Below are 71,570 nucleotides of genomic sequence, written 5' to 3' on the forward strand. Positions count from 1 at the left end.
AGATGGGTTTGGGCACTGTACACTTAGGGTATATAAGGTTTTTACAAAAACTGGCTGGGGTCCTTGGCTAAGAGGAGACTCTGCCTTGGGCCTGCCGGTGTAATAAACTGCACTCCACTATCTGCGTTGTCCTTCTGAGTGAGTTTGTTTCCCGGAACGCGTGGCTCCAGCAGTAATGCCAGAAAACCGGTGAGCCTGATCCTAAAATCCCCAAGAGTGAAGGGCAGTGGCTGGCAGGTCGGAGGTGCCTGCAAATGAGAGTGAGGAGCGGGTGGGATCTCAAGGGTCCTCGGGGACCCACAGAATTTCAGCACTGAAAGTTCAGGTCCCCACCACCCTTAGGAATCTCCTCAAGCTCTGCTTCCATCTGTTCCCTTGGCAGCCTTCCAGGGTTGATTAAGCTGTGAAGTCGGAGACTAAGAAGCTTGGCTAAGAGATTTGTCTTGAAGTCTGTAGAGCCTGGCATCCCTTAAAACACAAAGACAATTCAAGAGCCCTGAGGGAGATGGTAGAGCTAAATGGGATGCTTTCTGCAGGGCTGGCGTGAATTCTACCCTAGGGAAGATTCTGGAATTCCTTTGCAGTGCTGGCCAGGTGAACAGAGAGGCTATATGCTGTCATGCAGGAATGCAACCGGGTGAGCTTAAACCCTCAAAGGGACAGCCCTCCCTGGCTGCAGAATCAAAGCCATAGCTATTTCTAAAGGAGTTCCTAAGTGTTGAAAAGCTATCCTCCTACTTCAAGTATCCTGTTGCATCCAGACTTCCTGAGACTCCCCAACATCTGAAGTTCGATCCTGGAAGATGGTGTGTCCCAGCCAGGTGAACTGCATCTGGGCCGCCTTCAGAAGACCAGCGCTCTCATGAGCCCTGGCTCACTGGGTGACCTGAGTGTGGCTTAGGCCATGCAGTTGAGGCTGACTGTGCCTGAGACCTGTCAACAGGAGGGGCTCAGGTCTTGACGAGGGAGAAACTGGCAAGGTGAGACGGCTAACCTTTGGGGGAGCAGGAATATTCAATGGATTTAGGATGGGGTCCATTTGTGAGGTGACAGGACATGTGGAATGTCATATCTAAGTGTTGAGAATGAAAGTTTATGGTCTAGGGCCAGTTAAGATGTTAGAAATAAGAGTCAAGGTTATTTTCAGTCACGTATAGTAATTTGGGCTTCCCTGGTGGCTCAGACGGTAATGAGTCTGCTTGCAATGCAGGAGACCTGGTTTGATTCCTGGGTTGGGAAGATCCCCTGTAGGAGGTCGTGGCAACCCACTCCAGTATTCTTGCCTGGAGAATTCTATGGACAGAGGAGCCTGGTGGGCTACAGTTGATAAGGTCACAAAGAGTCAGATAGGACTCAGCCACTAAGTACAAACACATAGTAATTTGGAAGCTGGTGTAGAGGTAGAAGAAAAGTACACACTGGACTCAGAGCCCACTGACTTGTGCTCACTTGGACTGGACAGAACGGGTGAGAAAACCCATCTCTCTTTCCCAGCTGGGTCTCAGGAGGTCCTGTGTGGAGGAGGGCCAGGTCCTGTCGGCGTGTACTCTTAGGCTGTGATTTGCCAGTGGGACTGGGTTCTGAGGTTGACAGGTGGGGCTGGCACTGGGGTAGGAGATGGGGTGGAAGTGGGGCAGGTAGGTTTCAGACACCTCCACCCTCACTCATTCCAGCGGCTCCCTTTGCTCAGGAAGAAGTGGTGGTTGGGGGTTCCCAACCTTGAACCCCCATCCAAAAGAGACACCTCAGATCTTCTAGAAACACACACACACACAGCCACTCCCACTTAGGCATATCCTGACTTCCCTGGTAGTTCAGTGGGTAAAGAACCTGCCTGCAGTGCAGGAGACCCAGGTTCGACCTCTTGGTCCAAAAGATCTCCTGGAGAAGGAAATGGCAACCAACTTCAGTATTCTTGCCTGGAAAATCCCGTGGATGGAAGAGCATGGTGGGCTGCAGTCCATGGGATCGCAAAGAGTCTGGCATGACTGAGTGACTAACACACACAAATCCACAAACCCCAAATCTCAACTTTTCTCCCTCAGCTGCACACAGTGGCTGTGGACCTTCTACTCGCTCAGTGACCTGGGGTGAGAGAGCAGTGCCTCATCACACAGAGAACATCAACCCCAAACTCCAGAGTCTGGTAAGATACACAGGTCTGTGGAGATGCTCTTAGGCAAACAAATTCCACATCTCCCACAGTGTTTAGAGTTATGTTTCTGTCTACAGCACCTGGCTCCAGGCTCAGCACTCAGGAAGCTCAGGGAACAAGTCTGAGGACCTCGGATGGGAATCCTTGCTGAGCTTGGGAGTCCTGGTCCTGCTTGACTCCCGCCTTGCTGCCCAGAGTCCTCAGGCCAAGAGTCTGACCTTGTCTCCCAGCCCAACTTTCTTGTCCAAAACCTGGGAAACACTGTCACGTCCTGTGATGCTGATCATCTACCTTCCTGGCTCCCTAACCCCAAACACACACACTCACACTTATACCCACACACACTGTCTGTCTCCAACTTACTATAATTCAGATTGATATAATTGAGATGTCAGCTTCTGCTCCCCAAACACTCACCTCTCTTCTTCCTGGTTGGCAGACCCCCTTTTACAGATATATGTTTTGAACTCACGTCCCCACACAAGCATGCCTTTGGAATAGCAGACAGTTAGCTATACCATCTTTTTTTTTTTTTGGCTGTGATGAGTCTCCATTGCTCACTCCCATTGCATGGGCTTTTCTCTAATTGCTGCCAGTGGAGGCTACTCTCCAGTTATGGTGCGCAGGCTTCTCACTGTGGTTGCTTCTTTGTTGCAGAGCACAGGCCCTATGAGGGCTTCAGAGGGCTTCAGTAGTTGTGGTGCATGGGCTTAGTTTCTCCGAGGTATGTGGGGTCTTCCCAGATTCCTTCCAGGGCCCAAGAGTAGGCTTTTGTCTAACACTTGGAAATGAATTGTCCGAGGAGACCCACGTGCCGACAAAGGAAAAGATTTTATTTGGAAAAAGGCACCCAGGAGGAGAGCAGGAGGGTAAGGGAACCCAGGAGAACTGCTCTGCCATGTGGCTTGAGTCTCGGGTTTTATGGTCATGGGATTAGTTTCCGGGTGGTCTTTGGCCAATCATTCTCACTTAGGGTCCTTCCCGGTGGTGCACACATTGCTCAGCCAGGATGGATGCCAGCGAGAAGGATTCTGGGAGGTGGTAGGACATGTGGCGTCGCCTTTTGACCCTCCCCACTCTTCCCGTTGGTGGAGGCTGATTAGTTCCGTGTTCCTGGCCAGGACCTCCTGTCATAAAATAACTCACGCTAATGCTTGCTGCGGTGCCTGGCCAGGGTGGGCCACTTCAGCTGGTGTGCTTCTCCTAACAAGACTAAGGAGCGGACCAGTGTCCCCTGCATTGCAAGGTGTATTCTTCACCACTGGACCCCCAGGGAAGCCCTGTGCCATCATGTTTAAACCTTTGTGTGTTTCCTAAGTTGCTTCAGTCATGTCTCTTTGGGACTCTCTGGGCTGCAGCCTGCCAGGCTCCTCTGTCCATGGGATTCTCCAGGCAAGAATACTGGAGTGGGTTGCTATGCCCTCCTCCAGGGGATCTTCCCGACCCAGGGATCGAACCCACATCTCTTACGTCTCCTGCACTGGCAGGCGGGCTCTTTACCACTAGCGCCACTGTAAGTTCTATTCTGTTAACCAGGACACAAAAAAAGTCAGCCTTTAACTCAGTGATGTCACAGTATTTTACTCCCACATAAGCTACTGCGTATGTGTTTTTAAGGAACTTTGGCTTGCTTGCCTTTCTATTACGTAGGTGATCACAAGCAAATGTGAATTCTCTCTTCCCTTTTGGTTTGATGCTCACTCGTGTGACCTCAAGGACATTGATATGATCAGTTTTGTAGGGCACTAAAGGGTGGGCCCTGGGCTCCTCCTGGGATCACAGCAGAGTGGGCACAGATTCCGAAGCCCAGGCCAGGGACTGTGGAGCAGAGTATTCAAAATGCGGACAGCCCAAGACACACAACTAATTAACACTGGTTTCCTGGGTCAGGCCCCTCTAGGCCTCAATTCCCTTAGGTGGAGACATAGAATATCGCCCATCAGAATTACCTTAAGGACTAAGCAGCGTGATGTGTGTGTGGTGTGTGTGATAACCGCTCAGTAGATGTTACTTTCCTTTCTCTTTCTCATCCTTAGTGGAATGTGCTTTCTGTGGCACTGTCGCTATCTGTTCTAGCTGATGAAACCCTTTAAAGAAGCTCAGATGCTTTTGTGCATGAAGCATCCCTTACAATTAGAGACGCAAGCTCTGCCATCTTGGCTCTTCCTCCGGCAGCTGCACCCCGATCTGTTAAGGTTGGGGAGACCTTTCCTGGCCTTCTTCAAAACCATCATTTCTGCAGCGTCCCCGGGGCTACAAACAGCAAGGAAATGAAGGAAAGCAAGCAACATCTGGTGTTAAACAAACACCATCATCTTACAAATGTCTCGTCTCTGGGATAATGATTCTTGCGTATGCAGAGCAAAGAGGGATGTCAACACCAGGACCCAATACTAGAGAAGAAACAGCCGAAAGGCAGTCATAGCCCTTCCCTACTGTGTGTCCAGCAAAATTCTATTTTGGAAAACAAGAAAAGGTGCCGACGTTCATAGGTTTTTCTCACACCAGACCGAAAACCCACCTCCTGCTCTCTGTTCTGATGAGCTGAATCCTGCAAAGATACGTCGTGACAGTGGGTCAGTGTCTGGGGTGGTACTCAGCGAAGGGTGAGCTAGCGTGGACTCCATGAGCATCTTCTGTCTTGCTCCCTTGCCCCCCAGCCAAGACCATTCCTTCTGTGCTGCTGCCGGTGCGTTTGGGAGTTCCTGAGACATTCTCAAGCATCATCCAGAGAATTCTGCCTGTAAATGGCTAAGACAGATGTTTTATGTCTTGCTCCGTTATTATGGGTGTTATACCCCAAAGAAGAAAAACGTGAATGAATCATTTTGTAACACTTAAAAGACTCCTGTTGAGCTGTGATGGGAATGGCCTGGAGCCAAATGGCGATGGAGATCTTTGTCCTTGGCACCCACTTGCTCAGTCTTCTCTCCTCTTAGCATGATTTTTTTCCCTCTCAACTGAAATCCATCACCTAGCTTCACGTGAGGCAACCAGTCACCTCGCGCTGACCCAGGCCATCAAGGATCCTCTCTGTCAGATCCCAGACAAGGCTGCTACCACCAGATGTTGTATCCTGTGACATAAATGGCAGCTGTGGATGTGCTTGTTTTGCCTTGCCTAGTGTTTTGAACAAAAATCAATGATCAATGGTTTATTTACAACAGGGGTCCCCTCCCTCCAGGATCTAATGCCTGATGATCTGAGGTGGAGCTGATGTAATAATAATAGAAACAAACTGCACAATAAGTGTTATGTGCTTGAGTCATCCTGAAAGCATCTCCCCCACCCTGAGGTCCGCAGAAAAGTGATCTTCCCCAAAACTTGTCCCTGGTGCCAAAAAGATTGGGGACAGCTGGTATACAACATTTAAAAGATTTCATATAAATATCTAAATTCTCAGTTTCTCTGGAAAATGAAAACCCCAGAGAGATTTGGCAAGGCTGGGTTAACATTTTCAAATTGGCAACAGTTGGTTGGAGCTGAGACGTGGCTGCTCCTTACTGACGGGCGGTTGCTGTTCAGTTTGCCATGGACTCCACTGCTCCCTATTGCCTCCCTTCTCACTTAGGTCAAAGTTAGTGCCAGGCAACTGGCTGTCTTTATTCCCTCATGTTACCTTCCTGGCCCTACAGGTACCTGTTTGCAGTCTCTGCTTTAGATCTTCCAGCCTCCAGTGATGCCAACTACGTGATCAGAAGGTTGGAACTTTCAGACCCACCTACTCCTCCAGTCCCCTAATTTCCAGGTAGGGGAGAGGGGCTGGAAATCACATTCAATCACCACTGGCCAATGATTTAATTGAGCATGCCTAGGTAACAAAGCCTCCATAAAAAACTAAAAGGAACCCTGCAGAGCCAAAGCTTTCCTGAGAATGAAGAACAAAGCCAGAGGCATGACCCTCCATGGTTTCGTCCTCCATATTAAAACCAATGGTAAGGGCTTTCTTCATTATCCAGTGGTTGAGAATTTGCCCCTATCTTACACCATACACAAAAATCAATTCAAAACAGATTAAAGACTTGACTGAAAGAAGTGAGACCATAAAAATCCTAGAAGAAAGCATTCAGGCTAGGCTCTGGGAATCAGTATTTCTGATGATTTTTTTTTTTTTTGGATTTTGACACCAAAAGCAGAGACAACAAAAGCAAAAATAAACAAGCGGGACTAAAAGTATCTGCACAGTGAAGAAAACTGTCAACAAAATGAAAATCTATGAATGGGAGAAAGTATTTGCCAATCACACATTTGATAAGGGGTAAAATCCTGCAAATATATAAAGAGCTCATACAACTTAATAGCTAAAAAAAAAAAAAAAAAAAAAAAAAGATTCAATTCAAAAATGGGCAGAGGATCTGAATAAATATTTTTCCAAAGAAGACATACAGATGAAGGAGAAGGCTTTCCTCTAAAGCACTTCAAATCAAGTCTGAGACCAATTTCTCTGTGCATCGTTTCTGTGTAATTTGCTCCTGCTGTGAGCAGCGTCTCTAAATGCTTCTAGTTTCTCAGAGGAGAAAAGCAAACCAACCAGAAAAGTACAGAAAAAGGAGGGCTTTCTGTTTATTTTCTTCATTAAGTGAACACACGAGCACGTCCTGGAAAGTACAGGGTGACTAAGAACTAGCCCAGAGGGAAAAACCTAATGGGGGAATTTTGTTAAAGACAGAATTTACATATCCACACTTTGGGTTTCCCTCTCAGCCTCTCTGCAGTTCTCAAAGCCCCAGGGAGAAGCCAGAGGGATGGAGGCTATATTCGTAGGTCCTATCAGCTTGAAGGCAAGGCTGCTGGACTGGGGCCCCGAGACCCCGTGGCCAGCTCATAAGAACCCTCCACACAGGGCTGCCTGTGGACCGGAAGGCGCCTGACCACAAGCCGTGACTCTTGACAGGGTACAACTATGGTAGATTTGTTGGCAGAGTTAGTTCAAGTTCATTCTGTTCATTCAAAAACACTTCTCTGGAAAGGAGTTTCAGAAGACACCCTTGTGGCAAAGGGGAACCCCACCTTTTCTTTTTATAGGATTTCCTCATCTGTCAGGTCAGTCAACCCAAGAGGTGAGAGTCTGGGTAGAGAGGCGGTGCCCAGGGTAGTCACCGTACGTTGTGCCCCTTGTCAGCCAGCGGCGGTCACCAGACGAGCTGTTCCTAGTCAGTCACAAACATCTTTTGCATGTTTGTGATGTGCTCAGCATTTGATAGGCTTGACGACTTCAAATACCAAAAGTGTTTTCCCGGCCCCTCCTGCAGGATTTTCCCTCAAAGCGCACGCTTTACTCTCATTTCCTTTTTCTCTCGATCCAATCTCTGTCCCCTACCCCCCCAAACCCCATCCTCACTGTCCCTTCCCTTTATGTAGAACTGCCCTCTGGCTCTTCACCCCACACCCCTCACCCCCAGCCTCAGACCTTCAGAGAAAAATCGTTCAGAGAATCCGGAGACAAAGCAAGTTCCACTTGAAGAAAGAGTGTCTGCCCACGTAAACTTCTTGAGAACAATCTTTGCACAACTCAACATGCTGCTTAGTAAATGTTGAACGGCAAACCCAAACTTCCTCGTCTCCAAGCCCATCCCGCAGAGCCCCTGCCCTGGGAGGGGGAGGGGAGGAGATCTAAGATAATCTTCCTGTGCTTTCTCCGTCCCCAGCTTTCCAATGTCCAACTTCCAAATGTGATGACATGCTGTACTGGCAGGACCTTTGAGAGAAAACAGGACAACACAGCCACAGTCCTGGTGAAGTAGTCAGGAGAAGGGAGGGCCCGAGGGTCCGCAGAAGTGGCACGGGCCCTGGCTATCTCTGTGCTTTGCCAAAGGTGAATGCATGCCTGCTACTGGCAGTAAGAATGGGTGAAGAGGGAGAAAGTGTTAGTGGCTCAGTCGTGTCCGACTCTTTGCGACCCCATGGACTGTAGCCCACCAGGCTCCTCTGTCCATGGGATTCTCCAGGCAAGAGCACTGGAGTGGGTTGCCATTCCCTTCCGATGGTTTAGGGTTCTCTTCTTAAATTAACGTACTGGGGCAGGCACATGTGAAGGTGACCGCGAGTGGTTTCAGAACGACCGTATGCATGTCTTCATGTTCATTTTCCTTTTCCCTCTCCAATGGAAGTGAAGACCAAGCCAGCTGTAAACTCTGTTCTCTTGTTCAAGGAAGACCCCCACAGTAGGGCTGGGATATATGTCCCTGCCTATAGTTATTTCCATGTCTGGTACACTCTGAGATCCTCTATTTTTTTATTGCAATGTGTCCTGCATAACCCAAGGATTCTTCATAAGGAGCCACCTTCTCAGAAATATGTTCACACCTCAGTATGAAGGACTATTTAGAACATGAGGAGGAATACCATACGGATGAAAATGAACGTGGGTAATTCAGTGGGTTTGGTGGGAGCTGCTGTGAAGCCACATTTTAGACTATTAAATAACAGATTGTTCTATTTTTAGGAACATGGTTTTCTGTGTAATGCAAAATAAATGCCACCTTTTGCAAATGTATAGAAATAATGAATAAATACTAACCAATATCTAGCTGCACCTGCAAGAGAGTAAGGGCCTTCTGGAGGGTGAAAAATGAAGAAAGAGCTGTGAAGCTGCAGGAACTGACACGGGCTTCTTGGTGGGGGCGGGGATAGGGTGAGAAAGCGGAGGAGGTACGGGTGGGAAAAGCAGTGGTTTGGGCTTCAGAACTGGCTGAGGAATTAAGGGACTTAGGGCTTAATAACAGCAGGTAGAGGAGAGGAAACCTGGACCCCAAGAGAGTAGAAAGTTGGAACTGAGTCCCTCTCTGCCACCCCCAGCAACAATGTAGGGATGAACTAAAAACAACTGCCTACTCACCCAGTGCAATGACGAAGTTTTTTTTTTTTTTTTTTAAAGAACAAACAAAAGCCTCTCCCTTAATTTATTAATTTATAATCATAGTGGTGCCAGTTACAAAGATACGGTATTTAAATTTAAATTACTGGCATGGTCCAGGACACATTTCACTAAAAGAACTTAGCATCAAGTTATATGAGGCAACAAATTGATAAAATTTCAGAGATAAATGGGCAATTTCATAGTCACAGGGGGATTTTGGGGCACATCTCTTTCAGCAACTGACAGTTTAAGATGACAAAAAGTAGGGCTATAGACTTGAGTAACTCAACGAGCAAGGTTGATCAGACACCCATGTGGCAAACCCACATTCTTTTTGAGAGCACATGACACGTACATCGAAAAACCACACATTAGGTCCAGAGTACTTCTTGATAAGCAGCAAAGAATCACACAGACCACACTCTTGAACATACTCAACTGTTAGACTTCAGTAGTAATGATTCAGCAGATTCATTTTGATATATGGCAAAACCAATACAATATTGTAAAGTTAAAAAAAAAAAAAAAAAACACCTCATCTTTGGAATTTTGGAGGGAAAAAAACCCTTTAAGTAATTCACGACTATAAAAGTGTCTTATTGGAGAGTCTAAGAACAAATATTTTATTAAAAAGATTTTTTATACGGACCATTTTTAGAATCTTTATTGAATGTGTTACAATATGGCTTCTGCTTCGGTTTTTTGACAGCACGTGGGATCTTAGCTTCCCTGGGCTGTGTGCTAAGTTGCTTCAGTCATGTCCAACTCTGCTGCCGTATGGACCACAGCCTTCTAGGCTTCTCTGTCCACGGGATTCTCCAGGCAAGAGTACTGGAGAGGGTTGCCAGGCCCTTCTTCAGGGGATCTTCCTGTCCCAGGGATGGAATCTGCATTTCTTATGTCTCCTGCATTAGCAGGGGGGTTCTTTACCACTAGCACCATCTAGGAAGCCCCTTAGCTCCCCTAGTAGGGATCAAACTCACACCTTCTGCATTGAAAGGCAAAGTCTTAACCATTGGACTGCCAAGAAAGTCCCCAATTGTCAATATTATATGAAAGTTTGGCAAGATCACTAGCTACACAAAAGTAAATTTTTATACACTGGCAACAAGCAACTAGAAAACTTAGTTTAGAAAATATCCATGTGTAAATAGCACCCTCAAATATAAAGGTACCTCAGAATACAGCAACCAAAACACAGAAAATTTTTATGTATGAAATTAAAAAAATTCCTGAAGACCTAAATAAATAAATAAAAAGATACTTAATACTGATGGATTTGTAGAATTGAGGCCTAAAGATGTTAATTTTCTGCAATTTATGAATTGAAATGTATTCCTCTTAAAATTCAAACTAGATTTTTTGAGGTTCACAAGTTGATTCTAACGTGTGTAAGGTAGAGCAAAGAACCAAGAATTGCCAGGACAACCAACATCTGAGGGCTCCCTCACTCCATCACCATAGGAACACTTAAGAAAGAAGTGTTAGTTGCTCAGTCGTGTCCAAGTCTTTGCAACCCCATGGATTGCGGCCTGTGAGGCTCCTCTGTCCATGGGGTTTTCCATCAAGAATACTAACTTTAGTGTTTAAGCAATAAAGAAAGTGATATTAGCACAGGGAGCCTCCCAGGGTAATAGTGGTAAAGAAACCACCTGCCAATGCAGGAGACATAGAGATGCAGCTTCCATCCCTAGATAGGGAAGATCCCCCGGAGTAGGAAATGGCAACCCACTCCAGTATTCTTACCCGGAAAATCCCAGGGACAGAGGAGCCCCGTGTGCTACAATCCATAGGGTTGCAGAGTTGGACATGACAGAAGCAGCTCAGCATGCACGCATGCACACATTAGCACAGGGAGAGACAGAATAGAGTCAGGCCCACACACATATGGAAATTTGTATATAACAGAGATGCTATTTCAACTTCAGTGGGGGAAATAAGGACTTTAAGCAAGCAGCATTGGAACAATTGGTTATCCATATGGAAAAAATAATTTAAATCCCTACATCAAACCATAGTTAAATGGATTAAAGACCTACATATGAGAAAGCATGACTTTAAAAAGTTTTGGAAGAAAATAAAAGAATGTTCTTATGATCTCAGGGTAGAAAAAGATTTCTTAACCATAACACCAGAAGCATAAACCATGAGTGAATAAAACCAATAAATTTGACTACATTAAAATATTTTTTAAAGTCCTTTTGTACATTAAAGGCATCATAAAGTGAGAAATACAAAACTTAGACTTGGAGAAGCTCTTTGGCACACGCTGTACCAAGAAAGGATTTTGCCCCCAATTTATAAACAGCTCCAGTGGAAAAGACCAAATGATATGAGGACACCCAATGGCTTTGAAAGATAAGAAATAATTTTTGTTTGTCTTAGTAATCAACGGCATGTAAGTTAAACAAAGGGGAACTAATATTTCATATTCATTAGACTGGCAAAAATGAAAAAGAATCTGATGATGCCAGGGGAGAGTATAAATGGGCACATACATTTTGGAGAACAAGATGACAATATCTGATAAAGTGGTGGAATTGCTGGACCAGATTGAAGCATCTCCAGCTCCATGCAACACTGTAAAAACTGAAGAATGGAAAGAAAGCTTAAATGCAGGTAAGGGATCTACCAAGGGACAGATGTTTAATTAAGAATCTAATAGAGCTTCCCAGGTGGTCCAGTGGTTAAGAATCCACTTTGCAGTGCAGGGGACACCAGTTCCATCCCTGCTCAGGGAAGACCCCACATGCTGAGAAGCAACTAAGCCCTTGCATCGTAACCCTTGAGCCTGTTCTCTGGAGCCTGTGAGCTGCGACTACTGAGCCCATGCGCTGCAGCTACTGGAGCCAGTGAGTGCACCTAAGCCTGCCCTCCACACCGAGAGGAAGCCTGCTCACAGCAACCAAACACAGCTCAGCCAAAAGTAAATGAATATTAAAATTAGTGTGTCACTAAATACAAATACAATTAGAAAAGAGTCTATTGCATATAGATATGTTTGACTATTTTCTTTTCTGTACCTAGTTTTACATCTTTTAAAATGTCTTAATTGAAAGTCATTTTAGTGAGGGTTAAGGGGGAAAGGCACTTACACAGAGCTTGTGTGACTGTCAGTTTGGTAGAGCCACATTCAGGGCAAATGAAAACGTCGTGTTATGCCATTCTTTTTAACTTCTTGAGTGGACAAAGGTGGAAGAGTTAGCTAGCAGTTTGCATTGGCCAGAGTGTTGGGAGAGAGGTATGTTCATGCACCACAGATGGGAATGAAGAGTGAGGACACCTCTGTGGAGGTAATTTCAGCAATACTTAACAAAGCTGTGAATTCCCTTTAACCTGGTACATTGTCCTCTAGGTATTTATTCTAAGAAAATACATCACATTATATATACGTCATGAAGCAAAGTTTTATCTACACAGAAGTTCATCATAATAATCACAGCGTTGTTTTAATAATAGTGAAAGAAATAACTAATACTAACACTAGACTAGTAACCCTAGACTAAGCATGTCTAACACTGCTGCTAAGTCACTTCAATCGTGTCCGACTCTGTGCGACCCCAGAGACGGCAGCCCACCAGGCTCCCCGTCCCTGGGATTCTCCAGGCAAGAACACTGGAGTGGGTTGTCATTTGCTTCTCCAATGCATGAAAGTGAAAAGTGATGTCTAACACTAGTAGGTTCTAATTTATCATACAACTGTCAGATGGACTATTAGCAGTGGTAACAATGATGCTGTTGGATCCTTTTAATGATGTGGAAGCTCTTGCAAATATGAAGTTAATATGAATTAGATTACAAATCAGCATGTGGAGTATCTATGCACTGAAGCCAAGACCCCAAAATGTAACCAGAGGTTATTTCTGGTTGGTCAGAGGCAATCTCTATTTTGTTTTGGATTTTAAAGAACTCTTTCTTATATATTTTCTCCCTCTCTGTGTGTGTACGTGTGCATAACCTTTGTTTTAATAGGAGAGGTTGTCCTTTGCTGAAATAATTTAAACAGGCCTGATGCTATGGATGACAATGCCAGCAGGCTGGAGGGTGGCGGTGGCGGCCGGGCGGGGTGTGGGGGGCGAAGTATGACGGATTTGCCGGGTTCCTCGGTTCACCGTGTCTCATGATCATGGAACCAGGACAAGTGCCAGGACCTGGGTTCACCGTGATGTCACCACCGGCTGGGGTTTCGCTTCCTCGCAAAGGACCTAACAGCCCCGGCTCGCCTGGCTCCCGCCTCTGTTTGCAGGGTGTCCGGCGTGTGCGCGCGCGGCTGCCAAGCCCCGGGAGCTGCGCGTTCCACCGGGACTGCGGTCGCCGCGGTAGGGTAGAGGCCAGAGCAGCATCAGCACCAGCGACGAGGGCTGGGGGCTCGGGGGAGGTGCCTGGCCAAGGTGGGCGGGGCCGGGCTCGGGGGCGGGGCCGAACTCGGGGGCGGGGCCGGGGCTCTCCGGGTGGCCGCCGCGGGGGCGGGGGAGGCGCACCGTCGCTTCCGCCGCCCGCGGGGATCCCCCCGGGACCGGCGCCCGGGGAAGTCCCGGGTGAGCGCTGGTACAAAAGCCGGCGCCAGGGCCCCAGGCCGGCAGTCCTCAGCGATGTCACGCGGGCTCCAGCTCCTGCTCCTGAGCTGCGGTAGGGCCTGCGGACGCCCGGCGCCCCCCGCCCGCCTCCCCGCAACACCCTCTTTTCTCGCTTGCTCACGCAGCTTTCTCTCCCTCTTGCAGCCTGCAGCCTGGCGCCCGCGACGCGGGAGGTGAATGTGGCCTGTTCGGAGGATGTGGACTTGCCCTGCACTGCCCCCTGGGACCCTCTGGTCACCTACACGGTCTCCTGGGCCAAGGTAAGTGCGGCCAGGCTGGCGGGTTAGGGTTTGGTGGTTTAATTGCAGGAGGGGGAACCACCTCGCTCGGGCCGGTGATCCTCAGTGGCTGGGGGTCCGGGATATCGCCGATAACTGCATTCTGTACCGGGTCTTCGCACACGCCTCTCCCATCGCGACTCTAAGCTCATTGGCATCCAGGTACAGGCTGACATAGATGTCGTTCCCCCGGGGACCTCAAATCTTCTTGCTTCTAAAGGTGGCCTGAGAGGAATGATCCAGATAAGACGTTTTGGAGAGCAGAGAACCTCTTATTTGGATTAATTCTAGAGGCCACCTGTGGTTGTGGTCAGCAGGCCAGGGAGAAGGCAGCTGGTGAAGGCTTGACATTGGCCGGAGGCATGTCTCTGGATTTATTATTTCTGCTGTTTTGTGACTGCGGTGCTCATACATTTGGGGAGAGGGGAAGGGGCAATTTGAGGGGAAGGATGACCAGATAGAAGCTGATGTAGGCTCTTTTTTGGATGGTAGCTATCTGCCAGTCATCCCCTTTCAGGGAAACCCTTGGCCTCCTCCCCATCCCTTTCTCCTCCCTCTGAGCATTCTGAAAGTTCCAGCAAGGAGGGCTTCTGTGTGATGGTGCATTGGAGGGTCCTCGTGTGTAAGAGCGGTGTCAACTACCCTACCACAAGAGGACTGAGTCAGACTGACGCTTTTTAAAGGTTTCCTCTCAACTCTAACCTTTTCAGCTTATAAGATCGTGGTGGTGGTGGCCTTGCAAAACCAAGCAACCCAACTGTTTGCTGTCACTGGTTTATTTATATTTTTTTGCTCACCACCTTTAATGAGGTTACTGCCACAATGGCACCTCGGGTTGAAGCCCAGTGACTATGCTATCCCAGCCTTGCTTTGGTTAGCTGATTGGTCATCTTCAGTTCAGTTCAGTCTCTCAGTCGTGTCCGACTCTTTGCGACCCCATGAATCGCAGCACGCCAGGCCTCCCTGTCCATCACCAACTCCTGGTCATCTTACCTTGCCGGCAATCTCTGTGCCTTTGTAGTTTTCCACAAAACGCTGGGTTTTCTTCTGCCCGCCATAAAAGATGCTGTAAGAACCTGCACAAGTATCTAGCCATTTAACAAGGCAGCCTAGGACCATTATCTCATTGTGTGTGTGTGTGTGTGTCTTCTCTCCTCACCGGATTGTCAGTTCCCTAGGGACAGTGCCACAGTTTTTGTGTCTCCTGCACGGCACCCAGCGTTTGCCCTGTTCATTTCAAAGGTGCTCAGTGAATTCAGGCCAACCTTTTGTGATTATGCACTGTGGAAATGGTGCTGAGGCTCGGGGGCCCTGTGTTGTGTATGCAAATAGGTTTGTTATTATTCCTGCTTCATTTCCACCTTAGTCACTGTGGGATCAGAGAAGACAGCAATTCCAAAATTGTTCCCTTGTAAAAACAATAGTATTTAAACAGAAATATTGGAAAACCAGTATTATTTGGGTAGTCACCATCTGGCAAGCTCTGAGGTACATGTCTTCATGCATCAGCAGTTCCAGTGGACTTAAGAGATAAAGCCTATCACTGATGAGGAAACTGAGCCTTAGGGCTAAAGTAACCTACTCACTATTACACAGCTGGCTAAACACTAGAGTTGGGATTTGAATCCAGCAATCTGGCTCCACAGCCTAAGTTCTTAGAGGTCTGTCTTGTTATTTCTGTTTTCTATCTTAATTCCTTACAGAAAATGAAAGTGTCTTTGGGCTAGCCAGGCAGGGACTTGGTTATCTAAAAGGAGGAGAAAACATGAAACCATGATCCTTTCCAGACTGATTAAAAAGGGAAAACAATATTAATATCCCCAGGGGAGTAATTGCAAAGTACTTATGAAACAAGTAGATGAAATTTCAGACTGTAAAGTTCAAACAGTTGTCAAGTTAAATCTTCTTGCACGAGGTCATTTGGAATGATGTAGTAAACCAGAGCGATTAACCTCTGGCTTTTCCTTGGATGTCAGCTGGTGATGTAACCTTATAATGTATGTGCTTGTTTGTTGAACACAGTTCTTACAAACTTTACCTTGAAGGGCTCTCAAAGCTCTGCTAAGAAAAAAGACAATAGTCTCTTGGCATTGTCTTTTTTCTGTTGGTCCATGGAATAGGGTCACTGAAAAATCATGCCCAATTTATTTTCTTAAGAAAGAAACTGATGGAGTCGTGGTGGATAGGAGAGCTGTGCTATTTCAGTAAACTAATCAGATACCTTGAAAGTGATACGCTTTGTTTTTCAAGCTCTTTTTAACAGATCTCAGCATATTCTGTACATATTTGTTATTTTCCAGCCCAGTAATTATACTTTTTGCATCAATTGTGCTTGTACAACAAAAACCGATAGAGTGTTCTGGAAATAAAGCCAGTGGTGAAATACTGAAATTCTTTGTTTTACAGAAGATTATCTTGTCATTTTCACCCACAACTTTCTTGTAAAATGTTTCTGTGAAGCTTTAGAGGTAGCTATAAAGTGGGGAATTTAAGTCTGGTGACCACAGCCAACCTCACTGCATCATCAGTAGGGTAGTTGGTAAAACCACTTTGCACAGTTGTGGGCTGTGTGCTGGACAAGTAAGCAGAGTCCTTTGCAGTGTGGGTTTTCTCCATCCACCAGATTGAATCACATTCTTGCAGGTTTTCTGCATCCCACAATTACGGTTATAATGACTCACGATTAAAAAATCCATTTACCACTCAGTTCCCTGGCACCCCAGAGCATTCTGCCACTGTCCAGTTGGCACTGATTACTTGGAATGAACAAAAGAGCCCATGTAAACCGTGTGTTTCTTATCATGTGCCTTTTACCAAAAGACTCAAAGCAGACGGTGTTTGCAACATTCGGGTGAGTTGGGAAGGAACAATGTCCATCTTATTCTCTGTGTTTCCAAGATACAAAGACAGGGGATTGGGGTTGAGGAATGCAATCTAGACTTGCATGGGGCGTGGGGTCAAAGGTGGAGCCAAGAGTGGGCACTGGTAGCCCCATTCCAGTTAGCACAAGTCTTTCTCTTCCCAACTGGGATCCAAGAATGGGACCTCCTCTCCTCCCTTCCTGTATTGTACCCTTTAAAGCAGAGTGAATGATTGAGAAGAAATAGAAAATGCAGTATATGCATCCAGTGTAGCTGTTAAGATCGTGAATAGATTGTGGTTGTTGGAGGAGATGTTTTGAGATATTATAAGGTACATAGGCCTTGGGCCAGCCCTCTTCTACCAACGGCTGTGACCTCCGATTAGATTTCTAGCATAAGAAGATCATAGCACAATTCCGTTCAGGCCCAGTCTGTGCTTCTCGTGGGGCGGCCTGGTCCATGCTCTCTTTCGTGAGGCTGCAGTAGGTCCGGAGGGGCAGGATGGCTCTGGTGCACGGAGCGTCTGGGCGTGGGCGGGGTTGGCCACTGCTAATGATGAGTGGTTACTCACGAGGGAAACACATCTCCATCTTGTATGGTTCTGGGAGCCCCCACAGCCTGTGTGGATGCATATCGAAAGAGGATCTCTGAGATGAAACTCAGGTTTCATCTCTGAGTGACACTGCGGAGGAGAGGACAGACCTGCGTCACAAGACAAGTGCCCTTTTTAGATGATTTCCAAGGGAAGGGATAAAGGGGAAGCGAGACCATGATTTCAGAGGCTAGAGCAGACTTGAACTTTATCATATTTAGAAGAGCTGCAGCTGTGGCAAGTCAGGGGCTCTCCTGGGGACTGAAGGAGAGCAGGTTGATGGCTTGTGTGTGGCCCCTTGGAAAGTTCCAGGATAGTCGCTCCACGGCTCTTGCTCGTCCTTGATGTGTTTGTTAAGAGCCGTCCGCCGTGGGCAACGCCAGTCTCCTATTTTCTGTCTCTATAGCATCTTGTGTGATAATGAACCATAAAGCAAGGAGGCGCTAAGGAGGAGCCCGCAGAGGGTCTAGGCTTGATGAATGGCCTGGGCAGATGGCAGCGGAACAGCTACCAACTCTGACAACCCCACGCGGAGACAACGCATGCCGCTCACCGCACTTACCTGATTCTAGAATGCCGTCTGCTTTAAGATAAGATTTGAGATGTTTTAGGAGAAGAAGGAAACATTTATATATTAAATACAGAAGCACCGAAACACTGCAATGTAAAAAACAAGGCCTGTGTGAGCGTCAAAGAAAAGTTGTATCATCCCCATTGGGACCGGTATTACTTGACCTGATTGAATAACCTTTAGGTCAGACTATGAAAGGCATAAAGTTAGTTTTCAGATGTCTGTCATATTTACATTTTCATCATTTAGTTAATATTTCTATGTCCCAAGTGTGTGCCAGGTTCTGGGCCTGGCAGTGGCTGTCCTAAGACCAATCCAGAACATTGGCCAGAGGACAGAGGCCTGGACACGGGAATGCACAGGTGTTGTTTGGGGAGCTGATGGGTAACTACTAATCTGGAAGGGAGGATTATACCACAGAGGACCAACAGGTGGTACCAGCAAACAGGCTGGGAACGGAGGGTGAAGACCCCTGAATGCTGAATCATATGGGCCAGAATTTGGTCCATTTGGCATCAAGGAGCCTTTGACAGTTTTTAAGCAAAGAGGACAACATAATGGAAAATATGTCAGAAGAAAATCGTATTTCTTATGGTGAGAGGTAGAATATAATTCATCCTAGCAAATGAGTGTCAGAGGCAGGCTTCAGTCTTGCGCTGCAGTGAAGCTGCCGGTGGGTTAACTGTGAGCCTGCAACGCGGGCCTGGGGTTTGCCTCCCTTTTCTCTCTTGGTCACCAGTCCTTTTGTCCATGTGGATCTAGGGACCAGTGAGCCAGGCTGTGGAAGAAATCCCAGCCAGATGAAAGTGATGGGGCACTGAGATTTTTGGACCATGATGAGAAGTGTTGCTAAAAATCTTTCAGCTTGGAAGAGGGGTGGGAGGGAAAAGGCAGCTGAGAGTGAAATACTAAAAACTGCAAACACTCGTTTTCCATAAATAAAAGGGGGAACCCGAATCACATGACGACTGATTATCTTAGTTCTGTATATGGGTTTGTCACTTTACAAAGAAGAGGAAGTTAGGAGAAGGTCTCAGTGACATAAGGGAAGGTTTTATGTAGGGCAGGACTAAAAAGAGATTCATTACCTTAAAAGGGGGCTTCCTCCTTCTATTAATACAACTGTTCTCCATAAGCCCTTTCTGGAAACTCTTGGGATAACCCCCAAATTTCTACCAACAGTCCTTAGCTCAAACCAGAGCTGAACTAAAGTACTTCCCTAAGGCTCTTTCCACCCTGAAGCACATTTTTGACTTTGTTTTTGCACTGAGGTATACCTGGGTAAAATTTCTCTGTGTGTTGTGTATTTTTGGTACAGATGTAAGAGCCCAAGGCTTGTGAATATCACTTGATATTTTTGTGGAGCACCAGTTAATCTACCACATGTTCTTGTCTCAATTGTCTAAGAGAAGACAGATCCCAGAGCGGGTAGTTGTCTAGGATTATTGGTCCAGATGGGGAAAACCAAAGGGAAAAGACAGATGCTCGTTGCTGTGGGCAATTCATATTCACTTATGACCAGACTCACTGGGTCAGTTCTAGAGAACAGAGGTTCTGAGTCCAGTCAGACCCTGGTGTCTCTTTCCCTGAGGAGTGGGAGGCATGTGAGCCCAAGTGACAAAGCAGGACTGGCCTTGAGGTTGGAGCCGTGTGAAGGTACTCCCTTATGTGCCCCGTTTATTTTTGGAGCAGGGCAAGGTGCACCTATCAATTAGCAATCTTTCTGTTGTGAAGGCTTGTAATCCTTCAAAACTGGCTTCAAGAAAAGGGAATATATCGGCTTCTATAGTTGAAACCATTTTTTTTAATGAAAATGTAGTTCATACTTCAGTTACGGTTGATGTTGTGGTCCCACAAAATGACATGTGTCAGTCCTAATCGCTGGTGTTTGTGAGTGGAACCTTATTTGGAAATAAGGTCTTTGGAGAGGTAACCAAGTTAAAATGAGGTCATGCTTGATCAGGGTGGGCCCTGAATCCAATGGCTGGTGTCATTAAAAGAAAACAGAAACAGAGACAGACACAAAGGGAGAACCCCACAGGAAGATGGAGGCAGAGATTGGAGTGATGTGTTTACAGATCAAAGAATGCCAGTTTCCAGCAACACCAGAAGCTGGGAGCGAGACATGAAATAGATTCTCCCCTTCAGAGAGCGCGTGGCCCCACCAGCACCTTGATCCTGCATTTAACGGCCTCCAGAACCATGAGAGAATACGCTTCTGCTGTTTTAAGCCACCCAGTCTGGAGTGAGGCTAGATGTGGAGGCTGGTGACTGTCCACAGGGCTTGGTGACTTTCCGTCTGTCAACTTGCCCTTCCTTTGTGTTGGTTTTATTGTCAGCCTCCACGAGGCAGTGAGATAGTCACCGATAACTGCTGACCTGTCTGTCCTCCCAAGGTCAAGTGCCAAGGAAAAGATTGCGCCTCTTCCATCTCAACAAATGTCTGATTATGCTCAAGTGGCTTTGATTGGGTCATGGACTCATCAGAACCAGTCTCTCTGGTCACAGAGGCCAGGCTTGTGTCAAGTCTGCCTTTTCTAGAATGAGAGGTCGTACCCTTGAAGAACATGAATTCATAGGATTCAGAATTCAGGAATGCCCCTCCAAGGTCCAGCAGGATCCCTAAGAACCTCTTGGGAGAAGGATGATTGGCATGAACAGTGAGTAACCTAACCTTCTCTTCAAATCCTAGTTCCAGAGGGGCTTTGCCAATTATAATGATGCCATAGTAAATTCAGAATATTCTGGCTATTTTGGAGACCTTGTGGATAGGAAAATAACTTCTTTCTAGAGCAGAGATTGAGACTCCTAGAACAGATTTGCCAGAGAGGAGACGGGAAGGATCAGCAGGAAGAAATGACTGAATGGGTGGGTGGAGATAGAAAGCTATCGGATACAACACCAATTGCTATGTCCAGCATTACCACTTAAAAGCACTATTATATGTTTTCTTATTTGATCCTTAAAATAACCAAGAGGGAAGTAGGTAGTTACAGGTGAGGAAATTGGAGTCAGAGGTGAAGGGATTTCCCAGCAATGACCCAGTTATCTGATGAAGCAGCCAGGGCTTGACCTCAGGCCCTCTGATTCTGGATCGACTTACTCATTGTTTTTAAACTTTACTCATTCATTCAGTAAATAATGTTTTTTTGAATATTTCCTAAGTGCAGGGACGTATTTAGAATGCTGAAGGAAATCTTAGCTGTGAAAAAAAAAGAGTGGTAACATTTTTAGGTGTGATTGACGTTATGCTCCATGATCCACCTACGTCATCATAGGTGTCTTCACACCAACTTTGGGAGATGTTAATTACCCTTCCCCCATCTCAGGGGAGCAAATGAAGCCTGAGAGCTCTTCAGTCCCTTTTGCCAAGAGCAGAGCTAGCCGTGGGGTTTGTTTCCACATCTGCCCAAGTCCAAAGCTCTTCATTACATTGCCTCTGCCATATTCATGGCTCTGTTAACAGCCATAAATCCAATCTGTCTGTTAGACCCAGTAAATTTCAAAGTGGAAAATCATTTTTCCAATAAAACTACACTTAGAAAAAAACGATGTTAATGCTCATACATTCTACCCTCATTATGACATCAACCTCTGAGCCAAACTATTTTGCACGTTATAAAGAGCTGTTTTTATGATGAATGGGGATTATATTGGCACTTTAATTGAGTTAGAAACCAAGGTACATGAATGTTAGTGCATGGGAAATGCAATAAAAAAAAAGCTGTTCAATGTGATTGGAATATATCAGATTAATTTAATACCACCTTTAAGTACTTAATGTCCATTCCTTTAAATATGTTTAATTAAATTGTTGGATTAAATATTTATATGCATATATGTGTGCACACATTTTCCTCTCAAAAAATGTCTTCCTTTTCTTTTACTTTCCTATCACATTCCAAACACATCACATATGTGATAAATTCAGATTTCAAGGTTGTCAAATCAAAATTCTTTGCTGTAGGAATGGAATATTGTATGGAATATGGTACATGGTAATCTAGGTAATCTAGATAATCTAGGTAATCTATGGTAATCTATGAAGTTAGCATATATTTGGATAAAATTATCTAAACTTCTAAAAAACTTCTCACAGTAAGGATTTTGACTGAAATATTGATTCTGTTTCAGCCATATTTAGATATTTACTTGATTTGTTTCTCTCTAGTTCAAATTTATACACCAGTTTAAAAAAAAACTTAATTCACATGCCTTTAAAATTATTACTTGTATTTGTTTGACTTCAGTTCAGTTCAGTTCAGTCCCTCAGTTGTGTCCGACTCTTTGCGACTCCATGAATCACAGCACGCCAGGCCTCCCTGTCCATCACCAACTCCAAGAGTCTACTCAAACTCATGTCCATTGAGTCGGTGATGCCACCCAATCATCGCATCTTCTGTCATCCCCTTCTCCTGCCCCCAATCCCTCCCAGCATCAGGGTCTTTTCCAATGAATCAACTCTTTGCATGAGGTGGCCAAAGTATTGGAGTTTCAGCTTTAGCATCAGTCCTTCCAATGAACACCCAAGACTGATCTCCTTTAGGATGGACTGGTTGGACCTCCTTGCAGTCCAAGGGACTCTCAAGAGTCTTCTCCAACACCACAGTTCAAAAGTATCAATTCTTCTGTGCTCAGCTTTCTTCACAGTCCAACTCTCACATCCATACATGACCACTGGAAAAACCGTAGCCTTGACTAGATGGACCTTTGTTGGCAAAGTATTCAGCAAATTAAAGAGAGTTTATTTTAATTTAAGGCTTAGGTCTCCTTCTTAGAGAATGAATATGGTATTTAAATTATTTAGTCAAATTGGAGGCCTTGAGACAAGTCAAAGGTCTATAGGCCTTCTGAAAATGAGATGTCTTATATTTCACCCTTTTCTGTTTCAGTTGGAAAGAATTTGTCAGCATAAGAGTTAATGCACGGAATGTGGATTTTAAAAACATAATTGGGGTGAATGTTTTGAGGAATTAATTTGCCCACTTCGTGCTGTGGTCCAGCCCTCGCAGAGAGTGCGCTGAATAGTCCCCATCAATTATGCCTGGCTGTGAATGAATCTGAGGGTTCCTTTTGTTATAAATTATTATTTCCTAAAATGCTTCTGCAGAGAGGCAATGAAACACTTTGGGATTTGGAATGCTGGGAGTTGTTCTTGCCAGTGGTTGGTTTTGAGCCAGCTCAAGTGTTTATAAGAACTCATAAAACCAGGCGAAGTTGAGGATGGCCCATTTGCTGTAATTCCATGTTCCTCCCCCTGAAATTCCTCTGATTCTTGAACGGTGCTGCTTCAGCCACGGCTAAGTCACCCTATACCGCAGTGTGACGGCTGCTTGGCCGCTGTGCTGAAGCCGAGGATTTGATCTTTTGCGTGAAGTCTCTTTCGCGTGCAGTCTCTTGGGACTGCTAGCGCCTCACTTCCATCATAAGCATGTGACATTAATGTGAAAAATACAACTAGATTTTTGCAGCAGTACGCAAAAGGCAGGGCGAGTAGCACAGGCAATGTACATACCTACAGCGTGAAGCTAAGGGAGGGCTCTGAACAATTTCCAGGCGCACTGCGTGAATTTACAGAAGCGTCCTTTTGTTACAGTGAGTTATCAGGCGCAGAGAACTGTTCATTACTTTGGCAGGAGGACTCAGGTTATCAGCCAGTACTTCTCTCAGTTCTCTGGGTCTTTCAAGAAGACCCAGGAAGGGGTCATTGAAAGATGACCCTGTGAAAGTTAAGATATTGTTGCCTGATCTCACTGAGGGCTGCTGCGGTTCAGTAAATCAGGATTCTGAAGGCTGCTTTGGGATTCTTTGACTTTCCTCTCCTTCTTTCATTCATGACCTCACCTGCCTTTGCTTTGCCATTTGAAAATAACCTCTCTGGAGGTTTTGCCAGACACCTGTGGAAATCTGACCATCACTTAAACTACTGTTTTGTTATTACTGCTGATTTTTTAAAAATGAATTTTCTTCTGCAAGTAGACAGCAAGCCACTGCCAGTCAGTTCTGATCCCCACCGCACACTCGATTCAGCAGTTCCCAGCAGCCTTCGTGATGAGGGGCCCATCTTCATGTAAATAAAGCACAATAGTTTATATTTCTACCAGCTTTCAGAGGGGCTCTCAGTTTTGATCTTGACTTTCAGACAGGCCTTTCTGAGTTGAGGGAGGGGTCACTGGATAGGAGAGAAGATCCCCTGATGGAGAAAACCAGAGGTAGATAATCTCAAAATGACTGTTGCAGCCAAGCTCACATCTGTTCGAATACAGGGATTTCTAGCAAAACTGAGTTCCAGTGATATTGGTTAGAAAGAGGGGCTTCCCTGGTGGCTCAGATTATAAAGACTCCACCAGCAATGCAGGAGACCAGGGTTTGATCCCTGGGTTGGGAAGGTCCCCTGGAGAAGAGAATAGCAACCTGCTCTAGTAGTCTTGCCTGGAGAATCCCACGGACAGAGGAGCCTGGGGGCTATGGTTCATGGGGCTGCAAAGAGTCAGACATGACTGAGCGACTAACACATTCACTTCTCGTGCTGTTAGAAAGAAATCTGAGTTGAACCCATTTGGAGGTTAATTCAGAAATGCAAAGCAGGATGAGACAGCATCACGGGGACTACAGAGATTAAGCTGAGTGAGTTAATTGGTTCAAACTGGCCTTTGAGGCGGGGATGGGGGTGGGGAGTCTTGGAAGCAATTGACCCTGGATGGTCCTGGGCAGCTGACCCACCAAAAGCTGTGGTCCAGGGGAGCTCTTCATCAAGCAGTGGATGAGGGGAAAGGTGCAGGTACGTGATGAGGCTGCACTTACTGGTTTCATCATGCCTGTAAAGAGAACTGGGCTAACTAAGACGTGTTCTAGAATCAGTCAGATACCTACAGTTCCTTGACCACAACTCTTTTTGTTTTCTTGCTTTCTCTTTGAACACCTAAATGCCCCAGTCTGTAGATCCTTGATTGTTTAGGAAGGAACTTTTCAACACGAGCAGAACTTTCAAGAATTGGGATTGATGTTCAGAGACTCGGCCTGAGAGAAGCTGTTAGTCTCAGCCCGGTGCTGGGAGTGAATGAAGCAGGGATTCTTGCAGGAGCAATAAATCTACCACCAGATGTCTCTGCAGGCCACTCCACAGGCGTGCTCGCTGGAGCTGGGGCCGCGGAGGTGGGAACCCGAGCTTCCCATGGACCTCACGGTGCATCCCCCGACCTAATACCTGAAGCAGAAACCAAGGAGGGGGTGTGTGTGCACACACGTGTGTGTGTCTCCTGTCTTGAGCTGCCTCTGCCTCTGTTCCCCGCATTCCTTGGTCATTTGTTTCCCTGTGCTGATTGCCTATTGAAACTAGGAGAGGAGTTGTATGGTGCTTCCTACAGGAGATGCTCCCTATAGGAGATCAAACAGTGGCAGGTGGAGCCAGAGAGAGCAGTGGTGTCTTTTCCTAAGGGGCCCTCTGGTGTGGGCACCACTCCAGGGACCAAGAAGGAATGCCACCGGACCCCAGGCTCCCTGCTGGTCCCCAGTCACTCAGCAAAGGCTCAGGGCTGCCCTGGAGCTCTGAAAACAGTGATTGGCTTTCCTGTTTATGTAAATCAGGTTTAGAAGCTTTAAAACATTTCAATGGAGGACCAATGAGCAAGTTAACTAGGCCAGTTAAAAATATACCTGGGGAGAGAGAATTGATGGTGAACGTGGTGTGTACTTAATCATGGAACTAGGAGATGATGGAAAGACTCCACCAGTTTAATAACAAAGATTGTTCGGGGAAAGAAAACCAGCCAGGTTAGTGTGGGTAAACTTGGCATCTACTCCTGTCGGGCTGATCCATCCTGACTTCAGTGATTTAAGTCATAACTGCCGTTCCATGGGGACTTCCCTGATGGCTCAGCAGTAAAGAATCCGCCTGCAGTGCAGGAGCCAAGGAGACACTGGTTCGGTCACTGGGTTGGGAAGGTCCCCTGGAGGAGGGCATGGCAACCCACTCTAGTATTCTTGCCTGGAGAAGCCCATGGACAGAGGAGCCTGGTGGGCTACAGTCCATAGGGTCGCAAAGAGTCGGACACGACTGAAGCGACTTGGCAGGCACACACGCCCTTCCACGTGTGTCTTGGTACGACTGCCAAGTGGCCTGACGTATAGTCTCCACGTGGTGCTGTTGCCAGCTGCCTTCCTGCCGCAGCAGAGGGCTGAGTGTGGTACATCCTGCAGGGTCATGGCTGAGCCCACATGTGCGCAATCTCTGAAGAACAGGATGACTCTTCACAGGAGGCTTTGCTCATCTGAATCTCTGTGTTTTTTTGTCAAGTTGTCTGGCAATGACCTTAACAGATTTAGGAACATTTTCTAAATAAAACCCTGAGCTACATAAATAAGTGTCGGTCACTGGATGAGTTGGTATCTGAAGAAAAGAAGAGAACATTGAATAGACAACAACCAGCAAGAGAATGTGATTCAGTGTGATTCATGCACTTCATCACGTAATCATTAATGACGCAAGGTTATTGTCAACAGGAACACTGTCTGCTTCACGTAGAGTGGAAGTTGGGATACAGAGAATCATAAAATGCAGTCCTGATCTTATTCCAAAAAGAGATGGAACCTTAAAGAATCCTCTTAGATTCTGTCCTCCCCCCTGCAAACATCACACATACTCACAGTATCTTCTTTTAAAACAGCCAGCTGAGGATAGATTTTATGAAAGCAAGAGGTAGAATCTTGACGTCTCAGAGACCCAAGGGCTTGTGGGTTCTGACAGAAGAGCATGAAGCAAATCTGATTCTTGCTTTTTAAATTTATTTTATTGAAGTAGAGTTGATTTGCAGTGTTGTGTTCGTTTCTGCTGTAGAACAGAGTCAGTTATGTGTGTATACATTCTTTTCCGTATTCTTTTCCAAGATGGTTTGTCTCAGGATATTGAATATAATTCCCTGTGCTATATGGTAGGACCTTGTTATTTATTCATTCTCTGGGTAAAGTTTGCATCTGCTAATCCCAAGCGCCCAGTCCACCGTTCCCTACCTCGTCCCCCTTGGCAACCACAAGTTTATATACTCTTGGTCCCTGAGTCTGTATGTGATTCTTTCTTAACAGCTCACAGATGGAGGTGCAGAAAGGGTGGAGGTGACCCAGGAAGACCTGCAATCCCCTCAGCAGAGGAACTCTTCAGAGGCCCCCAGGGAAAGGCTGTACTCCCTGAGGATCCAAAACACTACGAGCTGCAACTCCGGGACCTACAGGTGCACTCTGGTGGGTCAGGAAGGGCAGAGAAACCTGAGTGGCACCGTGATCCTCAAAGTGACAGGTGAGGTGGTCTGCAACACCTGCTTTCTTCCTACAGCGCACAGGGCACTTTCTGTAAGTCCTGACCTTGATCCGCTCAACCCGAGTTTAATTCAGAAGCTGTGGATCACATCTGCGGTGGAAAGCTAACTTCTGCTGCAAGGGTAGCATAACTTTCTCTGCCTTCTTTTTGCTTTTTCCTTTTTGTTTTTTAAGGGATCTACCCCAGTTTGATTGGGGTGGATGCCAAATGGAGTCAAGCAACTAAATCTGACTGTTGTTTATTCATATAAGAGTGCTTTGGAGCCAATAGAAAGTTTCCAAGTCTAGTTTTTGGAAGACAGAGAAACTGGGTAGTTTTGAATTTATCAGAATTTATCAGATAGCAATATTCTGCTCACTGGGGGCTCTCTAATCTGGCCTAAGAGAGCTGCTACATGTTTCCGCCTTTTTCAACACGAGAACAGCATTTCTTTTCCACTTTACAGCAATTGGATGTCCTAATCCCTCCACTCAGGCCAAAGAAAAAGCATCCAGCCAGGAAAGAGGCTTCCCAAGTAGAAGGCACATTTTTACTCTGTGCAGTAAGACCAGGACTCAAGTGTCAAGACAAGGATTATCTCCTTGGACTTTTTCCCATAATTTTTCTTGATGTAGGTTAAAATATGCCTTGCATCTGACTCTGGCCCAGCTCTTGTTAGTGGCTGAGGCTTGAAATGACAAACATGTCGTTACAGAGACCCTGGCTTTGTGTAGCGGTTATTGTCTTCTTCCACGGAGAAGCTTAAAGGAATCTGACTCAAGATCATATTCCCACACTCGTGAGAGGGCAAGCACTGGTTAGGGGCCAGTGTTTGGATTTTTTAACATTTTCTTGGCATGATCCATTTTCAGTCTTTATTGAATGTGCCACAGTATTGTTTCTGTTTTATGTTTTGGTTTTTTGGCCACAAGGCATGTGGGATCTCAGCTCCCCGATCAGGGATGGAACTGTCACCCCCTGCATTGGAAGGAAAGTCTTAAACATTGGACCACCAAGGAAGTTCCTCAGTATTTGGACTTGGTTCACGATCTCGCACAAACACACACGCCCTATATGCTTCTCAGTGTCCAGGCCTATACTCTACTGCGTTTGCGTTCATGGCACTTACCACGCCTGCCCTGATGCAGTCTCTGCTTTGTTCCCTGCTGCCTCCGGGTGCCGTCAGCCCGGAGTATCATTCACGTGAATGAGAAATGGAGCGATTCGGGAGGAAGAGCAGAGAGGGCGGGTGTGTGCCGTGGGGAGCAAAGGAGCAGAGAACAGCTGACTTGCTTTCCTGTCCTCTGCAAAGGCGTTGCGGTCGCCAAATTAAGTGGTCAGGCTAGAGCCACTTGGATCTGGTTCCAATATGAGCTCAGCTGCTCATTAACATGTGACCTTGGGCAAACCTCTGATTGAGTCTAAGCCTTGCTTTTCTCATCTTCAAAATGGGGATAACATCATCCATGACATAGGCTTGTGGTGACGATTGAATGAGGTATTGCACAGAAATGCTTGGTCCACTGCCCGGGGGTGACCAAGTGCTCAATAAATGTTAGAACTGTCAGGACAGTGGCTCTCAGGTATTGTCTTCTGGGGTCGCAGACCTCTGAACATCCATCCCCAGACCACTGCACAATGTTTGAATCCAGTTTCAGGGGTCACAGTTCTCTGGAGTGCCCCCTGTGACCCTGGGGGTGGAACCCTCCAGTCACCTGGAGTCCATCTGCTCCTGCTCCAGCCCTCAAGCTGACTCCAGGAGCAACCTTGCTGCTCGAAACAGCACGTTGGATGCTGTGCCCCAATCGGGAGAGGCTGTCCCGCCCAGTCTGCTCCTGGACTGAAGGCGTCCCTCCTCCTGCACTTGCCCCACCCATGCCCCTCCGCCCAGCACTGAGGCCACAGCCTTTAACAGCCCCCTTTTGCTGTCGGCTTTGATGGAGCAGCTTTGTTTAAATAGAAGATATAGTTGATTTACAATGTTGTGTTAGTTTCAGCTGTACAGCAGAGTGAATCATTGTACATACACATATATTCACCCTGTTTTTAAATTCTTTTCCCATTTAGGCCATTGAGTCGAGTTGCCTGTGCTGTAAACCAGGTCCTTGTTAGTGACCTATTTTCTGTATAATAGCGTATATTGTTGATTGTTGTGCTCAGTTGCCTTCGCTCTTGGCGACCATATGGACTGTGGTCCTCTAAGCTCCTCCACCCATGGGGTTTTCCCGGCAGGGATACTCGAGTGGGCTGCCATTTCCTCCTCCAGCCGCTCCTCCCAACCTCGGGATAGAGCCCGAGTCTCCTGCGTCTCCTGCATTGGCAGGCGGTTCTTACACTTCACTGTAGTTAGTGAGTATAGTCAATCCCAGGCTTTCAAGGTGGAGGGGCTTTAACGATCCTACAAAGACGGATCAGCACCAACTTGTTCCATAATAGCAGGGCAGCTCTGCCACCTGCCTTAGAACCTCAGCCTCTCTGAGCCCTGGTTCCTTCTTCTGCAAACGGGGGACACTCAGTCTTGCCCCTGAAGGTTCAGTGAGATGCTGGCTGTCGACCCCTTTGCACGCAGCCGGGCACAGAGTAAGCACAGGTGCCGGTGTCCCTGCCAGTAAAACCCGTGTCCTTGCCCGTGGGACAGGCTCGAGGGTAGGAGAGGGGGACAAGGAGGACTTCAGAAAGCCAGAACAAAGCATGCTTGGTTTTTCACCTTGGTAGAAGAGTGTTCGGTGGCTTCATATATTACTTATTTCTTTTTGCAGGATGCTCTAAGGGACACAGAGGAGAGACTTTTAAGAACTACAGAGCTGAGATCGTCCTGCTGTTGGCTCTGGTTATTTTCTATGTAACACTCATCATTTTCACTTGCGTAAGTATCTTTTGGAAACATCTCTTATTATTAAAAGATCACCTGGGGCACCAATTTTAATGTGTTTTGTAGATGGTGCGAATCATTTAATAATAGCAAGGGACCTGTTCTCAGAACCCTGGCCTTACTGAGGTCCCCAGACTGTGAGACTCTCTACAGGAGGCTCCCAGCTTGTTCTCCATCTGGTGGTTCTGCATAGAGCCGTGCGTGGAGAAAGTGAATCAGGAGGTGAAGAAAGTTTGTGAAAGGTGAAAGGATCCTCTTAGGGCACCAGCAGGCAGGGACATCCCTCGCGGTCCAGTGGTCAAGACTTCACCTTCTAGTGCTCGGGGTGCGAGTTCAATCCCTAGTCAGGGAACTGAGATTCCATGTGCCTTAGGGCCAAATAAACAAAAAATAAACAGCAGAAGTATTGTAACAAATTCAATAAAAACTTAAAAAAATATGGTCCACATCAAGAAAAAAGTCTTTAAAAATGCACCAACAGGGCTTATAGATATGCTGGAAGAAAGTGGGACCTTGCCCGTCCAATACCAGGAGAGGTGCTCTTCTTCCCATAGATGGATAAGCAAGCCTGTCCACTCCGGTAGTGGATTTGTCTCCTTCATCTGCCCTTGAACTCTTTTCTCTTAGAGCAGGGGTCCCCAGCCTCCAGGCCACGGATTGGTAGCTCTTGTTTAATCAGGGGTGGCAGCAGATTAAAGTGCATAATAAATGTAATGCTCTTGAATCATCCCCCTTACCCCACCACCTCCCGTCCATGGTCCCTGGTGCCAATAAGGTTGGGGACCGCTGTCTTAGAGATTCCCTCTAATAATTTTGGTACTTCTCTATGTTTTAAGCATTAACCTTGGGAAGTCAGAGGTACACAGGGTGTGGCCTGGGTGGAGGATGGCTGGCCTGTACCGTGGATGTCCTTGACACGCCTTTGAGCTGTTGGATGCAGACTCCAGCTGAGACTCCTCCCTGCCCCGCACGCCTCCTCATGCATGGCTGCTCACCTGGACTGACGGTGGTCGTTGGGGAGCAGGGCCAGCTCCAGTCCTGGCCCTTCCAGACCCACTTCTGGAAGTGGGCCTGATCATTTCCAGACCCACCAGGAAGTGATCGGTCTCATATGCCTTAGCAGGAACAGGAAGTACTGTCCATTGGGGACCAGGACATGGGTCACCCTGGAGCTATTCCAGGGCCGGTTCTTGTTGCTCACTGGGCCCTTCTGGTCACTTAGTGAACTCTCTGGCCCAACACTCATCTCTCTGGTTGCTATTTTAGACGTGGATCCAGCATGAGTGAGCATGTGCCATGTACAGGGCTTTATGTAAGCACTGAGGGGATGTAAAAAGGCTAAGACCTATGTCCTTCCTTCAAGAAACTTACAGCTTGGTCTTTAGAGTTATTTGCATGTGAGAAGATAATTGTTTGGTTGCTCAGTCGTGTCCAACTCTTTTGCAACCCCATGGACTGTAACCCACCAGGCTCCTCTGTCCATGGGATTTCCCAGGCTAGAATACTGGAGTGGGTTGCCATTTTCCTTCTCCAGGGGATCTTCCCGACACAGGGATCGAACTTGGGTCTCCTGTGTTGGCAGGCAGATTCTTTACCATGGAGCCACCAGGAAAGCCCATAATTAGAATGACCTGGTGGTAAATTTTAAAAACGAGTGACTTTAGTGTTCTGTTGGCAAATGCCCGTTTCTATAGGCACTGACGTTCCATGCAGGAAATCCTGATGGTAGGGTCTGGAAATGGCCGCAGTCTGTGACTCCTTGTTGAGGTTCAGAGATACCAGTGAACTAGTGCCAGCCCACAGCAGACTGAGTGAGGTAGCCTGCCTCAACAGGGCTCCCAGATGAGCTGCCCAGCCAGCCCCTAGTGAATGAAGTTTAAATCAAGGTGATGCATTTTTCCAGTTATTCACTTCTCAACATATCTCTTTTATTTGACTTTATTTTTCAGAAGTTTGCACGACAGCAGAGTATATTTCCAGACTTTTCTAAACCTGCCCTGGAACATGCTTTCCTCCCAGTCACCTCTCCAAATAAGCATCTGGAACCAGTGACTCTTCACAAGACAGAACTGGTGTGAGCAGGGTTTCTGCACCTTTTTTCTGAGGCCGAAGGCTCCGTGGTGTGCGTCCATGTCACCCTGGACAGGAGAAGCATGAGCCCCACGTGAAGGCAACATCCTTCCTGTGAAGCCCTTCGCTTGACCGAAGCATACCAGAGTGGATCCCACCCCACTGTCTGTGAGCAGGGCTTTGAGAATCTGATGTGACCACCACGCATGGAGCCACCTGCAGGGTGCTTTACAGTATTGCTGCTTCGTGACCTGCTTAGCGTTTTATTCAGCTATCTGGTCAACCTCTTGGACGGGGGTATTTTTTATTTTTTCCAGTCCTAGAAAAGCTGTGGTGAGATGCAGTTGGAAAAGGACCTTGGGAAATCCGAGTGCCCGGAGCTGGTCCTGTGTAGACTCTTGAGGACAGCTGTCCTCTTCCACATCTGGAGCACATCTCTGAATGTGCTGTGTTTTCTTGTCTGAGCCCAGATGTTTTGTGTCTGGGAGAAATCGACAGGCCAAGCTGTGAGACAGGGGGAAATATTTAGCAACTAATTTCCCGCCGTGAAGGCCCTTCTGTTACCAAGGGGTAGGATGTGTACATAGAAATAGCAGGTCAGTGGACTGCCCCCAACTGGGCCTTTTGAATCTGGGAAAGACATCCATAAAGAGGCAAGAGCAGAGAGTGCCACATTTATTTTGATTAATTCATCTGTGTATTCTTGTCAAAAAAAGGATTTGTGGTGTTTCTCCTTTTGAAATCCGTATCTTCAGTTCAATGTCGTCGTAACTGACAAGCAACGTGCTTATCGGGGGTGAGAAGAAGTCAGAAACTGTGGCAGTAGGGGAGAGAGCCGTGTAGGGACCCGAGAGAAAATGCTGGAGCAATTGTGCAACCTGGGTGCTGGGGCCAGTTGTCCCCCTACCTAGCTGTCTGATCCTGGACAAGATCCCCATGGTTTCTGCTTTTTCTGTTGTAAACCAAAAGGTTGTCATATGCGTTGACTGAAAAAAAAAATGTATGTGAAAATGCTTTGAAAGAGTATAAAGCACTATCCAGATTCCAGACTTCTTTTGGTCATTTTCCTTATTACTCCAGTGGTGTTCTGGGCATGAGAAAATACTTTTCATTTTTCATGTTTTCCATCGTCCCAAACAAAGAAGGCAACAAGGGACACTTTCCCATCATCTTATGTATGAATTCCTTTGGGGAAGTGAGGCCGGTTGAGTGGTCTGTTCTTGAAGCAGCAGCCAAAAGTTAACTCCAAGATGTGGACACTCAGGAGTCACCAGCCATGGGGAGAAGAGCGTTCTCAAATGTTCCATTGATGTTCTGGCAATTGTTGGGTTTCTCTTACCAAACTTGTCCCTCTCCTCACTTACTTTCCAAAGAGAATATTGCCCACGCTATTATTAGAGAGTTAAAAGAATGCCAAGTTTACGGTTTTTGTCTCTGTTATAGTTTTCATGTGATTAAATGTGTGCATGTGAAGAGGGAGTGCTTTTCTCTTTTATATTTGAAACTACTCATAAGATTTTGGGATGAGTGCTGGGAGGCCTGGAAACTAGTTTGAGAACCAGAACCCAAGGTGAAACTCTAGAGATGAAAGCTTGGCTGAGAACGTCCTCTGAGTGGGGGGGGGGGGGGGTGGGGTGGGATTTATGGCAGGTAGACCTCTTTGAGGAGAAGGCAATGGCACCCCACTCCAGTACTCTTGCCTGGAAAATCCCATGGACGGAGGAGCCTGGTAGGCTTCAGTCCATGGGGTCACTGAGGGTTGGACACGACTGAGTGACTTCACTTTCACTTTTCACTTTCATGCATTGGAGAAGGCAATGGCAACCCACTCCAGTGTTCTTGCCTGGAGAATCCCAGGGACGGGGGAGCCTTGGTGGGTTGCCGTCTACGGGGTCACACAGAGTCGGACACGACTGAAGTGACTTAGCAGCAGACCTCTTTGAAGCAGCAGCCTCTTCCTCCCAGAGATGCTCCTGAATCCACCCCTGAGTGGCCTTGCCACCAGGCAGTACACGTTCAGCTGGACCACATCCATGACCACAGGTGGGAAGGATGGGGAGCGTTTCTACTTCAGAAGGATGTGTAAAGCCAGGGGCTCAGTACCTGTGACTCGTGGAATTTGACTCAAAATTCTCAAATCGTTCCATTACCCCCCAAATGGCAAGAACAATCTAGTGCAAGTGGTGGTAAAAGTTACAGAAGCGTTGTAGGTGAATCCACTTTGGAAAATGGCTCTTTGTGAAATGAATGCCCATAAAATGCTTGTTAAAGCTATAGATTCCCTTTCAGTGGTATCAATTCCATCCTCAAATGCTTGACCAGAAATGCTAGGGAGACCACTGGTGTAATGAAGAGCTCAGCATTTTTAGCTGGTTTGATGTCCAGCTTCACCAGAGGTTTTACCACCTTGGGCAGGGGAGTCAGCTCTCTAAGCCAAAGCTGGCAGTTCTTTAGAATGTGAAATAAAAAGAGAATCTGTATATTATGTGTTGTGGATTAAATAAGATAACATACCTAAGAGCCTAGCCTAGTATCTGGCAAATAGTACCATTAGAACAAGATTAACGTTACAACAAGACAGGAGGAAAAAACAGCAGAGAAAGTGATGAGGACAGTGAATATTTGACAAAGTACTTTTGTTAAAAAGAACAGAATTGGGGCTTCCCTGGTGGCTCAGAGGTAAAGAATATATCTGCCAATGTGGGAGACACAGGTTTGATCCCTGATCCTGGAAGATCCCACGTGCCATGGAGCAGCTAAGCCTGTGCACCACAGCTCTGAAGCCCAGAAGCCACAACTACCGAGCCCACATGCAGCAGCTACTGACACAAGCGTGCCCTCGAGCCTCTGCTCCACAACAAGAGAAGCCACTGCAAAGACAGGGCACTGCGGCTAGAGAGTAGCTCTCACTCGCTGCAACTCGAGAAAAGCCCAAGCAGCAACGAAGATCCAGCACAGCCAAAAACAGATAAAATCTTGAAACAAGAACAGAATTGACTTGGTGGGAGAGTCATGATGCTTTCAAAGAATTAATACAAGATGAGATTAGGTGCCTAATGATCATGAGATGTGTGTAGGAGAGAGAGAATGAAGGATCAGGTTGGGTGGGGTGGAATTTATCAAAGAGAGTGAGCTGGTTTTCCACTGCCGTGATTGGAGCCCCTCAAGGTATTTCAGAGGAGGTAGATGATCCGGGACCATATTTATTCTCTGTCTGTACTGCCAGGAAGAGCTTTGTTTTCAGAGCCCTGCTTGCCTATGGAATTCGATCTACGGGTATAATCATTTCACCTCGGGATGTCCCAAGACACAAACACAGACGTGCATATTAGCTCCACATTCTCCCAAAAGAAGGCCTATGGGTTATGCTTTCATAATAACTCTTAGCAGATTTCATCATAGAAAATACTGTGCTGCACACACAGAGCCCAACAGAGCCTGAGAAATTGCTACGGTTGCCATAGAGGAGATCACACGGCAGCCTGTGGACACAGACCCTGAGGCCCACCCCACAGTACAGTTCGACCCCACAGTACAGTTAAGAGTGGGGGTCTCAGAATAATTCAGTCTGGTTCCCGGACTGGTTCCTCACTGGCAACTTTGCATTACTTGGATGATTGTTTAACACTCTATCTTCCCTATGTAAAATGGTCAAAGGCCTAAAAATCTTAGGGTAGATGCTGTTTGGGCTTCCCAGATGGCTCAGCAGTAAAGAATTTGCCTGCTGTGCAGGAGACTCAGGAGACATCGGTTGGGAAGATCCATTCCCATTGCCTGGGTTGGGAAGATCCCCTGGAGGAGGGCATGGCAACCCACTCCAGTATTCTTGCCTGAAAAATCCCATGGACAGAGGAAACTGGTGAGCTACAGTCCATGGGGTCACAAAGAGTCAGACACGACTGAGCGCACACATGCTTAATTCAACAGCACTTGTCTTCCATAGTTTTTCGACTGATGGTTTGCGAGCCAGATTTGTCCTAACTGGTTCCTAAGATAAAATCAATCAGTTCTTTGGTCAGACACTGTATTAATTCTATTTATTATCTTTCCAAGGCCAGATGTGTTTTTTTAATTTTCGCCTTTAAATTGCATAAGAAATTAAAATTCTACCCTGTGCCTTTTGTAGTGTCTCTCTGTGTTTGCTGAATGGGTGATATTAAGCAAAAGCATCTTTGTTGAGCATGTACTCTGGCACTCTATGTAATACTCAGAAAAAGCAAGGTAGAGGCCTTTCTTTCAAGAATTTTATAATCTAGTAGAAGGAGAAATGGACTCAGAGCTATATGCAGAGCTACTTGTTTTACTTAGCATTAGGGAATTATACAAAGAATAGTGGGGGCACAGAAAAGGACTGATGGTGTTCAATTCCTTCTGGGGCACCTTAAGAAGATTTATAGAGCTAATTGTGTTTGCTCTTGGCCTTGAAAGATAAGCAGGATTTTAAGTGGTAGTAACCATCAGGGGTTGTGGAAATGGCAGAGGCACAATCTCTAAGGTAAAAAGGTAGAGAACACACTTGAACAGAGGGTTGTATGAGGGTTTTTGTAGGCACAGGTCACCCACAATCTAGGATAAGTAGGAAGAAGGTGATCATGAAAGATGGGCAAGTTGTCACAGAGGATTTGCACAGTGGGGCAGTATGGAATGATTCTGACTTGGGGAGCCATAGATTCATTTCTAGGACAGTAGCCAGGAAAGCAAAGTGAAGGATGAAATGAAAGAGCTGGGGGAAATGGGAAGAGGAAGACCATCCAGGAGGTCGATGGAAGTCCAAAGAAGCAGAGCATCAGTGGAAGAGGAAAGAGGAGGATGGAAACAAGCTGTTTCCTACACATTATAATCTGAATTTTCAGTCTTGTTGTTTTCTTTTAATGATCCTAGCTCTCTCTAACCCATCTATCTATCTGATTTTTTTTTTTTGCTTAGTTCTCCTTTCCTCTTTTTATATTTTTAATTAATTTTGTTGAAGTGTAGATGCTTTACAATGTTGTATTAGTTTCTATCGCACAGCAGCGTGAATCAGATATACACACATCCCTCTTTTTTGGATTTCCTCCCCTTTAGGTCAGCACAGAACATCAGGTAGAGTACCTTGTGCCATACTGTAGTTTCTCATTAGTTACCTATTTCATGCACAGTATGAATAGTATGTGTATGTCAATCCCTCCTTTCTTTTAAAAGAATGGAATGGAAAGAAAGAAACAACCCCTTCCATCTTGTCCTCTACATAACCTGCAGAACTTTATCACCTTAGACCACAGGTAAGGCATCTATGTGTCCCAGCCACCTCAATAGCCAACGGGGCTCTGGTGCTCCTACAATCATAGCTGTTAGGATTAACCAGCTGGTTAAAGCTGGTTTTAGCCATCCTTATTCCCAGTCCTGCCTCAAATTCCTTGTCCCCTCAGAATAATCCTGCTTTCCCCCTTCTATAATTTGACATCACGTTTAATCATTGATTGGCGGACTTAGAAGACAAAGTATATCATGTGTGTTCTTTTGGTTTATTTTTTTCTGTGATATGGCAAACACTTGCTTCTTTCATTGGTCCCATGGCTTTAGACTTTTGTCCTACAGATTATGTGTTACATGATGGTCCCTTAGTGATTTTAAAAAATAAAATCTTCCGGCAGTTGATTAACTGACCCTGCCAACCCAGCACTAAGATAAACCAAAAGACACCTTGAAGGGACCTAGTGGACTGTGCGTGGATACTGAGGGATGAGTATGAATACGTTTTAGAGAAAAGGAAAATGGTGCCGTAAGTCATTGTTCATTGCCCCAGAGCTTGATGAATGACACACGAGCCCCATTCTGTCTTTCAGAGACAAGGCATTTCACTTGCAGACATATCTTTTCTCGTTACCACTTCTTCATTTCGTTCTCCCCACGGGATACCAGGCAAGTGCATAGTTAGGCAACAAAGACAAGAAGGAAAACAGCCTCTAGGCGGGGTATGTTTGTTTCCATGGTTTCTGAGAAGTTTGGGCCAAGGAAGGAAGCGAAACTTGGGCACTGAAAGCAAATCTACTATTCTTTTCTCCTTTCGGTGTATAAACATGCACAGAATCCCTCCGGGCAAGGGAGACAGACTTCCCTGAGTGATTCGTTCAGATTTTGCCTGACAAGGAGATATCGCTTGATTCTTCTTTATAGGAGGAGCCATTTCTTCAAAATGACCTTTTTCCCGTCCCTCTTTTCCAATGGAGCCTGTTTACAATCTGCTCTTGGAGATCTCAGGACTCAGCAGAGATAAGTAGGGAGACATTCAGATGGTGAAAACCTGCAAGACATCCCACCGAGTTGGAATGTTTTTCTCAAAGGAAAAAAAAAAAGTCTGCAAATGCGTATGTACTGGCCTATGCCCCCTAAAGAGCCCGCTGAACAGCCCATCAACAGCTCCCATTCAGGAACAACAAAAGCCCATGCCAGAGGTCAAGGGACAGGGGGCTGAGAACTAATAATAATTTTGCACTTACACAGCAGTTTCCATCCGAATACCTCAGAGTGCTTTATAAACATTAATTAAATGGCCCGACAGCCCTGTGAGGTGGCTGTGTATCACTATTTCCAATTTGCAGGGAGTGGAGGGAGGAGAGAAGTGTGCATGGAGGGAAGTTGGAACCAGGCCACGCTACAGTGCACGTGGATTGTGGACTCAGAAAAAAGCAGCGGGACTTTTTCCTCTGTGAATCTAAGGCTGTGGTCACGTGTCACGGTTCCTGCTGAGCCAAGGAGGAGATGGCCTGGCGACAGGGCTATCCAGGGCGACCTCTCATTGGGGCTCAGCTCATGAATAAGAGAGCCACCAGCATGGGCTTGAGGGTGCCAGCGCGATCTCACCCACAAGCTCACGGTCATTATCACAGATGCATCCCTTCAGTGGGACCCAGGAGGCCAAGTCGCCTTCACCCCAGGTGCAGACTCTGATTGCTTGCAGATGTAGTCATGACAGCCACTCAGAGAAGGGTTGTGATGGGTACGCAGCAGAAAATCTCATGATCAATTACTAATGGCCTTGCGTTTGGAAAGGTAGCTGTGTGTCGAATTGCATCCCCTGAAAAAATACATTGTTTTAAAAAAATTATTTTATTGAAGTGTAGTTGATTTACAGTGCTGTATCAATTTCTACATACAGAAAAGTGAGTCAGTTATATGTCCAGATATACATATACATTATTTTTCATATTCTTTTCATGGTTTATCACAGGAGATTGAATACAGTTCGCTGTGCTATACAGCAGGAACTTGTTGTTTATCCATTCTATATTTAACAGTTTGCATCTGCTAATCCCAAACCCCCAAACCGTCCCTTCTCTACCCCAACTTCCCCCTTGGCAGCCACGTCTGTTCTCTGTGTCTGTGAGTCTGTTTCTGTTTTGTAATAAGTTCATTTGTGTCATCTTTTAGATTCCACATATAAGTGATATTGTATGGTATTTGTCTTTCTCTGTTTGACTTGCTTCACTTAGGATGACATCCATGTTGCTGCAGATGACATGATTTCATTCTCTCTGGAAAGATCTCTTTTCCATTCTTGCTGGAAAGTCTTAACCCCAGTACCCATGCCTGTGACCTTATTTGGAATCAGGGTCTTTGTAGATGTAACAAGTGAAGATGAGGTCATGCTGGATTAGAATGGCTCTAACTCCGAAGACTGTGTCCCTGAGACAAGGGCAACCTGGATGCAGATATAGAGAGACAGCCCTGTGAAGATGGAGGCAGTAATTGGGGTGATGTATCTACAAGCCAAGGAATGACTGGGACCACCAAAGCTAGAAAGAGGCCAGGACAGAGTTGTTCATAGAGCCTTGGCAGGGAGCACAGCCCCTGCTGACACCTTGGTTTTGAACTTTTGGCCTCAAGAATTGTGAAAGAATAAATTTCTGTTCTTTTAAGACATCCGGTTTGTGGTACTTCATTACAACAGCCTTAGGAAATGAATACGATAGTCTACAATTTGGAAGTTTCCAAATGCGGGATCATTAAAATGGTTGTTTATTTAAAAACACATCCCACCATTGTAATGAGTGAAGAAAGGTTTTCTGGAGAGATTAGGCTGCAGACAGTGGAGCTGAGGGCAGGATGAGAACACCCTCCTGATGGGGACAGTGACATGGCTGTGGTCCCTGACACTGCACGCTGATGGCTCTCAGCCACTTAGACGTGTGCTGTGTCAGGCCTGTTGGAGCATGTTGAATTAGAATCGTGGAAGTGCATCTAATGCATCCCATGTTTTCATCCCTACAATGGTATATAGCAAGAAAATCAAGGAAGGCACATCCAGAAACCAGATCAAGTGCAGCTAAAGGCAAAAACAATCTACAAACAAATAAAAGGAAAAAAATAAGATACAAACACTGGGAAAATTAATCTGACATGGGTGAGGTTGCAGATATTTGGGGCAAGAGATTGCTGTATTTATCTTTAGTCTTGCCCTTTGCTGCTGCTGCTACATTGCTAAGTCGTGTTCAACTGTTTTTGATCTTATGTAGCCGGTCAGACTCCTCTGTCCGTGAAATTTTCCAGGCAAGAATACTGGAAAGTGGGTTGGCATTTCCTTCTTCAAGGGATCTTCCTGACCTAGGGGTCAAACCTGGGTCTCCTTCTTGGCAGATGGGTTCTTTACCACCGTGCCAACTAGGAAGCCTGCTCTTTGCTGGCTCCCTTTAAAAAAAGTGCAAACAGTCCTGGGAGGGGCAACACATATAAAACAATACAATAATGTCAGGCTTTGGAGTCAGGCAGATGTGAATCAAAATCCAGGCTCTGTCATTCACAAGCTCTGTGGTATTAGGAAAGTAATTTGACCTTGTGGGGCCTTAACTTACTCATCTGCTTAGTGGGTGCATGATGTTTTCATAGGTTTGCTGTGAGAATTAAATGAGTTAATAATTGTTTCAAAGCCCGCTATATAGTATGCATAGCATTACCAGTAGCATTTGTTTCTGCTCAGTAAATACTCTTCCTTCCCATGGACAGTGGATAAGGCAGAAAAGGCAAGATGGAGAGGCGGCAGAAGAGGTTGCAGGAGGGGGCCTAGTTGAAAGATCCCGCATAACGGAGTCTGCCACTGGACTGTGGTTTGAGGAGAAGCTACCTCCTTCTCCACATGGCCTCGGGGTAGCCCAGCTCCAAGTATTCTCCTTTTCTCCTCGTCCAGAGTCCCCCAGAGCCAGGTCCGTGACATACTGCCCACATGGGGCTGCCGTGGGCAATGGAGCTGCTTCTTCATCTGCCTTTGCTCTCTGAGCAGAGCTGTATCCAGGGAACTGGAGACGGGGAGCCCCTGGAGGCAGCCCCAGCTCTCAGCAGAGTCCTTTTTCTCAGGCTGGGAGCGAAGCAGAGCACAGGCCGGAAGACAGAGTTGTTCCTATCAGACTGGCGGAGAAGTCAGCCGCCTCACTGTCTTTGATAGTGATCTCTGAGCCCCAGTTAAATGGGTCAGCTCCTATTTACTATTTACTCAAGCAAACACAATCTTTCCAAAATGATTGTCATCTATCTTTTTTTTTTTTACTAACGTGAATAAGTATTGAGTATAACTTATTTCCTCAGGTTCCACATAATTGAAGGCATGAGTGACAGCCTTGATACAAATCTAAATATCCCACGTTGAGTTCCCCCACCAAATATGGCTGGGAACAAACACAGACCCAACCCCTGCGGGTCCTGAGTGGCCCTCCACCGCCCTTAGCCACCATCATGGTTTCCTCTTGGGGCGGCCACGCCGCCCTCACTCTGCCACCTGGTGGACTGGCTCAGCAACTTCATCTCCTATACCCCTGGCTTTCATCGCAGGAGACTGTTGCTTTGTTGCCGTTCCTGCTGCTATTGGGCTCACGAACATGGGAAAAACCGCTCTTGCCAATAAAAGCTCCCCAAATAAGAAGTTAGCTACTTGAAACTTCTTTCAGTTCCTAGAATTGGGGCACTTTCTATCCCTACCCAAAGTGCTGCATTCAGAAACATTTCCCCCTCCCCACCATTAGCCAAACCCCCCAGCAGGGCCCTTGTTCAGTCGATGAGTCATGTCCGACTCTCTGTGACCCCATGGACTGCAGCACCCCAGGCTTCCCTGTCCTTCACTATCTCCCAGAGTTTGCTCAAATTAATGTCCATTGAGTCGGTGATGCCATCTGACCATCTCATCCTTTGTCGCCCCCTTCTCCTCCTGCCTTCAATCTTTCCCAGCATCAGGGTCTTTTTCCAACAAGTCAGCTCTTCAAGTCAGGTGGCCAAAGTATTGAAGCTGCAGCATCAGTCCTTCCAATGAATATTCAGGGTTGTTGACAAAGACCCCCTACTTTGATGAAACTCTAATCAGCCTCCTCAGAGCCCTTGACTGGACTAGGGATGACCTTGGACTTCCTTCTCCATCCTTGCAGAATCCAGTTTGAGTAAGAGTCCTATGAAGTCAGTTTAGTGAAAACTCCCCAAAAGTGTCTGGCTACCCTCGATATCATGCTGATATCAGGCTGGCCTGCCTTAAGCAAGGGTTCTGTTGAGTCAGTCTTGCAAGAAGTCCCCTACCCATGATTACTCCCCTTAGTCATTTTCCATCCATTGATCCACATCCTCCCCTTTCACTACAGATCCCCACTGTCCTTGTTAGAGTCAGAGTTTAGCCTGGTCTCTCTCCCCTACCACAAACCCCATCTTAGTAGCCTTACTGTCTCTGTGTGCATGTGCATACACGCTAAGTCACTTCAGTCGTGTCTGACTCTGTGCAACCCTATAGACTGCAGTCCACCAGGCTTCTCTGTCCACGGGATTCTTCCGACAAGAATACTGGAGTGGGTTGCCATACTCTCCTCCAGGGGATCTTCTCGACCCAGGGATCAAACCTGCGTCTCTTGTGTCTCCTGCTTTGGCAGGAGGGCTCTTTACCACTAGCCCCACCTGGGAAGCTCCTTACCATCTCTAACGAGTGTCAAAAATAGTCTTTTCTTTGACACACTTGAGCTGTCCCTGCAGAAGGCATGTCGCGCTCACCCGGGCAACCCAGTTTGGGACAGACATCCTTTCTCATCTTTGAGATGCTTAATCTAAAAAAGGGCCTGACCCATCAGATTTAAAGTCTCTCAATAATCTCTCCCGAGAGGCCCACTGAAATTGGCAGTCATATAGCTTAGATTTGGGAGCACATTTGTCATTTCAAATCATCTTTCTCACTACCAGCCAATGAGTCCTGAAGCTTTGGCTTTGATAAAGAAGTCTCTGTATTTTCTGCTCTGGCTCTTGGTCTCTCCCCTGATCACCCCAGCTAAGGGCAACATTACATTCTTTGAGCTTGCATGGTCTGTTTCAAATGTCCAGACGTTTCCTTCAGCCTCAGAGCCTGCATCTCCTTCCTGACCTCACAGGAGGGTTAGCTCAGGATCGCAACTGACTGGCTGTGGCTGGCTAGGCTTGCTTTTTTGGCTCTGTGGGACTAGATGGGAGCCCACCAAAAGAAGGAGAAGGCGGGATGTGCCTTTGCTCTCTCTCTCCTCCCTGCCTCCCTGCCTAGCATCATGCCGCTGGGCAGGTGATGTGCTGAACTGGCTACGTTTTCCTCCTGGAAGTCCAACCCCATTGTTCCTAAGGCCAAATGCTTGGTAAAGAGAGGGTCAGGCTAAGCCTCCTTCAGGAAGTGAAGGTAGCCCTGAGATTCTGCGCATAAAAAAAGGACCAATTAAGAGATGAGAAGAAAAGAGATGGTATGTGGCGAGTCTCTGCTGGGAACAGACACGCAGGAGGAACATGGATGGGATCTGCGCCAGGCACTTTCCACCATTAGCTCCTCCCATGTTATAGATAAGGTAACTGAACCTCAGAGAGATTAAATAATGTCCCCAGGTCCCAGAGCTCACGAGTGGAGCCAAGATTTGGACTCGGGTCTGCAGATTTGTTTGACTTCTACGATCCAGCTCTTTCCAGGAAACCCTATTCCTCCCAGGGGAGGGGGTGTCTGGGCTCCTGGGGACGGGGCGCAGTCCTCACTCGTCTTCTACTGGAGAAGCCTGGCGGCCATCAGTCAGCCCCCGCTCTGCTCTTCGGATCTCGTTACCATTCCTGCACTTTCCAATAACATATTCGTAATCATCTCGGAGGTGACAGAAACAGCCCCAGCCCACCACCATCTGGAAGGGCTCAGGGCTGCCATGACCCTTGGCACGGCCTCAGGGCTCAGTCGGCACTTGCTGTGAATCCTGGATGCCTGGAATCAGATCCGCAGGCCTGTCAGGGCACGAGCAAAGCGGCACCCCCTGGGAGGGTTTCCTGAGATGGAGCCACGCAGCCATGAGCTACGGCCGATCTGTGCACAGCCCATCTGGGGAGTGGATAACCCAGCCTGACAAGTGACCTTGACAGAATTACAGCAGTAATATTTTCAGTTGGTTGAGCTAGTCTTGGCCAATTTCTCTAGAGCATTAGGTGCAAACAGAAGTCCGCGGTTCCACATTGCTCACGCTGGCGCCGGCCGCCTCCCCTCCGCTGTTTCTAGTATTTATCCTGTGGCTTGTACAAGCCTCGTCTTTCTCTTCCCCAGTGAGAGCGAGAGTCTCCAGGCCACCTTCGCCTCCGCTGGATGTGCAGTGAAGCAGTGTGGACAAGGATCCTGCCCCTAGCCCGTCGAGCCAGGCTAGCACTGTCCTCCGAGGACTAAAATTGATTTTCCTTCGTTCTGTGTGTGAGCACAGCCCGAGGTACAGCTCTGTTACCACACCAGTCTCAGGCGTGCGTTTAAAGGTGAACAGTGACATTCTTGAAAAGATAAATGGGAAAAGTTCTTTAAGAACGCCCTCTGTTACCTCTGCTAGTGAACAGAATGCCTGCTTACATTTCCAAACAGTAGCTTTTAATTTCTCCATGCCACTGTGTGTGCGTGTGTGTGTGTGTGCATAGGGGTGGGAGTGAGAGGTTTCTGAAGGTGTGAGAGAAAATGTTCAAAACTCCAAACTCCTGTCCATGTGGCCAAGTTGAGGTCTGATGTATGATTTAAGGAGGTGACCAAAAAATCAGTACTCAAAACATTTTATTGTCATACATTAAAAAAAATCAAAATTAATGCAAAAAATCCACTGTGAGCAACATATCAAACTTTTAAATAAATAAACAGTTGGCATTCTTTGTTTTTCCCTTTGTCTCAGAGTTCAAGATGACTCAACACGACACTTTATAAACTTCTGATATGATGGTCATCATGGATTTTTACGTTAATTTTCAAAATACTGTATGAAGGTATTTATCTTGACGACTGAGTTGTTTCTGGTCCCTTTGCGTTTTGCACGGTGGAAGAACTGCCTCTCCCAGGTCTCAGCCCCCTTTAGGCCTGGCCCAAATCAGAGGTAGGGTTGTTTCTGAGACTAGCTGAAGGTCCTAGCTGGCATTTATATTCAGCCTCCAAACCGAGAATGAGTTGTTGAACTCTTCCTCTAGATGGTGACTGTTCGAGCCCAGAATAGCATTTGGATTTTGTCATTGACTTGGTCACAGCTGAAGTCATCCCAAGTGCCAAGCAGGAGTAAAGAATAGGCTTTCTTGGAGGTAGTGTCTGTTCTGTATATACCAAGGGTGGTCCATGAACTGGCCAGGCCACGGGAGATTACAAGGAGACTCTTGGTAGATATCCAAGTTCAATTCTGCTGCTCAGTCACCTCACCGATGATGCTTGGAGAGGAACCTCAACCTCCACTCTCAAGTTGCCAGTTCATTGCTCAGTGGGGCACTCAGGCCCTTCCCCCACCCCCACCCCCAAATAATCATCACCGTTGTCCCTAACAGCCACAAGGCTGTGTGGATATCACTTCAGTGACTGCCTTTTGAAGATATGGCCTGTTGCTTCTGGAAAAGCTGCTGCTAAGTCACTTCAGTGGTGTCTGACTCTGTGTGACCCCATAGACGGCAGCCCACCAGGCTCCCCCATCCCTGGGATTCTCCAGGCAAGAACACTGGAGTGGGTTGCCATTTCCTTCTCCAATGCATGAAAGTGAAAAGTGAAAGGGAAGTAGCTAGCTATTTCATAATTGTAAAATTGACCTCTATTCCGCAGCTCTACTACACACTGGTGTATTTCCTGGCAAATCCATCTAACCCAAAATTAAATGACATTTCCTGGCGAGAGATGGGCAAGTGGTTGAAAATATCACAGCAAACGCTCCACTCAACTTGTAATATTCCTTTACATTCGATATCTCAGGGCTTTCCTAGGTCTCTTAACTGGCAAGTTAAGGGAGGACATTGTGGGCTCAGAGTCTGGCCATTTGAAATAAGAAGCCAGCTGGGAGAGGCTGCTTGACTCTGGTTTTTAGTTTTACCTTTTCCAACGTCTCCTTCCCATCTTAAACCTGCCCTTCCTCCTCCTGTATACTTTCTTACAGGAGTTGACATCATCACCTATAGCCAAGCACGAGGTCCCAATTTTACCTCCTTAGCCATCTAGATCCCACTGTGCTATCAGAATGATCCTGCCAGAATGTTGATGTTATCATGCCATTTTGTTCAGAACCCTTTGTAACAACTCCTCCTAGTCCCTCCTCCAGGGGATCTTCCCAACCCAGGGATCTAACACAGATCTCCAGCATTACAGGCGGATTCTTGACCAGTTGAGCTACCAGGGAAGCCCAAGAATGCTGGAGTGGGTAGCCTATCCCTTCTCCAGCGGATCTCCCCAACCCAGAAATTGAACCCATGTCTCCTGCATTGCAGGTGGATTCTTTACCAGCCGAGCTACTAGGGAAGCCCCCCATAACAACTCCTAGCCTAGAAGGTAAGGTTCACCGGGCCTGTTTTGGCTCTGCCCTTTTCACTCAGCTCATGGCTCACTGCTCTTCCCACTTGCAGCCCCGGCTCAGCCCCTGGGCCTCTGCACACCCTTCCCTCCTGTCGCACTCTAGTTTCCTTCCTTAGCCTAATCGCACGGCTGCCAGCCTTCTTGGAATGAGCCAGGTGGCACTGGTGTTTTAGAGTTCTGCATGTGGACCTTTACTCATTGTGCTGATGTCAGTAGGGCACCGCCCCTTTGTCTTCCCTCATACCTGATGGCTTTGATTCTAGAGCCTATCACGCTCATTTTGTCCCTCTCATAAGACCCCTGTACCTCCTAATGGATGGGGATGGGGATGGGGACCAATTGCCTGGCTGGACCAACTGATGAAGCAGCCTGGGGGAATCTTGCCTCTTTCATGACTGGAAGCAATCAATTATCTTGTTTTCTTTTTCCTGCCTCCCTCCCATCTTTGATGAAACTCAGAGCTTCAACTTCCCGATTGGATTCTAGAGAACAGATCATTATTTATCACCGATACCCCTTTTCGGAGGCACTTAAGATACAGCTTTCTCAGGTTGGCTAACATCTTTGTCCTGACTTCATTTTACTTATCTATAAAATGATAAAAATGTTACATCACTTTCAATTCCATCAAAGCTGTCGAATGAGCTAATCTCTAAGGTGACTCCTAAACCAGGACTATCTTACGAGGAGTCAAGGAATTTCAATTTGCGGGCGTGTTGTATAATTTCTCTTTCTTTCCTGGTTGACTGTGGTCAGACACATCGGCTCCAAGGGAATCTGGCACATTAATGTATACTGTTTTTAGGTTAAAGGAAAGTTTGTTTATACATAACTTTTTATGATTCCCTGTCTTAGTGGACTTTTTGATTAATTGACTGACAATGATATTGTGGATACTATGTTGGATAAGAGTTTGGGAAAGAAAAGTTTCATGCTGGAGAGGAGCTGAAGGACCTAGAGAGGAGTGAGTGATGTCACCGCTGGCGGAGGGAGTAACCACATTACCTATGTCCCCTCGCTGACTTGGCAGATGATGGCGTAAGCTTCAGGGGTAGGTGTTATTGGACCAATTAAATAAAGTCCTTTAAAAAAGCCCAAGTTTTCATGACGCTTTCCAAGAGTGGGCCTTCATTTTTATTTGTGTACACACAAGTCACAGGAGTCTGAGATGCATTAGGACTCAATGGCTGTGACTGCTGTTGGGTGTATGGGGGCTTGCCCTGGACTGCTGCTCTGGGAGTCACGTGCGGTCACTGCTGGCAACAGCCCGTCACCCGGGCAGTGCTTTCCTGCCATATGCCAGCCGGAGCGCGGGGCGGCAGTGACGCTGGCAGGACACACGAGCGGCTGTGCCCCTCCACTGACGCCCCCGCCTGCCTTGGGGCTCATTTGCACGTTACTTAGAGACTCGGACACCCTAAGGCGTAGAGTTGCTTTGGGTTAGTTGTTACGACCGTGTGTGAGAAATGGCCAAGTCATTTCCTTTGGACCAGAAATGGAAAAATCTTTCAAACAGAGGATGAAGTTTGCTTTGGCATTTTGATAAGTCGTTAGCCTGAAAATGTGCGCTTGGCTTTCTTGCTGCTAGGCTGGAGGAAAGGAATGGTAACGCTTCAGGGTCTTTACATTCTGCTGACCAAGACCAGCCTCCTGTCCCCCAGGCCCCCTACATCCCGAAGTCTGGCCCTGCTTCTGACCAAAAGCTCCTGGCCCATCTCCTTGCCATGGAGGTGGGGTGGAGGGCTACAGAGGAGGAGGGTGGGGCCACCCCAAAGTCTCCATTCCCTGGCAGGAGCGTTTGGCTTTGCTGGACGTTACACGTGGTCTTTTCAGCCTCACTGCTTCCTGTGGCTACACCGGCCCCATCTTTTTGCCTCCCCGACTCCCCTACGTGACTTGGCTTCACTTCTGCCTCCTGGTACCCCCCAACCCCCTGACCCCGCATGGTCCACACCAGGAAGCTCAGCGTGGACACTGCCATCATTTCTTACTACTGCCCGAGTCCCTTCTTGACAAGCTGGTGACCCTGAAGGATTTTGTCTGTTTTGTCCATTTTTTTTTTTTTAAATTACATGGCTCCCGCATACACAGATGACCCAACTTCTGACATGACTAAATTTCATCCCATATGGAAAGAAATGTACAAATCTTTGGACACTCAGAGCTGGGTCTGGAAGAAGCTGATATCACTCATAATGTGTGGGTTATGCAGATTTATGTGACAAGCTTCTCTGGCCAGCCACCACCATGGAGGCCACAACTCCCAGTCTTTTCCGAACTGTAACCAAACTTATCTGCATCTCAGAGTGTCATGGACTTGAATGATGGCTGGTGCCAGAATGAGTCATGAGTTGGACTCTGCGTGAGCGGGGGAAGAAGGGGAGACAGGAAGGGCAGAGGGGGAGATGCAGAGGCCTGGTGGTGGAGGACTTGGGGGCCGACAGCTTGAGTGATGAAAAGGGAGAATTGTAAGGAAACAGAATTGATCTCTGGGACTTGGTGCTGGCATAGCTCAGAGAGGAGGTGGGGAAGGACAGGGATTGGACACACCTTCAGGTTCTGTGGGGTCCCGGTGCAGAGTGTGCTGGTCACTTACTTTGAGACTAGACTCTGCACCTCCGTTCCTTCTGCTGTTGACACCATGAAAACTGAACGGCCCACCTTCAGGGGTGCACACGGGGACTTTTAGGAGCCTGTTTCCAAGTATGGAGTGGGGCAGCACTGTGAGATCATGAAGACCTGAGTTGTGTCCAGGGGTCCCTGAGATTCTTGTGGTAACTGGAGGTCGGATGTTAGAACTGGGTCAGTACAGGAGAAGGGGGGTTATTTGCCCGTGGACCAGCATGAATAGAGCCTGGGTGAGTAATGCTCTTGGAAGAAATGCAAATCAAATCCAGGCAGGCCATCCTCAGGGGCAGAGGATGTTGTACTGCCTGTACCTTTCGCACTGTGGCCTCAGAAACTCATGGAAAGTACTGCTCCGAGTCGTTGCTTAGTTGCTAAGCTGGGTCCAAGGCCTGGACTGTAGCCCGCCAGGCTCCTCTGTCCATGGGATTTCCCAGGCAAGAATACTGGAGTGGGCTGTCATTCCCTTCTCCAGGGGATCTTCCCCACCCAGGGATCGATCCCACGCCTCTTACATTGGCAGGCGGATTCTTTACCGCTGAGCCACCAGGGAAGCCCACACCACCAAGAATGAGCCCTAATTTAACTGCAGACTTTGGGTACTTATGATATGCTGATGGAAGTTCCAGGTTTGAAACAAATGGCCCACTCTGGTGGGCAATGTTTGTAGTAAGGGCTGAGCCCATGGGGCGTTTATGGGAGATTTCTGTACCTTCCCTCAATTTTACTGAGAGCCCAAAACTTTTAAATAAGTAAAATCTTAATAAAAATTAAAAAAAAAATGTGCTCTAGCAAGCAGGCCCTAGATCCCATATGACCAATAAAGAACAGACCTGGGCATTAAACCTTTAATACATAATATTTTTTCTTTCTTTTTTTTTCGCTTTTAAAATATCAGCTTACACGGTGGTTCAAATTGGTTTGAGATTATTTGAAGCTGTATGTGAACATGCAGTAGGGCCCCTCCTTCCAGATGTTGTAGCTGAGAGTTTGATTTTAATAATTCTAAATACAATATTTTATATGCAGTTCTACCATATCATATCGTCTGTATTACACCAACTTGCCAAGATCTTTTTGAGACTGAGGTCTGATTTCCAATGTGTTATGTGTTATTCCCAGTTTTCTGGAATTTGATATTCATGCTATGCTTGTATTGACAAAAAGTGTTGAAAGATAAGGTGAGGAACAATTTTTGGTAAAATTCTGTTAGCGATCCCTTTCCAGCTTGTTATCATTCCAGCCTTTTGGAATAATTTTAATCACATGGCTATGGATCACCTAAGCCAATATGCCAGGTACAGATTGTATTCCTCTTTAATGGCTAATGATCATACTGCCTGGGCCATGTCCTGACCACCCTTCCTGTCTAACCCACATCTCTTCTAAGGGAAATTCCTTTACTTAAGCTCATACCTAGATAGCCTTGCTTTCTATCCTGTGGTTATCTTTGCTAGCTCATCCTGACTCAACGCAGCAATCTTATCACCTTTGGCCTCCTGTGGAAAGCTGGACCAATCATGTTCTCTAATTGCAAAATGTGAACTAAGGAAAATAAAAAGAACTTTATACTTTGTGATAAATCTAGCAGTGAAGAAAATAGCCTGAGGTTGAGTTGGGGCTGAGGCAAGCCAAAACTTGCCTCTCTTTGGAGAGAGAGAGGTGATGACAAGATCTGGAAGCTTCTTAAGTATCTTAGATCATTCTGAGAAGCTTAGGAAAGCTATGGACTCTCTCCCCTGAGAAATATATAAATTAACACTCGGACAGCACATTGCTCACGGTTTCAGGGTGTTTATGTGTGCGTGCTAAGGTGCTTCAGTCATGTCCGACTCTTCGTGACCCCACGGTCTCTAGCCCGCGAGGCTCCTCTGTCCATGGGATTCTCCAGGCAAGAATACTGGAGTGGGTTGCCGTTTCCTCCTCCAGGGGATCCTCCTGAGCCAGGGACCGAACCTGCATCTCTTATGCGTCCTGTATTTGCAGGGGAGTTCTTCACCACTAGTGCCCCCTGGGAAGCCCCAAGATGTTTACAGGCCTTTTCAATCTTGTGGCAGTTAATCCCAGAAAAAAATGATAATAAAATCTGGTTGGTATTGAGACAGTGAAGAGGATGTGCAGAAAAAATAAATAGGAGTGGAGAGAGACAGAGGCATCTGGGACCTGCCTTGTTTGCTGAGGTCTTCAGGTCTGATTTCTAGGTCACCTGACCCTTACATAAACTCTTGAGATTAATTGAGTGAGTCCCTGTTTCTCCAACTTAAAATGCTTTATTTAAATAATCAGGTCATCATTCACACAGTCATGCAAGCTATAAACCCAAGTCGCATCTCGATCCCCAACCATCACTTTCCAATGGCCTCATGCTTCGTGTTTTTTACTGTGCTGGTAGCCCAGGGGCCAACTCAGCCATTCTCCATCATTTGTTTCCTAATATCTTTTCCTTCTTTTTTTTTGGCTGCGAGACACGTGGGATCTTAGTTCCCCAACGAACCAGGGATCAAACCAGCGCCATGGCAGTGGAAGCGCAGAGTCTTAACCACTGAACCACAGGGAAGTCCCTAATGATTTTTATGCCTCCAGCTCAGACTGTAAACCCAAGTATTCAGTCACCTACTGAACAACTCTACTTGGTCGTCCTATAGATATGGCAAATGCAGTAGTTTAAAAACACAGCTCATAGTTTTCTTGCCACCGAAAAAAGACAGAAAGCAAAAATGAAAACAAGGCATGCAAAATTCCTTGTTCTGGTTGGTGCCATCCATTCAGAGAAGCCTAAGGAGCATCTCTGATATACTTCTCTCTCCCGGCCTCAATGGACTCAATCATCCATCAGCTGGAAAATGAAACCCTGACCTGTCTCCATGTGTCTAATCTTGGCCACTCCAGCTTATCTTCCAGCTGTAGCCACGTGATCAGTCTCAGATACAATTCTATGACATTCACACTTAAAGTTCTCTGATGCTTCTTTGTAACCCGCACGCCCTGCAGGGCAGAGGGGCCTTCACGATGTCTCCTGCTTCTGGTCCTTCTGCCCCACCCTGCACATCACCTCACGCTCCAGGCAGCTGACCTCCTTGCACTTCCCACTCAGGCCATCCTATTTCCTGTCTCCAGACTCTGCTGGGGATTCCCTTCTCTAGCTGAAGTTTTATTTATTTATTTTTTTTCCCATAGGCTCCTCTTTGGCTAAACTCCGCCTGGAGATCTGAAAAAATAGGTATACAAACTACACAAAATTATGAACACTTTCATAAAGAAATGGAAGAGAATTGCACATCACACATTCCATGGCCAGACATCATAAAAGTCTACTTAAAAATCTCTAACATATTGAACACACTCAAGGCTTACTGTCTAAGGCCCCCAGCTTTCCTCTTTTAATGGTCTCTTCATGGCTCCTTTCTGCCCCAGTGACGCTTACTCTGCAGCCTCTCTGGCCACACTCACTTCACCTTTCTCTCATATTCATACTCAATCACTCTAGTTTCCTTTTTTAAAATAGAGACCAATATGGTTCTCATTTAGATTTTCCAAGGAGTATCCTTCAACCTAGCACTCCATCAACAGATGCAGTATTATTCTAGGAACTGGCCTTTATTGGAAAGCAGCTCAATCCCTGAGTTGGGAAGATCCCCTGGAATAGGAAATGCAACCCACTCCAGTATGCTTGCCTGGAGAATCCCATGGACAGAGGAGCCTGGCAGACTACAGTCCATGGGATCACAAAGAGTCAGACACGACTGAGCACATGTACACATCACCTTCATTGGAAAGCGGGGTGAATCTGAAATATGTGAATTTTAACTAATATGTGAATTCTCAAGGACATATACATTTTCAAATAACATTTTTTTCTGGTTTAAAAACTCATTTCTGCACATTGAGAAAATATTAGAAATAATAAAGGAATATAAAAAGGGCTGTAACAATCATCACATACCTAACTGCACAGATGTAACGACCTTCTTCCTTCTCCCTCTTTCTCCTTGGTTTGGCTAGGATCCCCACCATAAACTTGAAAGAAACTCTTCTAGGACCTCTTGGAAGGCTGAAATCAAGCCTACATTGCAAAAAAAGAAATTCTAAAGAAAGTTGACTTTTTCTTTTCTTTTAATAAAAACAAGCTGTCGTAACCTGGAAACCCAGGTATTTCACTCTCTTAGGTATTCACTCTCTTAAAAAATGATTGATTGAGTTAATATTTGAATAAGTGGTTCATTCACATGGTTCAAAATTCTAGGACCATAAAAACTTAATGTGGTTTTTAACTATGTCTGCAAATTCTTTGTCATTTCTCCCATCAAAATATAGAGTCAAATTCCTCTCCTTTTGAATATAAACTTGCCTTAGTGACCCAATTCCTTGGGTATCCATCCAGAGATTTTTGTGCACTTGAAAAAATATATAAATATATATATTCTTTTCCCTTGTTTCTATGTGTTGTTTCATATTTTGATTGTTGTTCACCAATCAGTACATCTTTTATTCACAGTTGAATAGTATTGTCTTGTCTGGGTACTTTCTAATGGACATTTTGGTGGTTTCCAATCTTTTGCTCTTACAATGATACAGCAAATAATCTTGTACATATATTACCTTGCATATATGTGGGTTTAACTGTAGGATAAAGGACTGGAAATGGAACTGCTGTGTCAAAGGGTGGGCACATTTGTAATTTTAATAGACATTGCCATATTGACCTTCACAGTCTTCCAATTTATTCCTGCTCCAGTGATAAATTTTGTTTCCTTTATTTCCAACTTCACTAACCCAGTATGTTACTGGACTTTTGGATCTTTGTCAGTCCGAGCAGCAAAAAAAATTAGTATCTCAGTGCAGTTTTAATTTATATTTTTAAAATGAGTGATGCTGAACACATTTTATATTTTAAAGAGTTTTTAAAATATTTATTTGTCCATCCTATATCTACTTTTATATCCTTTGCCCATTAAATTTTTTTTTCCTTTGCTCATTTTTGAATGAAATCATGGTCTTTTAAGAAATTAATTTGAACATATGTATTAGGGGAAAAAAACCTTTGTTGTTTGTCTTTTTGACTTTGCAATTTTTACTACATGGAGAATTTGTAGTTTATTTTTCCATGGTGAAATTTATTCAATGATGTTTTTTTCTTATGGCTTCTGAATCTTATGTCACACTTGGAAGAGTCTTTCCCATTCTAACGTTACTAAATAATTCCCTATGTTTTCTTCTACCTCTTTGGGGTTTGAATCTTATACATTTGGAATTTATCCAGGTGTGGGGTGTAGAGTGGGGTTCCCAGGTGGTGCAGTGGTAAAGAATCTGCCTGCCAATGCAGGAGACACAAGAGACATGAGTTCTATCCCTGGGTTGGAAAGATTCCCTGGAGTAGGAAATGGCAACCCACTGGAGTATTCTTGCCTGGAGAACTCCATGGACAGAGGAGCCTGATGGCTACTGTCCATGGGGTTGCAAAGAGTTGGATATGACTGAGTGACTAACACACATAACTCGTTCTTACTTTTTTGGTCAGAGGCAATTCATACCCTTTCTACTGAAAGACAGCCGTGAGTGAGCCCTAGGAGGACTCTGACTGAGTGTGCTTAGTCGTGTCCTACTCTTTGAGACCCCACAGACTGTAGCCTGCCAATCTCCTCTGTCCCTGGAATTCTCCAGGCAAGAATACAGGAGCAGGTTGCCATTTCCTTCTCCAGGGATCTTCCAGACCCAGGGATCAAACCCACATCCCCTGCATGGGCAAGCTGATTCTTTAACACTGAGACACCGGGGAAGCCCCAAGTCTCTAAGGAGAGCACCCTACTCTGTGGGTGGGGACTGGGTTGAACCATAATTTCTAGTGGATTTCTTCTGGCTGATAACTTGTAAAAAGAAAGACTGAGCCTCCTCTACATTTGAGGAGCAGAGGTGTCTCAGAAATGATGACAAAAGTCAGAAGAAAGCTTCGGAGTTTCTTTGCCATGAGTGGATGAGCTGGTTAGGGCCCAGGAGAAAAAAAAAAAAAAAAAGGAATCTGGGGCCAAAGAACCCCAGCAGCTGGCCTACATGGGACTCCAGAGTCAAAAATCACTGCTCATTGTGAAACTACAGACTTGATGTGAGGAGATGTGAGTGTGGACTGGGGAAGCAAGGGTTACAGCCACCTCAGTCACATAGACCCTTCATCAGTTTTGGTAAGTATTTTTTTTAATACTCACCAATATGACAGCTGTCACAATACAATCTAGCAAAATTGTTTCCAATGAAGTTAAAGACAACTCAGTACTTCTAGACCCATCTTAACAGAAAAAAACGAATGAAGCATTTGGCCAACCCAATACTTTATTTTTTTTTTTTTTTCAGTAAGAACTTTTTTATTTTTTGATTTAATTTTTTTTTTTAACACCAAAAACATTTTGTGTTGAGGTGCAGCTGATTCACAATGTTGTGCTAGTTTCTGATGAACAGTGAAGGGACTCGTCCATACATATGCATGTATCCATTCTCCTCCCAACCCTGCTCCCATCCAGGCTTGGCCGGCCCAATAGTTGAAAGCCTTCTCCACAACGCTTTCCTTCTCAACTACCGTCTTTCTCAAATTCCCTCTTTTTGTTCAGAATCCTTCTGATTGCCCTAGTGGTTGGTCTGACCGCCCATGTTGCTGCAAACAGCCTTCAGGAACAGCCAGCCTGTGCAGCTGAGCTCTTGGAGAGGTTCTTGAGTAGGGGGTTGTCTAGTTGCCTTCCCCTTGCCAGGAGAGATGCCAATTTCCAGGGCATTTTTCCTCCCACCACTGACTCTCTTGTTTGGCTTTGCACAGAGATGTTGTGACCTCTCATCCCATTGGCTTTTGACACTCTTTCCTTTTGACCCATTTTCTGAAGAAACTTTCCATGCCCTTGGCATGTTCCGTGGCTGAAAGCAACTTCTTGGCATTCCAGAATATCTCAACCCAGATGAGAATGTTTCATTCTAACACCAGGAGGAAGGATGAAAGCACACAATTTCCTACAAAATGGATTTGTAAGAAATAAAAGCCTGTTAACACAAGACCTACAGTCTCAAAATGGAGAAAGTAGAGAGCCTGAGAAAGCTCTCTGGAACCAAAGACCTCACTGTAGTTTTGTAAGATCTAAAAGAATCACTTTAAAGAGAAATAAGAATTGCCCCATTAGGGGAAAAGCTCGACGTAGACAACAGTTTTAAAATATGCCTTCATTCACACATACAAGTGCAAAACCACTTGGGTTCTTCTTCCTCCAGTTGCTTTCTATTTCATTCTAACTCAACAGCTGTAAATGGCTTTGGTAAATCACACTGGTACATTTCCATTAACATGAGCAAAATTTATGTCAACTGCATTGACAACAACTGTCAGCCTTGAAAGACCCCAATCTCCTCTTGCACAGAGAACACACATCTGTATCACACCTACAGCTTCTCATATGTACCACCACCATTTGTCTATCTTGTTTCCATTTTGTTCTCCTCCTCTGGACTCAGAAATCTCCCAGGTCATCAATCAGCTTTAGTGTCAATGAGGTGTATTCTGACTCAGTACAGGCTGTCCCCATTATTCCCTTCTCTGGCTCAGCTGCCTTTTTATTCCAGTGAATGAGGTTTTCCTTGCAAAGCAGCTACATTTATGTGCTGCAGAGATGAGAGATAAATTGGTTTTGAAACTGCACCATTCTGCACCACTTCAGGGTAATGTCCTTTATTCCATACACAGATTTTTTTTCCTATTGTAACATATATGAGGGCTTTTAATTCCCACACATCAGAAATCATTATCTTTGCTTTTACAGGGTTTCTAGAAAGTCATGGGATATGGCCAGCCCTCATGCTCACATTCTGTTCTGTAGACAGAGTGAGCCACCTCTACAGTCGATCCTGATAAGAACTCAGCTAGGGTTTCTCTTACTATTTGTGGTGAAGGGCTAGTGCTTTTTTATTTTCAAAATATTAGACGGATGCTTTTGTAAAATACAAAATCAGGCACTTGGATGCTGTGGTGATATCAAATTGCACATAAAGGTTTCTAGGAGCTTGCTGTCACTGTCCGTACTTAGCACAACTGGGTGGCCACTGGGTCATGGACCAGCCCAGACCTATGGACCACACTGTGGGTAGACACTGAGTTTGGGCCTGTTCGCCACATTGTTCTAAGACTCATCTTGCAAAAACGACCATGTGATGTAAGATGTGCTCTTCTCTGTTTCCTAGGGCAGACAGTTACAGACAGTGCAATGAGTATTACTCAGCCATCAGCCATAAAAAGGAATGAAGTGCTGATAAATGGGACAATATGGATCAACATTGAAAACATGCTCAGTGAAAGAAGGCAGAACGAAAGGTCAAGGATTGTATGACTCCTTTTACGTTTGGAACAGGCAAGTCCACAGGGACAGAAAGTTTAGTGGTGGATGGGGATTGGGGAGGGGGTGGGTGAAGAAAGGGAAAAACTCAGAGATACAAAGCTTCTTTCTGGGGAGATGGCAGTGTTCTGGAATTGGATGGTGGTGATATTTTCACAAGATTTTCATTACAATTGACCCGTGAACAATGCAGATTTAAACTGCACATTTCTACTTATATGTGGCTATTTTTCAATAGTAAATACTACAATGCCACTCGGTCCACATTTGGTTGAATCCTCAGATGTGGAGGACTGCATATAAATTATGCATGGATTACCCCCATGTTGTTCAAGTGTCAACTGTGTCCTGAAAACTAAGATGTGTATTTTTAAAGGGTTAAAACGGTGACTTTTTTCATTCAAATTTTTTCTCAGTACAACTTTGTCTTTGAAGTAATGCAAAGTCTTGAAGGATTGTAAGCAAATTTGAGTATTCAGATACTCTGATTGCAGTAGGAGAATGAATTGCCAGGAGCGGCTATGCAGAGACCAGGAAATGGGCAATCAGAGAGGCTCAGGTGAGGGGTCAGAGCCATGAGCAGGTCCATTTTAGCTACTGACACAGCAGGCACAGTGCCCAGGGCCCAGAGCACATTTCACTGGCCTGGGAAAATGTTTAAGTTTGGTTTATCTTCTAATCAGAATTTTAAAATGAATATAATAATGATGAACATAAAATAATGAACCCAGCTTGGTTTATATATTTGTCTTCGTACCAACAAAGTCATAAAACATAATTTTTAATTTTTTCTTTTTATGCCGAAGGGGACCAGGAAGGTAAAAATGCCCAGAGTCCATTGAAATCGTATCACGGCTCTGGCCATAAGGCAGAGATGAAGTGACTTGGATGATGAGTTCAAGAGATATTTAGAAGATAAAAACTGATGGGTTGGTGATCGGCTGTAGGGATCACACAGCTGGGCAGATGGTGGTGTCGAGTGTTGAGATGGGAGGTTGTGTGAGAAGAGTCGAATTTGGGAGAATCATGAGAAGTTCAGTTTTTGGACGTGTTTACTCTGAAACAGGGAAGCCTGGAGTGCTGCAGTTCTTGGGGTCACAAAGAGTTGGACACGACTTAGTGACTGAGCAGCGAACAACTCTGAAATGAATGAAATTTCATTTTGTTTCCTGGGACCTAGACAGTGTGTGTCAGTTGCAGGTAGCAGAGTTTTATTTCTATGGCCTCTGTAATGGGATTGGGAAACGGCTTTATCAAATAGCTTCTTTTGAAGTGTACTCATTGCTCTAGAATTTTCGTTATCTTACTTTAATTGGCGCAATTTGAGGTCTGGGAACTGTTTGGTGAGATTCAAAGAACTACTGTTCTTTTGCTGAAATGTGTAAACTCTATCAGTTTCTTCCCCAGTAGCTCAGTTGGTCAAGAAACTGTCTGCAATGCTGGAGACTCGGGTTTGATCCCTGGGTTGGGAAGATCCCCTGGAGAAGGAAATGGCAACCCAATCCAGTCTTCTTGCCTGAAAAATCCCATGGGCAGAGGAGCCTGGTGGGCTACAGTCCATGGGGTCTCAAGAGTCAGACATAACTCCCTGACTAAACTCTCAGTACTGATTACATTTTATAAGATGTAGAAAACTCCCATTAATTTAAAAATTAAAAAAAAACAAGCAAACTATTATTCACACAGTCCCCTCTTTGCACATTTAGGCAGATAAGACTATGAATGTTGGCGTGTAAGCAACAAATTACATTAAACAAGCCATGCCATGTACATCTCCATTACAAACACATTAGGAAATGAAATTCAACAGCTGCCAAACGTACTAAGTGATCATCACATCAGAAGGAAGTGAATGTTGTTTTGAAGCTCGTCAAGAGAATTTACAACTGAAGTGTTAAAAAATACGAAGATAATATGCATTTGGTGGTGACCTTAGAAACATCTTAAATGTCTTTTGATCACATTTTCCTTTCAGTTTTCATGAAAACCTTATTTCTTCAATTACATCCCATGATATGAAGCATTTTGTGTATTAGAGAGAAATTAATGTCTTTTGCTCATATAAAAAAAGAGCTATGACATCCAACTTTGTCTTTTTGTAATAAAATAAGACCTGACCCAACACATCGTAATAAAAGAGCAGTTGAACCAAATTGGATGATCTGCCTCTGAGAAATACACGAGTCATCATTTTGATAATCTCTTCTTCCTGAAACATCAACAGAAGTGGGTCTTTCGTACAATTAACTCTGTACTAGGAATCTTTTATCTTGAAATTTCTTCCAGCCAGCTATGAATTTTCGAGATCAACCAGAGCTGTAAAATTTGTGTACACAGAGATCTAACCATCTCTTTTCTTCCTTTTGACTCTGTTGCCTGGGGTAATGGTCAGGCCAAAAACAATTAAGCAGAATGTAGGTCATTTCACCAGGTGATAAATTTACCCATTCCTTTGGGTCCTCACTCTGAAGTTTCTGAGGCTAACGATATGGCAGGTGCTATTTTGAGCTGAGATGAAAGGAAAGAATCTTCAAAGATCGTGCCTGCACAGTGCACGTTTTAGAGCACGTGGCAGAGGGGTCTGCCGGAAAGGGTTCTTGGCTTCAAGAGAAGCCTGCTGTCCTAGAAGCAGCCAGGAAACTTCGAGGCTGCATCTGGCATCACGCTTCTTTAAGAAAGGGGGAAGAGAAAATGTGGAGTGGAAGAAACTGGCTGAAAGGGCTCAACTCTTTTGTGGGGTGCCCTGGGCTGGGAGTTAAGAGTTGAATTCCAGGCCTCATCAGACCACGGAAGAGCTGTGTGGATGTGGCAAGCACTTCACTTCTCTGAACTTCTGTTTCCTCTTCCGCAAATGAGGGCATAAGTTGATTTTTTCAAATCCATGAAAAGTCTTGATGGCCTAAGAATCTGTTAATTTATCTACTCCCTGGGCTTCCCTGGTGGCTCAGACAGTAAAGAATCTGTTTGTCAATGCGGGAGATGCAGGAAATGCGGATTCGATCCCTGGGTCGAAGATTACATTTTATAAGATGTAGAAAACTCCCATTAATTTAAATTAAAAAAAAAACAAGCAAACTATTAGATTCCCTGGAGAAAGGAATGCCATGGCAACCCACTCCAGTATTTTTGCCTGGAGAATTCCATGGACAGAGGAGCTTGGTGGGCTCTAGTCCATGGGGTCACAAAGAGTCAGACATGACTGAAGGGACTTGACATGCTCACACATTAGCTTCATAAAATGCTAAGTAAAAGTACTCATTCTATACTTTTATTTTAAAAGGACTTTTAATTTATATTGGTAAATGTACACAGCTGGATGATGGATGTTGCTGGCCCTCAGACTTGGAGCATCTTACGCTCCAAGTGGGTGATGGTGCGTAGAAAGCATTCTCAAGGAGCAGTATCCATGGCGATGAAGCGCAAAAGCTTGGAAATTGAAGAACCTGGATGCATACTTGCTTTCTGCCACTTCATAGATCTGCAGTGAAAGCCAGTTACTATGCCTCTCCAGGCTTCAGTTTTCTCATTTTTAAAATGAAGGTTAAAATGGTACTTCCCTCTAGAATGCTTATGAAGGAAAAAAAAAAAAAAAGTACTTAATGCATACAAAATGGGAAACAAAGGGCCCAGCACGAAATCTGCATTGAATATCTTCTTGTTATTATTAATAATTAGTCTCGACGTGGATTATTTCTGCCTGTAGGTGCGACACGTGGAGATCAGGCAGCCAAATTTGTGAGTTCAAAACCATACCCAGGAACATCTGCTTTTGCGGAAGAGCTGGGCATGAGGATGGAGCCCTAATTCTCACGTATTCCAGAAGTCTGGAGCACCTGCTCTTCTGTTTTCATGGCTTGGCAGCTTCTAGCAAGCTCTCTGGCAAGCACTGCCCCATTTTATAGTAGAGGATTAAATTACCTTTCCATCCACTACAGGGCCAGAGCATGCTCTGGGGCCCTGGGCATGATTAAATATGGAAAATCTAGGACTGGAGGGACATTTTTTATTTTTCTCTCTCACCTGTGAGAAGGCACAGCAGGAGTCTCGGGGGTCTCTTCTTTTCCACTGTGTTTTCAGACCATGGAATAATGGTGGTACAGTGACTTCTGGACGAGACCATGAGCCCCAGAATTATTTAGATTCCAAGTCGATGTGTCGTGAGTATGTGGTGGACACAGAGGCCACCCAGCTCCAGCCTCCACCTCCTGCTGCTGCCATAGTGACCGCAGACATGAAACATCTGTACTCGGTTTCTAACTCCCCTTCCGCCTAGAGATGAATCATGAAACAGTTTGAGTTTGTAGACAAGCCCAAGTCCATCTATTGGGAGCTTTCTAGGAAAGCTTTACAAGAGAAACTGATGCAATCGGCACCACCATTTCCTTACTCTTTCTCTCTTAAACCCAAATGCGATGGCTGGAGTCTCAGCAACCACGTTGTGACTGTGAGGCTGAACACTGGAAATGACAAAGGAGACACTAGAAAGAGCATGATTGAACTCCTATACCAGCATTGGATAGCCTGTCTTCAGACTTCCTGTGTGAGAACTACAAACTCCCCTTGCCCTTTCTTTTTTTTTAATTTTTAAATTTTATTTATTTGGCTGTGCCAGGTCTTAGCTGTGGCCTGCAGTCTCTTAGTTGTGGTGCCTCACTTTTTTTAAAAAAGCCAGTACTTACTGGAGTTTCTGTTATTTTGTGAATGGCACAGGGTCTAAACACATAGACTAATTCTGAAACCCCGAATCCTTACATCTGTTGAATAAGCTTATTTCCGCACAGTCTCCTGACTTCTTCTTCCCCTTCTCTTCTGCCCCAAACAGCTTCACATTCAGATTACCTTGGCACTTCTTCATCCCTCAAGGTGTCCTGTGCCGTGAGGACGCTTCGTTTCCTGCAGGCACTAGGGGAAGCGTGCCTGGAGGGCAGCCTCAACCTTGCGTTTCAATCTGGGTAAGAGTCTGCTCCTTCCAATTGGGTGGCCTTGCATGGGTCACAGAGGCTTTCTCGACCCCAGGCCCCTTCCCCCAAACACTGGCAGTTAAACAGGATATTCTTCCAGTTCCTCTCAGCTCTGACATTCCATGACTCCAAGTGCCCTCCAAGAGTTATGTTTTTCCTTAAATGTTTAAAGAAACGGCATCAAGAACACTGGCTTTTCACTTAATGACAAGTGAAGTTCTCTCCTTACCTCATACCATTCACAAAAATACATTCGGCATAATTTTTTAAAATTATAATTTGAAGAGGACTTCCCTGATGGTTCAGAGGTTAAGACTCTGATGCAGGGGGTATGGCTTTGATCCCTGGTTGGGGAATTAAGATTCTTTATGCCGTGCAGTGCTGACAAAAATAACTAACTAAACAAACAAACTTAAGAAAAGAAAAAATGCAGGTTAAATTCTAAAAAATTATGATTCATATTAAATAGAAATATAAAAGAGTTTGTTCTTATTTTGTGGGTGAGGGAGGCCTCCAGAAAAAGGCACAGGTCAACATCCCAACTACAAAGGTCAACATCCACAAGTTTAATAGCATCCAAATTAAAACCTCTGTGTTATGGGACATAACGTGTAGACTGGCGGACGGTATTTGCTTGTATGGAATAGGCAGAGATTGTATCTGGAGTATGTGAGTGTGTTAATATGCACAAATCCATTTATATTGTAGAGCTTACCTCATTGCTGCATTCCTTCAGTGATCACAGCTTGGCCCTTCATATTTCTCAAAGTCTGAAAGCGGTTATAATTCTATCAAGGCTGGAAATTGACATTTTCTCAGGTTAACAAAACCTCAGTTTCCTTAAGTGTAGAAAAGTGGGTAAAATATATGTCAGTTCTCAAAAGAGGAAATAAACACAGCTAGTAAGCATCTGTGGAGAAGGAAATGGTAACCCACTCTAGTATTCTTGTCTGGGAAATCCCATGGCAGAGGAGGCTAGGGAGCTATAGTCCATGGAGTCACAAAGAGTCAGACGCAAGTTAGCGACTGAACAACAACCACAGCAAGTATATGAAATATGCTCCAATCATTCCTATCCAGGAAACCTGAGGTCAAAACTAGCATCACACGAACATAATTTGGTGGTGAATTTAAAGAGAAATGAGGATAAACACCATGCAACTTGTATTGGTTGTATTGTCACCTTGGAGGGCGATTTGTTAGTGTCTAAAAATTAAAATCTTCCTATGCATCTTTTTCTATAGCACTTTGCTTTTTCTATGACCTCAAATGCATGGATTTAGATGAACAATAATCTTGGCCTGTGACTCATTTTCAGGTTTGGTTCCATGTACATCCTCATTCATTTATTCGTGTTTACCAGGTGCCTTGAACTCATCAAGCAGTATAAAACCTTGACAAAGACTTTTACTTCATCATCATCCCCAGGATAGCACATCTCCTTTTTTGGCCCAAGGAAAAAATATCCATACTCCTGTTCCCAATTTTGTTCTTTTCAAGTTTATAGAGTTTCACCTCACCTCTATGGATTGCAAAAAGATAATGTTTTAAAATTTTAACGTTCTAAAACTTTATATAAAAAGGCACAAAATATTTTTAAGAGGATAAAAAGAAAAGAAAGAGGCTTTTCCAGGAAGTATTAACTCACAACCAAGACCAGGTCAAGTCCGAAGAGAATCTGGTTTCATAGCTACATATTTTAAGAATTGTTCTCATTTAAAAATTATTTTCCAAATATTTTAGGAACCCACTGTGGGAGACTTTTAAATTAGTGGAAAAGAATGGAACTCATGCCTCAGTGAAATTTTTATTAATTGAGAATTACTGTTGAGAATTTGGAAGAGCTTGTGTGAGATTTCAAATGGAAGAAAATTTTGAAACATTCACAAGAGTTCCATTAGAAAGTTTGAAAAGGTTTGAAAAGATGTGTTAAAAATAATTCAGAAAAAAAAAAATTAGGGGAAAGGGAGAGAGAATAATTAGGAGAGAAGGAAGCTTTTTATGTGGTGTGGTGATGAAACAAGCTGGTGATTAACCTGGCAGGTAGAGAGAAGACCCGCAGATGGTAATTGGGGTTGTGAGTGCTCAGGATGGTAATTCTTTCCCTTCTTCCATTCTTCTGAGGAAATAAATGCTTTATTGAAGTGGTTTCCATGAAAATCTTTACAATTTCTTGGAAGAGCTGGTGATTCAAGAGGCTTTTGTGACTACAGACAGTTTTAAAATAATTTCCGGAGGAAAGAAGTTTTTAAAAAATTAATGCCAGTTTAGTTATTTGTGTGGAAATAGGTGTTTAGCATCCCCACAGGGCGTTCTATAGCTTTAATGGCAATGTCACGTCTTGGCCCATTGGAGGGCTGAGTTGCATCATCACAAAATAGAAACCACTTCCCTTCCAGATTGAACATCACAATGTAATTCTAGGGAGGCTACAAAAGATATAATACTGTGTGTCAGGGCTTAATAGTAGAGGGGGGGAAAAGCAAGAAAAGTCAAGCTCAATGTCCTATATTTAACATCCTAAAGGACTTGTATTTGAAGAGAGACAGACTTATTTTGGGCTTTCCAGGTGGCTCAGACGGTAGAGAGTCCACCTGCCAATAGAGAAGACTTGGGTTGGATCCCTGGGTTGGGAAGATCCATTGGAGGAGGGTGTGGCAACCCACTCCACTATTCTTGCCTGGAGAATCCATGGATAGAGGAGTCTGGCAGGCTACAGTCCATGGGTCACATAAAGTCGGACACGACTGAGCAACTAACACTTTAGACTTGTTTTACTAATAGTTCACTGGAAAATGCTTCAAGTCTAACAACTTTGTGCTTCAGCCGCCTACATCAGGAGAGAATCAGCACTCATGTTAATGAAGAACATAAAGTATTTTCCATACAGGACCTTTTAGAGTGAATATACAGTATGTATAGAATAGACCAAACATGTCTGGGAAAGAGTAACATAAACCATTAAAGGACTGGATTTATGTGGTTTCATTAGCATTAGATATGTTAATAAATAATTGTAATATCACAAGATCATTGAATTAAGTCGAGTATTTTCACTTAGGAGACAGAAAGTGGATTATCATGAATTTGATTACAAATGCTACCTGAATTATGGGCACTTGGCTTACCTTTTTAGGAGCCTTATCCTAATGTCTTTTTTAAAAAAATGTGTTTATTTATTTTTGGCTGTGCTGGGTCTTGGTTGCTGTGCAGGCTTGTCTCTAGTTGTGGGGACAGGGCCTGCTCTCTAGTTGCAGCGTGCTGGCTTCTCACTAAAGTGGCTTCTCTTGTTGCAGAGCACGGGTTCAAGGGCATCCGGCTTCAGTTGTTGCCCCAGGCGCTGGGGCACAGGACACAGGGGCTTAGTTGTTCTATATCAGGTGGGATCTTCCCGGATCAGAGATCGAATCCGTGTCTTCTTCATTGGCAGGCAAATTCTTTACCACTGAGCCACCAGGGAGCCCCTAATTTCCCTTTATAAAAAAAAGCAACTATGTGGTTATTCAGCTTTTCTTTTAATATTAAGTGCACACTCAGATTCTTTTAGGATTAAAAGCCATGGGTAGATGCCTCTCCTTTTCTTCTTTTTTAAACAATTATAGTTGCTGTAGACTGTTATATAATCGATGCCTTTCTTTTTTGTATCAGACTTCCCTCTCTTAATTCTTTAAAGGAAAAGTGAAAGTGAGTCACTCGGTCATGTCCAACTTTTTGCGATCCCATGAATTGTAGCCCAGTAGGCTCCTCTGTCTGTGGAATTTTTCAAGCAAGAATACTGGAGTGGGTTGCCATTTCCTACTCCATAATTCTTTAAGGGGCATAATATTCTTGTGTAATATCATGCCCGCTTGGAGAGTGATGAATCGGGTGTCACTTTGAAGCACTCACAATGTATCATGTTAGTAGTTTGCATTAAGTTGCCAGTTAATTAAATAACCTCTGTCTTTTACTGCAAAAATCTTGAGCTTTATTAAGTTAGAAAATTTACAACCAATAGCATAATCAATAAAACATTAACAAACATGTCGCCCTGACAAACCTTTCGTATTGATTTTCACATTCTTATAAAGCCTGCCCGTAGCCTGAAATGAAAACACCACCACTGGAATGGGTGTAACAACATTAGCCAAAGAAACCATTCCACGGGGCAGTCGTGAAGCTTTTCAAATTGCTGTTGGTTCTAATTATTTGGAAATCCCCACTCATAGATGCTTTGGGACGGCTTCACAACTGAATGAATTTTAACTCCAGGGCCCACCAGTGAAAGAATTCGTAGCAGAGATGACATTCGAATCTTGAAGGTGACTGCAGACCGAAGGAAGAACTCAAGCAATTTTCTTGCCAAGGTGAATGGCAACTTCAGGTTTGGTTTAGTTGTCTGAATTTTTCAGGAACCTATCATTATTCTTAGCCTGAAATATCCAAATGACAGCTTTCTTTCCCTATGTGCACGTGGGGAGAGGGCCGTTTTATGGGCTAGGTGTTGGGGAGTTGGGTCTGAATAGACACTAGATTTGGGTGATGACTAAGTTGCTTCTCTTGCATGGTCTCCACGCCAGCCAGCAGGAGCCACAAATGTATTCCCAGATCTGAGCAAAGGAAGTCTGTACCATGCTGTGAAAAGGGGACTTGTAACCTGGATTTGCGATTCTGAGAGTGGAAGTTGCCTGAGTTGGCTTAGGAAAGGATTCTGTCCTGTGGCTCCCCTGTATGGTATTTCAAGTAAATGGGGTGCCAAGTGGTGGGGAAGGGGGCTTCCCTGGAAGGAGAAGGACCCTCAGGTAGGGGAGGCAGCCAGTGGGTGATTAGGTGCCTCCCAGGTACGCATGAGAAGCTATATTGTAAGTTTGTCTCATTAGTGCTGATTCTATAAATGCATTCCACCCTGGCAAGTAGCAGAAATGATGTACCCACCAAGCTATTTAATTTCCCATTAGGAGAAAACCCCCTTGGGAGGAGGGGAAAGAACTCATGTAGAAAAATGTGTGTATTTTGTCAGATGAATTTTATTACAGTTGAATTCTAAAGTGCAACTCTACTCTCTCAAAGTCACAAACATTTATTCATTCATTTATTCATTCAATAAATCATGTGCTGCACTTCAACCACAGGCCAAACCCAGCCTTACATTTTTTTTTTTTAATTGCCATTTAGGTGTTTGACAATGTTGTGTTAGTTTGTGCAGTACAGTGAAGTGAATCAGATATATATATATATGTATTTCTCCTCTTTGTCACCACAGAGTATTGAATAGAGTTCCTTGTGCTATACAGTAGGTTCTCACTGGTTATCTATTTTATACATTTTATACATAGTAGCGAATAGATGTCAATTCCAATCTCCCAATTCATCCCACCCCTCTTTCCTCCTTGGTATTCATATGTTTGTGTTCCTATTTCTGCTTTTTCTGCCTTGCAAATAGGTTCATCTGTACCATTTTTCTAGATATCACAATCCATTTGAACACCTTCAACAGTTACAGGGAAATATTGTTATCTCAGCTTCTTGAAGCCCATGACTATATAGCCCACCACTCCTCCATGGAATTCTCCAGGCAAGAATGTGAGAGTGGGTAGCCATTCCCTTCTCCAGGGGATCTTCCCAACCTAGGGATCGAACCTGGGTCTCCTGCACTGCAGGCAGATTCTTTGCCATCTGAGCCACCAGGAAGCCCTTTTGAAGCCCAGGTCAGGAATCTGGAGGTGATGATTAGCAACCTGCTCAGCTGATCTGGAGAAGCAGTGCTGGAGGCCCACTCCATCCTAACCGCTTGACTGCTAGGGAATTCCCTGGTTGCCTTTTATTAAAACTCCCTCCTGTGGCCCTTGGAGGGCTGGCCTGCGAACATAACTGTCGTACAGCTCCAGTCAGCGTCCTTCCCATGTCCTGTGGGCAGTAGTCATTTGTTAGATGAATGTAAGGAGACTATTGGAAGAAAAAAAACAAAACGGAACTCTGTGGAGTAAAATGACTCAGTGGGCTCCCTTTTGTGTAAACATTAATCTAGAGGGGATTCCCTTTAGGGCTTCACGCTACTTTCCTCAACCTCTCTTCCCATTTCCAGTGGTAACCGTGGTGAACAGAAATGCTGAGCCCAGTAACAGCAATGGTTTTTGAAATGGATAACTTTAGTAATAGTAATAATTTCTGGTTTGGAAATTAGAAATCAAGGGACTTCTATCCAAACAAGAATCTTTAGAGAAAATTCTGAAACACAAGTTTCCCAGAGATTAGAAGGAGACAGAAACTTCAATTGTTATGTGTCACTTGTTATTCAAAGTTGGATTATATTTTCAGTTTAGCCTTGGGATGAATGGTTCCCACCCCACCTGCCCACCGTGGCAGAGATATCTCTGTGGCCCAGTTTTATTATCTGGAAATGTGACTTTATTTGAAATAAGGGGCTTTGCAGATGTAACTAAATCAAGGATCTGAAGATGGTATCATCCTAGATTACCCAGGCCTACCCTAAACCACGGGTGTCTTTATAAGAGACAGAAGCAGAGAGAAGGCCCTGTGAATACAGAGACAGACTGGAAAGATGCAGACACAAGCCAAGGAGCACATGGAGCCACCAGAAGCTGTAAGAGGCGAGGATGGAATCTCCTGTAGAGACTTCAGAGGGAGCAGGGCTCGCTGATGCTGTGATCTGGGACTTCTGGCCTCCAGAGGTGTGAAAGACTGCATTTCTCTCATTTTAAACCACCCATCTGGTAATGGTTTGTTTCATTAGAGCGCCATCATTCAGTCGTGTCTGCCTCTCTGTGGCCCCGTGGACTGCAGCCCGCCAGGCTCCTCTGTCCATGAGATTCTCCAGGCAAGAATACTGGAGTGGGTTGCCATTCCCTTCTCCAGGGAATCTTCCCAACCCAGGGATCAAACTTGTATCTCTGGCATCTCTTGCATTGGCAGGCAGATTCTTTACCACTAGTGCCACCTGGGAAGCCCCTGTTTCAATAGCCCTGGTACTGAAAAATGGTTACGTTTGCTTAGTCACTTAGTCTCTGAACCACCCCAGAATCAGGTACTATTATTATCATAACCCATCTTATAAATAAGGACACTAAGTCCTTGGCCTTCGACCTGACCGACTGGGTCCACAGTCTACGTATTGATACGTCATCATTGCATCAGGGTCCCCAAACAGACACGGGTTCCTGAGACTTGAGACCAAATGCTGCTTTCTGTAGACTCCTCTAGTGTCTACTTCAATCCATTTTTTCAAGTGTTAAATGTGGAAAACTTGGACAACTCAGAAAAAAAGAAAAAAAGCATTGAAAATGTCCACAGTTCTACCTCCCAAAGGGACCCAGTGTTTACATAGAATTCACACACACCCAGACCACACACCCACACATAATATTTCACTTGAAAGCAATGTGTGTTAGCATTCATCACGATTCCCAGATTTCCTAGTAAAATTTCAAAAACAACACATAGGATTACCATACCAACTGTTTATTTTGCTAACTAAGGCCACCGAAACAGCAGCAAAACAACAAACAAAACCTACCATCCAAAAATCACCACCATCATACGAAACAAAGGAAGTTTAACCCCACAAAAGCAAGATAATAATCTCAGAATGAAGAGTATTACTATTAATTAAATATATTTAACTTTGCGAAAAACTCAACATATTGCCCATTTTTCACACAATGCCATGGACCAGAGGAAACTCAATTGCCAACAAAGAGCAGTCTGTCATCCAGACCAGTGCATCTCAAACTTTAATGTGAATTCTGAACATTTAAGTCTTCTTTGTGGCTCAGACAGTAAAGAATCTGCCTGCAGTGAGGGAGACCTAGGTTGGGAAGATCCCCTGGAGGAGGGCATGGCAACCCACTCCAATATTCTTGCCTGGAGAATCCCCATGCACAGAGGAACCTGGAGGGCTACAGTCCATCGGCTTGAAAAGAGTCAGACATTACTGAGTGACTAAGCACAGCACACAAGGCTTCTTTAAAATGCAGATTTTGATTGAATAGGTCTGAACAGGGCCTGAGATCTGATATTTTTACATGCCCCTAGGAACTTCACTGTAGCTCATAAGGTAAAGAAGTAAAGAATCTGCTTGCAATGCGGGAGACCTGGGTTCAATTCCTAGGTCAGGAAAATCCTCTGGAGAAGGGAATGACAACCAACTCCAGTATTCTTGCCTGGAGAGCCCCCGTGGACAGAGGAGCCTGGTGGGCTACAGTCCATGGGGTTGAAAAGAGTCGGATACGACTGAGTGACTAAGCTCACACACAGGGAATGCTGGTACTGCTGATCCAGGGACCATCTCTCTCTCTCTCTTTTTAAATCCAGTGTTTATTTTTTAATGAATTTTATTTATTTTTTAAAAATATTTATTTATTTATTTTTGGCTGCACTGGGCCTTCGTTGCTGTGTGAGGGCTTTCTCTGTGGGGCTACTCACTGCAGTGTGCAGGCTTCTCAATGCGGTGGCATCTCTTGCTGCAGAGCACGGACTCTAGGCACGTGGGCTTCAATAACTGCAGCTCACAGGCTCTAGAGAGGGGTTCAGTAGTTGGGGTGCATAGGCATATAGTTGGGGTCCCCACAGCATGTGGAATTTTCCCAGAGCAGGGATCAAACCTGTGTTCCCTGCATTGGCAGGTGGATTCTCAACCACTGGACGCCCAGGGAAGTCCCAGGGACCATCTTTTGAGCCGCCAGTAGCTCAGCTGGTAAAGAATATGCCTGCAACGTGGGA

At 45.3% G+C, this 71,570-nt stretch overlaps 1 protein-coding gene and 1 long non-coding RNA gene across 5 annotated transcripts; both read left to right on the forward strand.

Annotated features, from left to right (window-relative positions):
* Positions 1–13,125: 13,125 nt before the first annotated feature.
* CD83 (CD83 molecule) lies at positions 13,126–33,176 on the forward strand. 4 transcript variants are annotated; one of them, XM_044927342.2, is made up of 5 exons: positions 13,126–13,405; positions 13,736–13,851; positions 26,975–27,185; positions 29,945–30,051; positions 32,007–33,176. In XM_044927342.2, the coding sequence occupies exons 1-5, from the start codon at positions 13,135–13,137 to the stop codon at positions 32,133–32,135; spliced, it is 834 nt and encodes a 277-aa protein (XP_044783277.1). In that variant the 5' UTR covers positions 13,126–13,134; the 3' UTR covers positions 32,136–33,176. The 4 variants fall into 4 exon arrangements, with proteins under 4 accessions (XP_044783277.1, XP_025121695.1, XP_006057855.1 ...); XM_025265910.3 differs by having other exon boundaries at positions 13,126–13,333; XM_006057793.4 differs by lacking the exon at positions 13,126–13,405 and adding an exon at positions 13,475–13,643 and having other exon boundaries at positions 32,010–33,176.
* Positions 13,858–18,111, forward strand: LOC112579475. The gene is made up of 2 exons (XR_003103801.3): positions 13,858–16,720; positions 17,729–18,111. It is a non-coding gene; the product is annotated as an uncharacterized LOC112579475 (long non-coding RNA).
* Positions 33,177–71,570: the final 38,394 nt, after the last annotated feature.

The sequence above is a fragment of the Bubalus bubalis genome, chromosome 2 (assembly GCF_019923935.1).
Source record: "Bubalus bubalis isolate 160015118507 breed Murrah chromosome 2, NDDB_SH_1, whole genome shotgun sequence".
NCBI lineage: Eukaryota > Metazoa > Chordata > Mammalia > Artiodactyla > Bovidae > Bubalus > Bubalus bubalis.

What these genes read in the sequence shown, in the direction of transcription:
- CD83 (XM_044927342.2), top strand. Translation starts at nt 13,135, where the DNA reads ATGATCATGGAACCAGGACAAGTGCCAGGACCTGGGTTCACCGTGATG. An exon ending in ACACGGTCTCCTGGGCCAAG is followed by an intron (nt 13,852 to 26,974) that starts GTAAGTGCGGCC and finishes CTTTCTTAACAG; the next exon opens with CTCACAGATGGAGGTGCAGA. An exon ending in CGTGATCCTCAAAGTGACAG is followed by an intron (nt 27,186 to 29,944) that starts GTGAGGTGGTCT and finishes TTCTTTTTGCAG; the next exon opens with GATGCTCTAAGGGACACAGA.